The sequence below is a fragment of the Zeus faber genome (assembly GCF_960531495.2).
Source record: "Zeus faber genome assembly, chromosome: 8".
NCBI lineage: Eukaryota > Metazoa > Chordata > Actinopteri > Zeiformes > Zeidae > Zeus > Zeus faber.
The window spans coordinates 33,791,897-33,863,985 of record NC_137195.1 but is presented as its reverse complement, the minus strand read 5'-3'; positions in this window follow the sequence as shown (position 1 = coordinate 33,863,985).

The following is a 72,089-nucleotide window of genomic DNA, read 5'->3' as shown; positions in this document are numbered from 1 at the left end:
GATTGAAAGAAAGATTGAAAGAAAGATTGAAAGATTGAAATAAAGATTGAAAGTTTGAAAGAAAGATTGAAAGAAAGATTTAAAGAAAGAAAGAAAAATTGAAAGAAAGATTGAAAGAAAGATTGAAAGAAAGATTGAAAGAAAGAATGAAACAAAGATTGAAATAAAGAATGAAAGAAAGATTGAAAGAAAGATTGAAAGAAAGAAAGATTGAAAGATTGAATGATTGAAAGAAAGACTGAAAGAAAGAATGACGGACAGAAAGATTGAAAGAAAGAACGAAAGAAAGATTGAAAAAAAGATTGAAAGACTGAAAGAAAGAATGAAAGAAACATTGAAAGATTAAACAATTGAAAGAAAGATTGCAAGAAAGATGGAAAGAATGAAAGATTGAAATAATGATTGAAAGTTTGAAAGAATGATTGAAAGAAAGATTTAAACAAAGAAAGATTACATTTACATTTACATTTAGTCATTTAGCTGACGCTTTTATCCAAAGCGACTTACAAGGGAGAATAACATTCAGCTACATTGCGACAGAGATTAGTGTAACAACAACATTGGTGTAACAATAAATACTGCAAGGTGGTGCTCAGTAATTGTAGATTAGGACAGGAGGTACTCACTGAAGAGCTGGGTCTTCAGGTGCTTCTTAAAGACAGAGAGGGAGGTCCCCGCTCTGGTCATTTTTGGCAGCTCGTTCCACCAACGTGGAACTACAAATGAGAATAGCCTGGATTGCCGTGGCTGTATGGCCGGCAGAGCCAGGCGACACTCATTAGACGAGGGCAGCATCCGGGGGGCAACATGTGCTCTTACAAGAGCATTTAAGTAGGCGGGAGCATTCCCAACAATCACTCTGTAGGCCAGCATAAGAGACTTGAACTTGATGCGGGCGGCTACAGGTAACCAGTGGAGCTCGATGAGCAGCGGAGTGACATGTGCCCTCTTTGGCTGGTGCGAAGCGGCAGGACCGGGAGACGGCGGCAACATGGTCCGAGAATGTCAGTTGGTCATCAATAATGACACCAAGATTCCTTGCAGCCTTGGTAGGAACAAGAGATAGAGAGTCGATTTTAATATCAATGTTGTGATAAATACCTTGTTTGGCCGGGAAGACCAGCAGTTCCGTTTTCGCCAGATTTAGTTGAAGATGATAATCCTTCATCCATGTGGATATGTCAGCGAGACAATCCGAGATCCGCGTCGAGACAGTAGGGTCGTCGGGCGGGAAGGACAGATAGAGTTGAGTATCATCCGCATAGCAGTGATATGAAAAGCCTTGTGAGCGGATGATCGGGCCCAGTGAGGTGGTGTTTATGGCAAAGAGGAGGGGTCCTAGCACCGAGCCTTGGGGCACCCCTGTGGTGAGGTTGTGAGGCACAGACAGCTGGCCTCGCCATGTCACACTGAACGAGCGCCCAGTAAGGTAAGATTCGAACCAGGAAAGTGCACTGCCCGTTATGCCCATGCTTGAGAGTTTGGACAGGAGTATGCAATGATTGACAGTGTCAAAAGCAGCTGATAAGTCTAGCAGAATGAGGACCGAGGATTTGGCAGCAGCTCTAGCAGTTTTTAAGGCCTCTGTCACAGACAACAGGGCTGTTTAAGTGGAGTGACCACTTTTGAAGCCAGATTGAAGTGTATCAAGAAGGTTGTTCCTTGACAGGTACTCTGTGACCTGTCTAGAGACCGCCCTCTCTAAGGTTTTGGAAAGGAATGGGAGGAGAGAGACCGGCCGATAGTTTCCTACTTGATTGGGATCGAGTGAGGGTTTTTTGAGCAGTGGTGCGACCCGAGCCGCTTTGAAAGCGGAAGGGAAAGTGCCGGAAGTTAGGGAAGAATTTATCACATGTGTGATTGCCGGGGTGATAGTCGGTGATATGGCTTGAAGGAGGTTGGATGGGATCGGATCTAGCGGACAGGTAGTAGGACGGCTACATGTTAGTAGTTTAGATACCTCACTTTCAGCGAGGGGGGCGAAACCAGGGAACGATGAGCCTAGGGCTGGAGAAGACAGGTTGTGAGTAAGTTGTTTAGTGAATTGGCTGCTGATGGCTGCCACTTTGTTAGTAAAAAAGGAGGCAAGGCAGTCAGCAGTGAGGTTAGTAGCTGGGGGAGGTGGTGGAGGGTAAAGCAGAGACTTGAAGGTGGTGAATAACGTACGTGTGTCTGTGGCACCGTTGATCCTATCGTTGAAGAAGGCCTTCTTGGCAGCAGTGATGCCGGAAGAGAAGGAGGACAGCAGTGTCTGGTAGCTAGCAAGATCCTCAGTTGTTTTGTATTTGTGCCATTTCTTCTCGGCTGCTCTGAGGTCAGTGCGCGTTGTCCGGAGGGTGTCAGTCAGCCAAGGGTGCGACTGGGTTGAACGAGCAGGTCTGGTGGATAGTGGACACAGGATATCCAGACATGAGCTCAAGGTGGAGCAGAGGGAGTCAGTGGCATCATTAACCTGCAGAGAGGAGAAAGTGCCATGGGGTGGAAGAGAAGAGGAGAGCACAGAGGAGAAGTGGGTGGGAGACAAGTTGCGGAGATTGCTGTGGATAGTAACCATGGGTGGGGAGGTGGGGGATTGTTTTGGTAGCTGGACATTGAAGTGGATGAAGAAGTGGTCAGAGAGATGAAGAGGAGTGACCCATAGGTTGTCGGTGGTACAGCTCCGAGCAAGAATGAGATCAAGCTCTTTGCCAGCCTTGTGAGTCGGTGAAAGAATGAAAGAAAGATTGAAAGAAAGATTGAAAGAAAGAAAGATTGAAAGTCATATAAATTGAAAGAAAGAATGAAAGAAAGATTGAAAGAAAGAATGAAAGAAAGATTGAAAGAAAGAATGAAAGAATGAAAAAAAGATTTAAAGAATGAAAGAAAGATTGAAAGAAAGATTGAAAGAAAGAAAGATTGAAAGTCATTTAAATAGAAAGAAAGAATGAAAGAAAGATTGAACGATTGAGAGAAAGATTGAAATAAAGAAAGATTGAAAGAAAGGATGAAAGACAGATTGAAAGAAAGAATGAAAGAAAGATTGAAAGAAAGAATGAAAGAATGAAAAAAAGATTTAAAGATTGAAAGAAATATTGAAAGAAAGAAAGATTGAAAGTAATAAAAATTGAAAGAAAGACTGAAAGAAAGATTGAAAGTAAGAAAGATTGAAAGAAAGATTGAAAGAAAGATTGATAGAAAGATTGAAAGATTGAAAGAAAGATTGAAATAAATAATGAAAGAAAGATTAAAGGAAGGAATGAAAAAATGAAAGAAAGATTGAAAGATTGAAAGAAATATTGAAAGAAAGAAAGATTGAAAGTAAGAAAGATTGAAAGATTAAAAAAAAGAATAAAAGAAAGATTGAAAGATTGAAAAAAAGATTGAACGAAATAATGAAAGAAAGATTGAAAGAAATAATGAAAGAAGGAATGAAAGAATGAAAGAAAGATTGAAAGAAATATTGAAAGTAAGAAAGATTGAAAAAAAGAATGAAAGAAAGATTGAAAGAAAGATTGAAAAAAAGAAAGATTTAAAGAAATATTGAAAGAAAAATTTAAACAAAGATTGAAAGACTGAAAGAAAGATTGAAAGAAAGAATGAAAGAAAGATTGAAAGAAAGATTGAAAGAAAGAAAGATTGAAAGTCATATAAATTGAAAGAAAGAATGAAAGAAAGATTGAACGATTGAAAGAAAGATTGAAAGAAAGAAAGATTGAAAGAAAGAATGAAAGACAGATTGAAAGAAAGAATAGAAGAAAGATTGAAAGAAAGAATGAAAGAATGAAAAAAAGATTTAAAGATTGAAAGAAATATTGAAAGAAAGAAAGATTGAAAGTAATAAAAATTTAAAGAAAGAATGAAAGAAAGATAGAAAGTAAGACAGATTGAAAGAAAGATTGAAAGAAAGATTGATAGAAAGATTGAATGATTGAAAGATTGAAAGAAAGATTGAAAAAAAGAATAAAAGAAAGATTGAAAGATTGAAAAAAAGATTTAAAGAAATAATGAAAGAAAGATTGAAAGAAATAATGAAAGAAGGAATGAAAGAATGAAAGAAAGATTGAAAGAAATATTGAACTAAGAAAGATTGAAAGATTGAAAGAAAGAATGAAAGAAAGATTGAAAGATTGAAAGAAAGATTGAAAGATTGAAAGATTGAAATAAAGATTGAAAGTTTGAAAGAAAGATTGAAAGAAAGATTTAAAGAAAGATTGAAAGACTGAAAGAAAGAATGAAAGGCAGATTGAAAGAAAGATTGAAAGTAAGAAGGTTTGAAAGAAAGAATGAAAGAAAGATTGAAAGATTGCAAGAAAGAATGAAAGAAAGATTGAAAGATTGAAATATTGAAAGATTGAAATAAAGATTGAAAGTTTGAAAGAAAGATTGAAAGAAAGACTGAAAGAAAGATTGAAAGATTGAAAGAAAGATTGAAAGAAAGATTGAAAGATTGAAATATTGAAAGAAAGAATGAAAGAAAGATTGAAAGATTGAAAGAAAGATTGAAAGAAAGATTGAAAGAATGAAAGATTGAAATAATGATTGAAAGTTTGAAAGAAAGATTGAAAGAAAGATTTAAACAAAGAAAGATTGAAAGTAAGAAAGATTGAAAGAAATATTGAACGAAAGATTGAAAGAAAGGATGAAAGAAAGATTGAAAGAAAGATTGAAAAAATAAAGATTGAAAGAAAGATTGAACGACTGAAGGATAGAATGAAAGAAAGATTGAAAGAAAGATTGAAAGAATGAAATATTGAAGGAAAGATTGAAAGATTGAATGATTGAAAGAAAGACTGAAAGAAAGATTGACAGACAGAAAGATTGAAAGAAAGAATGAAAGAAAGATTGAAAGAAAGAATAAAAGAAATATTGAAAGATTAAACAATTGAAAGAAAGATTGCAAGAAAGATTGAAAAAAGAATGATTGAAAGAAAGAATAAAAGAAATATTGAAAGAAAGATGGAAAGAAAGAAAGATTGAAAGAAATAACAAAAGAAAGATTGAAAGAAAGAATGAAAGAAAGATTGAACGATTGGAAGAAATATTGAAAGAAAGAAAGATTGAAAGTAAGATAGATTGAAAGTAAGAATGAAAGAAAGATTGAAAGATTTAAAGAAAGAATGAAAGAAAGATTGAAAGATTGAAATATTGAAAGAAAGAATGAAAGAAAGATTGAAAGATTGAAAGAAAGATTGAAAGATTGAAAGATTGAAATAAAGATTGAAAGTTTGAAAGAATGATTGAAAGAGAGATTTAAAGAAAGATTTAAAGAAAGATTGAAAGACTGAAAGAAAGAATGAAAGGCAGATTGAAAGAAAGATTGAAAGTAAGAAAGATTGAAAGAAAGAATGAAAGAAAGATTGAAAGATTGCAAGAAAGAATGAAAGAAATATTGAAAGATTGAAATATTGAAAGAAAGAATGAAAGAAAGATTGAAAGTAAGAAAGAAAGATTGAAAGAAAGATTGAAAGAAAGATTGAAAGATTGAAATAAAGATTGAAAGTTTGAAAGAAAGATTGAAAGAAAGATTTAAAGAAAGAAAGAAAAATTGAAAGAAAGATTGAAAGAAAGATTGAAAGAAAGATTGAAAGAAAGAATGAAACAAAGATTGAAATAAAGAATGAAAGAAAGATTGAAAGAAAGATTGAAAGAAAGAAAGATTGAAAGATTGAATGATTGAAAGAAAGACTGAAAGAAAGAATGACGGACAGAAAGATTGAAAGAAAGAATGAAAGAAAGATTGAAAAAAAGATTGAAAGACTGAAAGAAAGAATGAAAGAAACATTGAAAGATTAAACAATTGAAAGAAAGATTGCAAGAAAGATGGAAAGAATGAAAGATTGAAATAATGATTGAAAGTTTGAAAGAATGATTGAAAGAAAGATTTAAACAAAGAAAGATTACATTTACATTTACATTTAGTCATTTAGCTGACGCTTTTATCCAAAGCGACTTACAAGGGAGAATAACATTCAGCTACATTGCGACAGAGATTAGTGTAACAACAACATTGGTGTAACAATAAATACTGCAAGGTGGTGCTCAGTAATTGTAGATTAGGACAGGAGGTACTCACTGAAGAGCTGGGTCTTCAGGTGCTTCTTAAAGACAGAGAGGGAGGTCCCCGCTCTGGTCATTTTTGGCAGCTCGTTCCACCAACGTGGAACTACAAATGAGAATAGCCTGGATTGCCGTGGCTGTATGGCCGGCAGAGCCAGGCGACACTCATTAGACGAGGGCAGCATCCGGGGGGCAACATGTGCTCTTACAAGAGCATTTAAGTAGGCGGGAGCATTCCCAACAATCACTCTGTAGGCCAGCATAAGAGACTTGAACTTGATGCGGGCGGCTACAGGTAACCAGTGGAGCTCGATGAGCAGCGGAGTGACATGTGCCCTCTTTGGCTGGTGCGAAGCGGCAGGACCGGGAGACGGCGGCAACATGGTCCGAGAATGTCAGTTGGTCATCAATAATGACACCAAGATTCCTTGCAGCCTTGGTAGGAACAAGAGATAGAGAGTCGATTTTAATATCAATGTTGTGATAAATACCTTGTTTGGCCGGGAAGACCAGCAGTTCCGTTTTCGCCAGATTTAGTTGAAGATGATAATCCTTCATCCATGTGGATATGTCAGCGAGACAATCCGAGATCCGCGTCGAGACAGTAGGGTCGTCGGGCGGGAAGGACAGATAGAGTTGAGTATCATCCGCATAGCAGTGATATGAAAAGCCTTGTGAGCGGATGATCGGGCCCAGTGAGGTGGTGTTTATGGCAAAGAGGAGGGGTCCTAGCACCGAGCCTTGGGGCACCCCTGTGGTGAGGTTGTGAGGCACAGACAGCTGGCCTCGCCATGTCACACTGAACGAGCGCCCAGTAAGGTAAGATTCGAACCAGGAAAGTGCACTGCCCGTTATGCCCATGCTTGAGAGTTTGGACAGGAGTATGCAATGATTGACAGTGTCAAAAGCAGCTGATAAGTCTAGCAGAATGAGGACCGAGGATTTGGCAGCAGCTCTAGCAGTTTTTAAGGCCTCTGTCACAGACAACAGGGCTGTTTAAGTGGAGTGACCACTTTTGAAGCCAGATTGAAGTGTATCAAGAAGGTTGTTCCTTGACAGGTACTCTGTGACCTGTCTAGAGACCGCCCTCTCTAAGGTTTTGGAAAGGAATGGGAGGAGAGAGACCGGCCGATAGTTTCCTACTTGATTGGGATCGAGTGAGGGTTTTTTGAGCAGTGGTGCGACCCGAGCCGCTTTGAAAGCGGAAGGGAAAGTGCCGGAAGTTAGGGAAGAATTTATCACATGTGTGATTGCCGGGGTGATAGTCGGGGATATGGCTTGAAGGAGGTTGGATGGGATCGGATCTAGCGGACAGGTAGTAGGACGGCTACATGTTAGTAGTTTAGATACCTCACTTTCAGCGAGGGGGGCGAAACCAGGGAACGATGAGCCTAGGGCTGGAGAAGACAGGTTGTGAGTAAGTTGTTTAGTGAATTGGCTGCTGATGGCTGCCACTTTGTTAGTAAAAAAGGAGGCAAGGCAGTCAGCAGTGAGGTTAGTAGCTGGGGGAGGTGGTGGAGGGTAAAGCAGAGACTTGAAGGTGGTGAATAACGTACGTGTGTCTGTGGCACCGTTGATCCTATCGTTGAAGAAGGCCTTCTTGGCAGCAGTGATGCCGGAAGAGAAGGAGGACAGCAGTGTCTGGTAGCTAGCAAGATCCTCAGTTGTTTTGTATTTGTGCCATTTCCTCTCGGCTGCTCTGAGGTCAGTGCGCGTTGTCCGGAGGGTGTCAGTCAGCCAAGGGTGCGACTGGGTTGAACGAGCAGGTCTGGTGGATAGTGGACACAGGATATCCAGACATGAGCTCAAGGTGGAGCAGAGGGAGTCAGTGGCATCATTAACCTGCAGAGAGGAGAAAGTGCCATGGGGTGGAAGAGAAGAGGAGAGCACAGAGGAGAAGTGGGTGGGAGACAAGTTGCGGAGATTGCTGTGGATAGTAACCATGGGTGGGGAGGTGGGGGATTGTTTTGGTAGCTGGACATTGAAGTGGATGAAGAAGTGGTCAGAGAGATGAAGAGGAGTGACCCATAGGTTGTCGGTGGTACAGCTCCGAGCAAGAATGAGATCAAGCTCTTTGCCAGCCTTGTGAGTCGGTGAAAGAATGAAAGAAAGATTGAAAGAAAGATTGAAAGAAAGAAAGATTGAAAGTCATATAAATTGAAAGAAAGAATGAAAGAAAGATTGAAAGAAAGAATGAAAGAAAGATTGAAAGAAAGAATGAAAGAATGAAAAAAAGATTTAAAGAATGAAAGAAAGATTGAAAGAAAGATTGAAAGAAAGAAAGATTGAAAGTCATTTAAATAGAAAGAAAGAATGAAAGAAAGATTGAACGATTGAGAGAAAGATTGAAATAAAGAAAGATTGAAAGAAAGGATGAAAGACAGATTGAAAGAAAGAATGAAAGAAAGATTGAAAGAAAGAATGAAAGAATGAAAAAAAGATTTAAAGATTGAAAGAAATATTGAAAGAAAGAAAGATTGAAAGTAATAAAAATTGAAAGAAAGACTGAAAGAAAGATTGAAAGTAAGAAAGATTGAAAGAAAGATTGAAAGAAAGATTGATAGAAAGATTGAAAGATTGAAAGATTGAAAGAAAGATTGAAAAAAAGAATAAAAGAAAGATTGAAAGATTGAAAGAAAGATTGAAATAAATAATGAAAGAAAGATTAAAGGAAGGAATGAAAAAATGAAAGAAAGATTGAAAGATTGAAAGAAATATTGAAAGAAAGAAAGATTGAAAGTAAGAAAGATTGAAAGATTAAAAAAAAGAATAAAAGAAAGATTGAAAGATTGAAAAAAAGATTGAACGAAATAATGAAAGAAAGATTGAAAGAAATAATGAAAGAAGGAATGAAAGAATGAAAGAAAGATTGAAAGAAATATTGAAAGTAAGAAAGATTGAAAAAAAGAATGAAAGAAAGATTGAAAGAAAGATTGAAAAAAAGAAAGATTTAAAGAAATATTGAAAGAAAAATTTAAACAAAGATTGAAAGACTGAAAGAAAGATTGAAAGAAAGAATGAAAGAATGAAAGAATGAAAGAAAGAATAGAAGAAAGATTGAAAGAAAGAATGAAAGAATGAAAAAAAGATTTAAAGATTGAAAGAAATATTGAAAGAAAGAAAGATTGAAAGTAATAAAAATTTAAAGAAAGAATGAAAGAAAGATAGAAAGTAAGACAGATTGAAAGAAAGATTGAAAGAAAGATTGATAGAAAGATTGAATGATTGAAAGATTGAAAGAAAGATTGAAAAAAAGAATAAAAGAAAGATTGAAAGATTGAAAAAAAGATTGAAAGAAATAATGAAAGAAAGATTGAAAGAAATAATGAAAGAAGGAATGAAAGAATGAAAGAAAGATTGAAAGAAATATTGAACTAAGAAAGATTGAAAAAAAGAATGACAGAAAGATTGAAAGAAATATTAAAAGATTGAAAGAAAGAATGAAAGAAAGATTGAAAAAAGATTGAAAAAAAGAAAAATTGAAAGAAAGATTGAAAGAAATATTGAAAGACTGAAGGAAAGAATGAAAGAAAGATGGAAAGAAAGATTGAATGAAAGATTGAAAGATTGAAAGAAAGAATGAAAGAAAGATTGAAAGATTGAAAGATTGAAAGATTGAAAGAAAGAATGAAAGAAAGAGTGAAAGATTGAAAGAAAATCTGAAAGAAAGATTGAAAGATTGAAAGATTGAAAGAAAGATTGAAAGTTTGAAAGAAATATTGAAAGACTGAAAGAAAGATTGCAAGAAACATTGAAAAAAGAAAGAAAGATTGAAAGATTCAATGAAAGAAAGATTGAAAGATTAAAAGAAAGAATGGAAGAAAGATTGAAAAATTGAAAGATTGAAAGAAAGACTAAAAGAAAGAAAGAACGATTGAAAGAAAGATTGAAAGAAAGATTTAAACAAAGATTGAAAGACTGAAAGAAAGATTGAAAGAAAGAATGAAAGAATGAAAGAAAGATTGAAAGAAAGATTGAAAGAAAGAAAGATTGAAAGTCATATAAATTGAAAGAAAGAATGAAAGAAAGATTGAAAGAAAGAATGAAAGAAAGATTGAAAGAAAGAATGAAAGAATGAAAAAAAGATTTAAAGAATGAAAGAAAGATTGAAAGAAAGATTGAAAGAAAGAACGATTGAAAGTCATTTAAATAGAAAGAAAGAATGAAAGAAAGATTGAACGATTGAAAGAAAGATTGAAATAAAGAAAGATTGAAAGAAAGGATGAAAGACAGATTGAAAGAAAGAATGAAAGAAAGATTGAAAGAAAGAATGAAAGAATGAAAAAAAGATTTAAAGATTGAAAGAAATATTGAAAGAAAGAAAGATTGAAAGTAATAAAAATTTAAAGAAAGAATGAAAGAAAGATTGAAAGTAAGAAAGATTGAAAGAAAGATTGAAAGAAAGATTGATAGAACGATTGAAAGATTGAAAGATTGAAAGAAAGATTGAAAAAAAGAATAAAAGAAAGATTGAAAGAATGAAAGAAAGATTGAAATAAATAATGAAAGAAAGATTGAAAGAAGGAATGAAAGAAAGATTGAAAGATTGAAAGAAATATTGAAAGAAAGAACGATTGAAAGATTGAAAGAAAGAATGAAAGATTGAAAGAAAGATTGAAAGATTGAAAGAAAGATTGAAAAAATGAAAGATTGAAAGAAAGAATAAAAGAAAGATTGAAAGAACGATTGAAAGATTGAAAGAAAGAATGAAAGAAAGATTAAAGGAAGGATTGAAAGAATGAAAGAAAGATTGAAAGATTGAAAGAAATATTGAAAGGAAGAAAGATTGAAAGTAAGAAAGATTGAAAGATTAAAAAAAAAGAATAAAAGAAAGATTGAAAGATTGAAAAAAAGATTGAACGAAATAATGAAAGAAAGATTGAAAGAAATAATGAAAGAAGGAATGAAAGAATGAAAGAAAGATTGAAAGAAATATTGAAAGTAAGAAAGATTGAAAAAAAGAATGAATAAAAGATTGAAAGAAAGATTGAAAAAAAAAAAGATTTAATGAAATATTGAAAGAAAAATTTAAACAAAGATTGAAAGACTGAAAGAAAGATTGAAAGAAAGAATGAAAGAATGAAAGAATGAAAGAATGAAAGAAAGATTGAAAGAAAGATTGAAAGAAAGAAAGATTGAAAGTCATATAAATTGAAAGAAAGAATGAAAGAAAGATTGAAAGATTAAATGATTGAAAGAAAGATTGAAAGAAATAATGAAAGAAAGATTGAAAGAAATAATGGAAGAAGGAATGAAAGAATGAAAGAAAGATTGAAAGAAATACTGAAAGTAAGAAAGATTGAAAAAAAGAATGAAAGAAAGATTGAAAGAAAGATGGAAAAAAAGAAAGATTGAAAGAAATATTGAAAGAAAAATTTAAAGAAAGATTGAAAGATTGAAAGATTGAAAGAAAGATTGAAAAAAAGAATGAAAGAAAGATTGAAAGATTGAAAGAAAGATTGAAATAAATAATGAAAGAAAGATTAAAGGAAGGAATGAAAGAATGAAAGAAAGATTGAAAGATTGAAAGAAATATTGAAAAAAAGAAAGATTGAAAGTAAGAAAGATTGAAAGATTGAAAAAAAGATTGAAAGAAATAATGAAAGAAATATTGAAAGAAATAATGAAAGAAGGAATGAAATAATGAAAGAAAGATTGAAAGAAATATTGAAAGTAAGAAAGATTGAAAAAAATAATGAAAGAAAGATTGAAAGAAAGATTGAAAGAAGGAATGAAAGAATGAAAGAAAGATTGAAAGATTGAAAGAAATATTGAAAGAAAGAATGATTGAAAGATTGAAAGAAAGAATGAAAGATTGAAAGAAAGATTGAAAGATTGAAAGAAAGATTGAAAAAATGAAAGATTGAAAGAAAGAATAAAAGAAAGATTGAAAGAACGATTGAAAGATTGAAAGAAAGAATGAAAGAAAGATTAAAGGAAGGAATGAAAGAATGAAAGAAAGATTGAAAGATTGAAAGAAATATTGAAAGGAAGAAAGATTGAAAGTAAGAAAGATTGAAAGATTAAAAAAAAGAATAAAAGAAAGATTGAAAGATTGAAAAAAGATTGAACGAAATAATGAAAGAAAGATTGAAAGAAATAATGAAAGAAGGAATGAAAGAATGAAAGAAAGATTGAAAGAAATATTGAAAGTAAGAAAGATTGAAAAAAAGAATGAATAAAAGATTGAAAGAAAGATTGAAAAAAAGAAAGATTTAAAGAAATATTGAAAGAAAAATTTAAACAAAGATTGAAAGACTGAAAGAAAGATTGAAAGAAAGAATGAAAGAATGAAAGAATGAAAGAAAGATTGAAAGAAAGATTGAAAGAAAGAAAGATTGAAAGTCATATAAATTGAAAGAAAGAATGAAAGAAAGATTGAAAGATTAAATGATTGAAAGAAAGATTGAAAGAAATAATGAAAGAAAGATTGAAAGAAATAATGGAAGAAGGAATGAAAGAATGAAAGAAAGATTGAAAGAAATACTGAAAGTAAGAAAGATTGAAAAAAAGAATGAAAGAAAGATTGAAAGAAAGATGGAAAAAAAGAAAGATTGAAAGAAATATTGAAAGAAAAATTTAAAGAAAGATTGAAAGATTGAAAGATTGAAAGAAAGATTGAAAAAAAGAATAAAAGAAAGATTGAAAGATTGAAAGAAAGATTGAAATAAATAATGAAAGAAAGATTAAAGGAAGGAATGAAAGAATGAAAGAAAGATTGAAAGATTGAAAGAAATATTGAAAGAAAGAAAGATTGAAAGATTGAAAAAACGATTGAAAGAAATAATGAAAGAAAGATTGAAAGAAATAATGAAAGAAGGAATGAAAGAATGAAAGAAAGATTGAAAGAAATATTGAAAGTAAGAAAGATTGAAAAAAAGAATGAAAGAAAGATTGAAAGAAAGATGGAAAAAAAGAAAGATTGAAAGAAATATTGAAAGAAAAATTTAAAGAAAGATTGAAAGATTGAAAGATTGAAAGAAAGATTGAAAAAAAGAATGAAAGAAAGATTGAAAGATTGAAAGAAAGATTGAAATAAATAATGAAAGAAAGATTAAAGGAAGGAATGAAAGAATGAAAGAAAGATTGAAAGATTGAAAGAAATATTGAAAAAAAGAAAGATTGAAAGTAAGAAAGATTGAAAGATTGAAAAAAAGATTGAAAGAAATAATGAAAGAAATATTGAAAGAAATAATGAAAGAAGGAATGAAATAATGAAAGAAAGATTGAAAGAAATATTGAAAGTAAGAAAGATTGAAAAAAATAATGAAAGAAAGATTGAAAGAAAGATTGAAAGAAGGAATGAAAGAATGAAAGAAAGATTGAAAGATTGAAAGAAATATTGAAAGAAAGAATGATTGAAAGATTGAAAGAAAGAATGAAAGATTGAAAGAAAGATTGAAAGATTGAAAGAAAGATTGAAAAAATGAAAGATTGAAGGAAAGAATAAAAGAAAGATTGAAAGAACGATTGAAAGATTGAAAGAAAGAATGAAAGAAAGATTAAAGGAAGGAATGAAAGAATGAAAGAAAGATTGAAAGATTGAAAGAAATATTGAAAGGAAGAAAGATTGAAAGTAAGAAAGATTGAAAGATTAAAAAAAAGAATAAAAGAAAGATTGAAAGATTGAAAAAAGATTGAACGAAATAATGAAAGAAAGATTGAAAGAAATAATGAAAGAAGGAATGAAAGAATGAAAGAAAGATTGAAAGAAATATTGAAAGTAAGAAAGATTGAAAAAAAGAATGAATAAAAGATTGAAAGAAAGATTGAAAAAAAGAAAGATTTAAAGAAATATTGAAAGAAAAATTTAAACAAAGATTGAAAGACTGAAAGAAAGATTGAAAGAAAGAATGAAAGAATGAAAGAATGAAAGAAAGATTGAAAGAAAGATTGAAAGAAAGAAAGATTGAAAGTCATATAAATTGAAAGAAAGAATGAAAGAAAGATTGAAAGATTAAATGATTGAAAGAAAGATTGAAAGAAATAATGAAAGAAAGATTGAAAGAAATAATGGAAGAAGGAATGAAAGAATGAAAGAAAGATTGAAAGAAATACTGAAAGTAAGAAAGATTGAAAAAAAGAATGAAAGAAAGATTGAAAGAAAGATGGAAAAAAAGAAAGATTGAAAGAAATATTGAAAGAAAAATTTAAAGAAAGATTGAAAGATTGAAAGATTGAAAGAAAGATTGAAAAAAAGAATAAAAGAAAGATTGAAAGATTGAAAGAAAGATTGAAATAAATAATGAAAGAAAGATTAAAGGAAGGAATGAAAGAATGAAAGAAAGATTGAAAGATTGAAAGAAATATTGAAAGAAAGAAAGATTGAAAGATTGAAAAAACGATTGAAAGAAATAATGAAAGAAAGATTGAAAGAAATAATGAAAGAAGGAATGAAAGAATGAAAGAAAGATTGAAAGAAATATTGAAAGTAAGAAAGATTGAAAAAAAGAATGAAAGAAAGATTGAAAGAAAGATTGAAAAAAAGAAAGATTTGAAGAAATATTGAAAGAAAAATTTAAACAAAGATTGAAAGACTGAAAGAAAGATTGAAAGAAAAAATGAAAGAATGAAAGAAAGATTGAAAGAAAGATTGAAAGAAAGAAAGATTGAAAGTCATATAAATTGAAAGAAAGAATGAAAGAAAGATTGAAAGATTAAATGATTGAAAGAAAGATTGAAAGAAATAATGAAAGAAAGATTGAAAGAAATAATGGAAGAAGGAATGAAAGAATGAAAGAAAGATTGAAAGAAATACTGAAAGTAAGAAAGATTGAAAAAAAGAATGAAAGAAAGATTGAAAGAAAGATGGAAAAAAAGAAAGATTGAAAGAAATATTGAAAGAAAAATTTAAAGAAAGATTGAAAGATTGAAAGATTGAAAGAAAGATTGAAAAAAAGAATGAAAGAAAGATTGAAAGATTGAAAGAAAGATTGAAATAAATAATGAAAGAAAGATTAAAGGAAGGAATGAAAGAATGAAAGAAAGATTGAAAGATTGAAAGAAATATTGAAAAAAAGAAAGATTGAAAGTAAGAAAGATTGAAAGATTGAAAAAAAGATTGAAAGAAATAATGAAAGAAATATTGAAAGAAATAATGAAAGAAGGAATGAAATAATGAAAGAAAGATTGAAAGAAATATTGAAAGTAAGAAAGATTGAAAAAAATAATGAAAGAAAGATTGAAAGAAAGATTGAAAGAAGGAATGAAAGAATGAAAGAAAGATTGAAAGATTGAAAGAAATATTGAAAGAAAGAATGATTGAAAGATTGAAAGAAAGAATGAAAGATTGAAAGAAAGATTGAAAGATTGAAAGAAAGATTGAAAAAATGAAAGATTGAAAGAAAGAATAAAAGAAAGATTGAAAGAACGATTGAAAGATTGAAAGAAAGAATGAAAGAAAGATTAAAGGAAGGAATGAAAGAATGAAAGAAAGATTGAAAGATTGAAAGAAATATTGAAAGGAAGAAAGATTGAAAGTAAGAAAGATTGAAAGATTAAAAAAAAGAATAAAAGAAAGATTGAAAGATTGAAAAAAGATTGAACGAAATAATGAAAGAAAGATTGAAAGAAATAATGAAAGAAGGAATGAAAGAATGAAAGAAAGATTGAAAGAAATATTGAAAGTAAGAAAGATTGAAAAAAAGAATGAATAAAAGATTGAAAGAAAGATTGAAAAAAAGAAAGATTTAAAGAAATATTGAAAGAAAAATTTAAACAAAGATTGAAAGACTGAAAGAAAGATTGAAAGAAAGAATTAAAGAATGAAAGAATGAAAGAAAGATTGAAAGAAAGATTGAAAGAAAGAAAGATTGAAAGTCATATAAATTGAAAGAAAGAATGAAAGAAAGATTGAAAGATTAAATGATTGAAAGAAAGATTGAAAGAAATAATGAAAGAAAGATTGAAAGAAATAATGGAAGAAGGAATGAAAGAATGAAAGAAAGATTGAAAGAAATACTGAAAGTAAGAAAGATTGAAAAAAAGAATGAAAGAAAGATTGAAAGAAAGATGGAAAAAAAGAAAGATTGAAAGAAATATTGAAAGAAAAATTTAAAGAAAGATTGAAAGATTGAAAGATTGAAAGAAAGATTGAAAAAAAGAATAAAAGAAAGATTGAAAGATTGAAAGAAAGATTGAAATAAATAATGAAAGAAAGATTAAAGGAAGGAATGAAAGAATGAAAGAAAGATTGAAAGATTGAAAGAAATATTGAAAGAAAGAAAGATTGAAAGTAAGAAAGATTGAAAGATTGAAAAAACGATTGAAAGAAATAATGAAAGAAAGATTGAAAGAAATAATGAAAGAAGGAATGAAAGAATGAAAGAAAGATTGAAAGAAATATTGAAAGTAAGAAAGATTGAAAAAAAGAATGAAAGAAAGATTGAAAGAAAGATTGAAAAAAAGAAAGATTTGAAGAAATATTGAAAGAAAAATTTAAACAAAGATTGAAAGACTGAAAGAAAGATTGAAAGAAAGAATGAAAGAATGAAAGAAAGATTGAAAAAAAGATTGAAAGAAAGAAAGATTGAAAGTCATAAATTGAAAGAAAGAATGAAAGAAAGATTGAAAGAAAGAATGAAAGAATGATTGAAAGAAAGAATGAAAGAATGAAAAAAAGATTTAAAGATTCAAAGAAATATTGAAAGAAAGAAAGATTGAAAGTAATAAAAATTGAAAGAAAGACTGAAAGAAAGATTGAAAGTAAGAAAGATTGAAAGAAAGATTGAAAGAAAGATTGATAGAAAGATTGAAAGATTGAAAGATTGAAAGAAAGATTGAAAGACTGAAAGAAAGATTGCAAGAAACATTGAAAAAAGAAAGAAAGATTGAAAGATTCAATGAAAGAAAGATTGAAAGATTAAAAGAAAGAATGGAAGAAAGAGTGAAAAATTGAAAGATTGAAAGAAAGACTAAAAGAAAGAAAGAACGATTGAAAGAAAGATTGAAAGAAAGATTTAAACAAAGATTGAAAGACTGAAAGAAAGATTGAAAGAAAGAATGAAAGAATGAAAGAATGAAAGAAAGATTGAAAGAAAGATTGAAAGAAAGAAAGATTGAAAGTCATATAAATTGAAAGAAAGAATGAAAGAAAGATTGAAAGAAAGAATGAAAGAAAGATTGAAAGAAAGAATGAAAGAATGAAAAAAAGATTTAAAGAATGAAAGAAAGATTGAAAGAAAGATTGAAAGAAAGAAAGATTGAAAGTCATTTAAATAGAAAGAAAGAATGAAAGAAAGATTGAACGATTGAAAGAAAGATTGAAATAAAGAAAGATTGAAAGAAAGGATGAAAGACAGATTAAAAGAAAGAATGAAAGAAAGATTGAAAGAAAGAATTAAAGAATGAAAAAAAGATTTAAAGATTGAAAGAAATATTGAAAGAAAGAAAGATTGAAAGTAATAAAAATTGAAAGAAAGACTGAAAGAAAGATTGAAAGTAAGAAAGATTGAAAGAAAGATTGAAAGAAAGATTGATAGAAAGATTGAAAGATTGAAAGATTGAAAGAAAGATTGAAAAAAAGAATAAAAGAAAGATTGAAAGATTGAAAGAAAGATTGAAATAAATAATGAAAGAAAAATTAAAGGAAGGAATGAAAAAATGAAAGAAAGATTGAAAGATTGAAAGAAATATTGAAAGAAAGAAAGATTGAAAGTAAGAAAGATTGAAAGATTGAAAAAAAGATTGAACGAAATAATGAAAGAAAGATTGAAAGAAATAATGAAAGAAGGAATGAAAGAATGAAAGAAAGATTGAAAGAAATATTGAAAGTAAGAAAGATTGAAAAAAAGAATGAAAGAAAGATTGAAAGAAAGATTGAAAAAAAGAAAGATTTAAAGAAATATTGAAAGAAAAATTTAAACAAAGATTGAAAGACTGAAAGAAAGATTGAAAGAAAGAATGAAAGAATGAAAGAATGAAAGAAAGATTGAAAGAAAGATTGAAAGAAAGAAAGATTGAAAGTCATATAAATTGAAAGAAAGAATGAAAGAAAGATTGAACGATTGAAAGAAAGATTGAAAGAAAGAAAATTGAAAGAAAGAATAAGAGACAGATTGAAAGAAAGAATGAAAGAAAGATTGAAAGAAAGAATGAAAGAATGAAAAAAAGAGTTAAAGATTGAAAGAAATATTGAAAGAAAGAAAGATTGAAAGTAATAAAAATTTAAAGAAAGAATGAAAGAAAGATTGAAAGTAAGAAAGATTGAAAGAAAGATTGAAAGAAAGATTGATAGAAAGATTGAATGATTGAAAGATTGAAAGAAAGATTGAAAAAAAGAATAAAAGAAAGATTGAAAGATTGAAAAAAAGATTGAAAGAAATAATGAAAGAAAGATTGAAAGAAATAATGAAAGAAGGAATGAAAGAATGAAAGAAAGATTGAAAGAAATATTGAAAGTAAGAAAGATTGAAAAAAAGAATGAAAGAAAGATTGAAAGAAAGATTGAAAAAAAGAAAGATTTAAAGAAATATTGAAAGAAAAATTTAAACAAAGATTGAAAGACTGAAAGAAAGATTGAAAGAAAGAATGAAAGAATGAAAGAATGAAAGAAAGATTGAAAGAAAGATTGAAAGAAAGAAAGATTGAAAGTCATATAAATTGAAAGAAAGAATGAAAGAAAGATTGAACGATTGAAAGAAAGATTGAAAGAAAGAAAGATTGAAAGAAAGAATGAAAGACAGATTGAAGGAAAGAATGAAAGAAAGATTGAAAGAAAGAATGAAAGAATGAAAAAAAGATTTAAAGATTGAAAGAAATATTGAAAGAAAGAAAGATTGAAAGTAATAAAAATTTAAAGAAAGAATGAAAGAAAGATTGAAAGTAAGAAAGATTGAAAGAAAGATTGAAAGAAAGATTGATAGAAAGATTGAAAGATTGAAAGATTGAAAGAAAGATTGAAAAAAAGAATAAAAGAAAGATTGAAAGAATGAAAGAAAGATTGAAATAAATAATGAAAGAAAGATTGAAAGAAGGAATGAAAGAATGAAAGAAAGATTGAAAGATTGAAAGAAATATTGAAAGAAAGAACGATTGAAAGATTGAAAGAAAGAATGAAAGATTGAAAGAAAGATTGAAAGATTGAAAGAAAGATTGAAAAAATGAAAGATTGAAAGAAAGAATAAAAGAAAGATTGAAAGAACGATTGAAAGATTGAAAGAAAGAATGAAAGAAAGATTAAAGGAAGGATTGAAAGAATGAAAGAAAGATTGAAAGATTGAAAGAAATATTGAAAGGAAGAAAGATTGAAAGTAAGAAAGATTGAAAGATTAAAAAAAAAGAATAAAAGAAAGATTGAAAGATTGAAAAAAAGATTGAACGAAATAATGAAAGAAAGATTGAAAGAAATAATGAAAGAAGGAATGAAAGAATGAAAGAAAGATTGAAAGAAATATTGAAAGTAAGAAAGATTGAAAAAAAGAATGAATAAAAGATTGAAAGAAAGATTGAAAAAAAAAAAGATTTAATGAAATATTGAAAGAAAAATTTAAACAAAGATTGAAAGACTGAAAGAAAGATTGAAAGAAAGAATGAAAGAATGAAAGAATGAAAGAATGAAAGAAAGATTGAAAGAAAGATTGAAAGAAAGAAAGACTGAAAGTCATATAAATTGAAAGAAAGAATGAAAGAAAGATTGAAAGATTAAATGATTGAAAGAAAGATTGAAAGAAATAATGAAAGAAAGATTGAAAGAAATAATGGAAGAAGGAATGAAAGAATGAAAGAAAGATTGAAAGAAATACTGAAAGTAAGAAAGATTGAAAAAAAGAATGAAAGAAAGATTGAAAGAAAGATGGAAAAAAAGAAAGATTGAAAGAAATATTGAAAGAAAAATTTAAAGAAAGATTGAAAGATTGAAAGATTGAAAGAAAGATTGAAAAAAGAATGGAAGAAAGATTGAAAGATTGAAAGAAAGATTGAAATAAATAATGAAAGAAAGATTAAAGGAAGGAATGAAAGAATGAATGAAATAATGAAAGAAAGATTGCAAGAAATATTGAAAGTAAGAAAGATTGAAAAAAAGAATGAAAGAAAGATTGAAAGAAAGATTGAAAGAAGGAATGAAAGAATGAAAGAAAGATTGAAAGATTGAAAGAAATATTGAAAGAAAGAATGATTGAAAGATTGAAAGAAAGAATGAAAGATTGAAAGAAAGATTGAAAGATTGAAAGAAAGATTGAAAAAATGAAAGATTGAAAGAAAGAATAAAAGAAAGATTGAAAGAACGATTGAAAGATTGAAAGAAAGAATGAAAGAAAGAATAAAGGAAGGAATGAAAGAATTAAAGAAAGATTGAAAGATTGAAAGAAATATTGAAAGGAAGAAAGATTGAAAGTAAGAAAGATTGAAAGATTAAAAAAAAGAATAAAAGAAAGATTGAAAGATTGAAAGAAATATTGAAAGAAAGAAAGATTGAAAGTAAGAAAGATTGAAAGATTGAAAAAAAGAATAAAAGAAAGATTGAAAGATTGAAAAAAAGATTGAAAGAAATAATGAAAGAAAGATTGAAAGAAATAATGAAAGAAAGATTGAAAGAAATAATGAAAGAAAGATTGAAAGAAATAATGAAAGAAGGAATGAAAGAATGAAAGAAAGATTGAAAGAAATATTGAAAGTAAGAAAGATTGAAAAAAAGAATGAATAAAAGATTGAAAGAAAGATTGAAAAAAAGAAAGATTGAAAGAAATATTGAAAGAAAAATTTAAACAAAGATTGAAAGACTGAAAGAAAGATTGAAAGAAAGAATGAAAGAATGAAAGAATGAAAGAAAGATTGAAAGAAAGATTGAAAGAAAGAAAGATTGAAAGTCATATAAATTGAAAGAAAGAATGAAAGAAAGATTGAAAGATTAAATGATTGAAAGAAAGATTGAAAGAAATAATGAAAGAAAGATTGAAAGAAATAATGGAAGAAGGAATGAAAGAATGAAAGAAAGATTGAAAGAAATACTGAAAGTAAGAAAGATTGAAAAAAAGAATGAAAGAAAGATTGAAAGAAAGATTGAAAGAAGGAATGAAAGAATGAAAGAAAGATTGAAAGATTGAAAGAAATATTGAAAGAAAGAATGATTGAAAGATTGAAAGATTGAAAGAAAGATTGAAAAAAAGAATAAAAGAAAGATTGAAAGATTGAAAGAAAGATTGAAATAAATAATGAAAGAAAGATTAAAGGAAGGAATGAAAGAAAGATTGAAAGAAAGATTGAAAAAAAGAAAGATTTGAAGAAATATTGAAAGAAAAATTTAAACAAAGATTGAAAGACTGAAAGAAAGATTGAAAGAAAGAATGAAAGAATGAAAGAAAGATTGAAAAAAAGATTGAAAGAAAGAAAGATTGAAAGTCATATAAATTGAAAGAAAGAATGAAAGAAAGATTGAAAGAAAGAATGAAAGAAAGATTGAAAGAAAGAATGAAAGAATGAAAAAAAGATTTAAAGATTCAAAGAAATATTGAAAGAAAGAAAGATTGAAAGTAATAAAAATTGAAAGAAAGACTGAAAGAAAGATTGAAAGTAAGAAAGATTGAAAGAAAGATTGAAAGAAAGATTGATAGAAAGATTGAAAGATTGAAAGATTGAAAGAAAGATTGAAAGACTGAAAGAAAGATTGCAAGAAACATTGAAAAAAGAAAGAAAGATTGAAAGATTCAATGAAAGAAAGATTGAAAGATTAAAAGAAAGAATGGAAGAAAGAGTGAAAAATTGAAAGATTGAAAGAAAGACTAAAAGAAAGAAAGAACGATTGAAAGAAAGATTGAAAGAAAGATTTAAACAAAGATTGAAAGACTGAAAGAAAGATTGAAAGAAAGAATGAAAGAATGAAAGAATGAAAGAAAGATTGAAAGAAAGATTGAAAGAAAGAAAGATTGAAAGTCATATAAATTGAAAGAAAGAATGAAAGAAAGATTGAAAGAAAGAATGAAAGAATGAAAAAAAGATTTAAAGAATGAAAGAAAGATTGAAAGAAAGATTGAAAGAAAGAAAGATTGAAAGTCATTTAAATAGAAAGAAAGAATGAAAGAAAGATTGAACGATTGAAGGAAAGATTGAAATAAAGAAAGATTGAAAGAAAGGATGAAAGACAGATTAAAAGAAAGAATGAAAGAAAGATTGAAAGAAAGAATTAAAGAATGAAAAAAAGATTTAAAGATTGAAAGAAATATTGAAAGAAAGAAAGATTGAAAGTGATAAAAATTGAAAGAAAGACTGAAAGAAAGATTGAAAGTAAGAAAGATAGAAAGAAAGATTGAAAGAAAGATTGATAGAAAGATTGAAAAATTGAAAGATTGAAAGAAAGATTGAAAAAAAGAATAAAAGAAAGATTGAAAGATTGAAAGAAAGATTGAAATAAATAATGAAAGAAAAATTAAAGGAAGGAATGAAAAAATGAAAGAAAGATTGAAAGATTGAAAGAAATATTGAAAGAAAGAAAGATTGAAAGTAAGAAAGATTGAAAGATTGAAAAAAAGATTGAACGAAATAATGAAAGAAAGATTGAAAGAAATAATGAAAGAAGGAATGAAAGAATGAAAGAAAGATTGAAAGAAATATTGAAAGTAAGAAAGATTGAAAAAAAGAATGAAAGAAAGATTGAAAGAAAGATTGAAAAAAAGAAAGATTTAAAGAAATATTGAAAGAAAAATTTAAACAAAGATTGAAAGACTGAAAGAAAGATTGAAAGAAAGAATGAAAGAATGAAAGAATGAAAGAAAGATTGAAAGAAAGATTGAAAGAAAGAAAGATTGAAAGTCATATAAATTGAAAGAAAGAATGAAAGAAAGATTGAACGATTGAAAGAAAGATTGAAAGAAAGAAAATTGAAAGAAAGAATAAGAGACAGATTGAAAGAAAGAATGAAAGAAAGATTGAAAGAAAGAATGAAAGAATGAAAAAAAGAGTTAAAGATTGAAAGAAATATTGAAAGAAAGAAAGATTGAAAGTAATAAAAATTTAAAGAAAGAATGAAAGAAAGATTGAAAGTAAGAAAGATTGAAAGAAAGATTGAAAGAAAGATTGATAGAAAGATTGAATGATTGAAAGATTGAAAGAAAGATTGAAAAAAAGAATAAAAGAAAGATTGAAAGATTGAAAAAAAGATTGAAAGAAATAATGAAAGAAAGATTGAAAGAAATATTGAAAGTAAGAAAGATTGAAAAAAAGAATGAAAGAAAGATTGAAAGAAAGATTGAAAAAAAGAAAGATTTAAAGAAATATTGAAAGAAAAATTTAAACAAAGATTGAAAGACTGAAAGAAAGATTGAAAGAAAGAATGAAAGAATGAAAGAATGAAAGAAAGATTGAAAGAAAGATTGAAAGAAAGAAAGATTGAAAGTCATATAAATTGAAAGAAAGAATGAAAGAAAGATTGAACGATTGAAAGAAAGATTGAAAGAAAGAAAGATTGAAAGAAAGAATGAAAGACAGATTGAAGGAAAGAATGAAAGAAAGATTGAAAGAAAGAATGAAAGAATGAAAAAAAGATTTAAAGATTGAAAGAAATATTGAAAGAAAGAAAGATTGAAAGTAATAAAAATTTAAAGAAAGAATGAAAGAAAGATTGAAAGTAAGAAAGATTGAAAGAAAGATTGAAAGAAAGATTGATAGAAAGATTGAAAGATTGAAAGATTGAAAGAAAGATTGAAAAAAAGAATAAAAGAAAGATTGAAAGAATGAAAGAAAGATTGAAATAAATAATGAAAGAAAGATTGAAAGAAGGAATGAAAGAATGAAAGAAAGATTGAAAGATTGAAAGAAATATTGAAAGAAAGAACGATTGAAAGATTGAAAGAAAGAATGAAAGATTGAAAGAAAGATTGAAAGATTGAAAGAAAGATTGAAAAAATGAAAGATTGAAAGAAAGAATAAAAGAAAGATTGAAAGAACGATTGAAAGATTGAAAGAAAGAATGAAAGAAAGATTAAAGGAAGGATTGAAAGAATGAAAGAAAGATTGAAAGATTGAAAGAAATATTGAAAGGAAGAAAGATTGAAAGTAAGAAAGATTGAAAGATTAAAAAAAAAGAATAAAAGAAAGATTGAAAGATTGAAAAAAAGATTGAACGAAATAATGAAAGAAAGATTGAAAGAAATAATGAAAGAAGGAATGAAAGAATGAAAGAAAGATTGAAAGAAATATTGAAAGTAAGAAAGATTGAAAAAAAGAATGAATAAAAGATTGAAAGAAAGATTGAAAAAAAAAAAGATTTAATGAAATATTGAAAGAAAAATTTAAACAAAGATTCAAAGACTGAAAGAAAGATTGAAAGAAAGAATGAAAGAATGAAAGAATGAAAGAATGAAAGAAAGATTGAAAGAAAGATTGAAAGAAAGAAAGATTGAAAGTCATATAAATTGAAAGAAAGAATGAAAGAAAGATTGAAAGATTAAATGATTGAAAGAAAGATTGAAAGAAATAATGAAAGAAAGATTGAAAGAAATAATGGAAGAAGGAATGAAAGAATGAAAGAAAGATTGAAAGAAATACTGAAAGTAAGAAAGATTGAAAAAAAGAATGAAAGAAAGATTGAAAGAAAGATGGAAAAAAAGAAAGATTGAAAGAAATATTGAAAGAAAAATTTAAAGAAAGATTGAAAGATTGAAAGATTGAAAGAAAGATTGAAAAAAAGAATGGAAGAAAGATTGAAAGATTGAAAGAAAGATTGAAATAAATAATGAAAGAAAGATTAAAGGAAGGAATGAAAGAATGAAAGAAAGATTGAAAGATTGAAAGAAATATTGAAAGAAAGAAAGATTGAAAGTAAGAGAGATTGAAAGATTGAAAAAAAGATTGAAAGAAATAATGAAAGAAATATTGAAAGAAATAATGAAAGAAGGAATGAAATAATGAAAGAAAGATTGCAAGAAATATTGAAAGTAAGAAAGATTGAAAAAAGAATGAAAGAAAGATTGAAAGAAAGATTGAAAGAAGGAATGAAAGAATGAAAGAAAGATTGAAAGATTGAAAGAAATATTGAAAGAAAGAATGATTGAAAGATTGAAAGAAAGAATGAAAGATTGAAAGAAAGATTGAAAGATTGAAAGAAAGATTGAAAAAATGAAAGATTGAAAGAAAGAATAAAAGAAAGATTGAAAGAACGATTGAAAGATTGAAAGAAAGAATGAAAGAAAGATTAAAGGAAGGAATGAAAGAATTAAAGAAAGATTGAAAGATTGAAAGAAATATTGAAAGGAAGAAAGATTGAAAGTAAGAAAGATTGAAAGATTAAAAAAAGAATAAAAGAAAGATTGAAAGATTGAAAACAAGATTGAACGAAATAATGAAAGAAAGATTGAAAGAAATAATGAAAGAAGGAATGAAAGAATGAAAGAAAGATTGAAAGAAATATTGAAAGTAAGAAAGATTGAAAAAAAGAATGAATAAAAGATTGAAAGAAAGATTGAAAAAAAGAAAGATTGAAAGAAATATTGAAAGAAAAATTTAAACAAAGATTGAAAGACTGAAAGAAAGATTGAAAGAAAGAATGAAAGAATGAAAGAATGAAAGAAAGATTGAAAGAAAGATTGAAAGAAAGAAAGATTGAAAGTCATATAAATTGAAAGAAAGAATGAAAGAAAGATTGAAAGATTAAATGATTGAAAGAAAGATTGAAAGAAATAATGAAAGAAAGATTGAAAGAAATAATGGAAGAAGGAATGAAAGAATGAAAGAAAGATTGAAAGAAATACTGAAAGTAAGAAAGATTGAAAAAAAGAATGAAAGAAAGATTGAAAGAAAGATGGAAAAAAAGAAAGATTGAAAGAAATATTGAAAGAAAAATTTAAAGAAAGATTGAAAGATTGAAAGATTGAAAGAAAGATTGAAAAAAAGAATAAAAGAAAGATTGAAAGATTGAAAGAAAGATTGAAATAAATAATGAAAGAAAGATTAAAGGAAGGAATGAAAGAAAGATTGAAAGATTGAAAGATTGAAAGAAATATTGAAAGAAAGAAAGATTGAAAGTAAGAAAGATTGAAAGATTGAAAAAACGATTGAAAGAAATAATGAAAGAAAGATTGAAAGAAATAATGAAAGAAGGAATGAAAGAATGAAAGAAAGATTGAAAGAAATATTGAAAGTAAGAAAGATTGAAAAAAAGATTGAAAGAAAGATTAAAAAAAGAAAGATTTGAAGAAATATTGAAAGAAAAATTTAAACAAAGATTGAAAGACTGAAAGAAAGATTGAAAGAAAGAATGAAAGAATGAAAGAATGAAGAAAGATTGAAAGAAAGATTGAAAGAACGAAAGATTGAAAGTCGTATAAATTGAAAGAAAGAATGAAAGAAAGATTGAAAGAAAGAATGAAAGAAAGATTGAAAGAAAGAATGAAAGAATGAAAAAAAGATTTAAAGATTGAAAGAAATATTGAAAGAAAGAAAGATTGAAAGTAATAAAAATTGAAAGAAAGACTGAAAGAAAGATTGAAAGTAAGAAAGATTGAAAGAAAGATTGAAAGAAAGATTGATAGAAAGATTGAAAGATTTAAAGATTGAAAGAAAGATTGAAAAAAAGAATAAAAGAAAGATTGAAAGATTGAAAGAAAGATTGAAATAAATAATGAAAGAAAGATTAATGGAAGGAATGAAAGAATGAAAAGAAAGATTGAAAGATTGAAAGAAATATTGAAAGAAAGAAAGATTGAAAGTAAGAAAGATTGAAAGATTGAAAAAAAGAATAAAAGAAAGATTGAAAGATTGAAAAAAAGATTGAAAGAAATAATGAAAGAAAGATTGAAAGAAATAATGAAAGAAAGATTGAAAGAAATAATGAAAGAAAGATTGAAAGAAATAATGAAAGAAGGAATGAAAGAATGAAAGAAAGATTGACAGAAATATTGAAAGAAAAAAAGATTGAAAGTCATATAAATTGAAAGAAAGAATGAAAGAAAGATTGAACGATTGAAAGAAAGATTGAAAGAAAGAAAGATTGAAAGAATGAAAGATTGAAAGAAAGATTGAAAAAAAGAATAAAAGAAAGATTGAAAGATTGAAAGAAAGATTGAAATAAATAATGAAAGAAAAATTAAAGGAAGGAATGAAAAAATGAAAGAAAGATTGAAAGATTGAAAGAAATATTGAAAGAAAGAAAGATTGAAAGTAAGAAAGATTGGAAGATTGAAAAAAAGATTGAACGAAATAATGAAAGAAAGATTGAAAGAAATAATGAAAGAAGGAATGAAAGAATGAAAGAAAGATTGAAAGAAATATTGAAAGTAAGAAAGATTGAAAAAAAGAATGAAAGAAAGATTGAAAGAAAGATTGAAAAAAAGAAAGATTTAAAGAAATATTGAAAGAAAAATTTAAACAAAGATTGAAAGACTGAAAGAAAGATTGAAAGAAAGAATGAAAGAATGAAAGAATGAAAGAAAGATTGAAAGAAAGATTGAAAGAAAGAAAGATTGAAAGTCATATAAATTGAAAGAAAGAATGAAAGAAAGATTGAACGATTGAAAGAAAGATTGAAAGAAAGAAAATTGAAAGAAAGAATAAGAGACAGATTGAAAGAAAGAATGAAAGAAAGATTGAAAGAAAGAATGAAAGAATGAAAAAAAGAGTTAAAGATTGAAAGAAATATTGAAAGAAAGAAAGATTGAAAGTAATAAAAATTTAAAGAAAGAATGAAAGAAAGATTGAAAGTAAGAAAGATTGAAAGAAAGATTGAAAGAAAGATTGATAGAAAGATTGAATGATTGAAAGATTGAAAGAAAGATTGAAAAAAAGAATAAAAGAAAGATTGAAAGATTGAAAAAAAGATTGAAAGAAATAATGAAAGAAAGATTGAAAGAAATAATGAAAGAAAGATTGAAAGAAATAATGAAAGAAGGAATGAAAGAATGAAAGAAAGATTGACAGAAATATTGAAAGAAAAAAAGATTGAAAGTCATATAAATTGAAAGAAAGAATGAAAGAAAGATTGAACGATTGAAAGAAAGATTGAAAGAAAGAAAGATTGAAAGAATGAAAGATTGAAAGAAAGATTGAAAAAAAGAATAAAAGAAAGATTGAAAGATTGAAAGAAAGATTGAAATAAATAATGAAAGAAAAATTAAAGGAAGGAATGAAAAAATGAAAGAAAGATTGAAAGATTGAAAGAAATATTGAAAGAAAGAAAGATTGAAAGTAAGAAAGATTGAAAGATTGAAAAAAAGATTGAACGAAATAATGAAAGAAAGATTGAAAGAAATAATGAAAGAAGGAATGAAAGAATGAAAGAAAGATTGAAAGAAATATTGAAAGTAAGAAAGATTGAAAAAAAGAATGAAAGAAAGATTGAAAGAAAGATTGAAAAAAAGAAAGATTTAAAGAAATATTGAAAGAAAAATTTAAACAAAGATTGAAAGACTGAAAGAAAGATTGAAAGAAAGAATGAAAGAATGAAAGAATGAAAGAAAGATTGAAAGAAAGATTGAAAGAAAGAAAGATTGAAAGTCATATAAATTGAAAGAAAGAATGAAAGAAAGATTGAACGATTGAAAGAAAGATTGAAAGAAAGAAAGATTGAAAGAAAGAATGAAAGACAGATTGAAGGAAAGAATGAAAGAAAGATTGAAAGAAAGAATGAAAGAATGAAAAAAAGATTTAAAGATTGAAAGAAATATTGAAAGAAAGAAAGATTGAAAGTAATAAAAATTTAAAGAAAGAATGAAAGAAAGATTGAAAGTAAGAAAGATTGAAAGAAAGATTGAAAGAAAGATTGATAGAAAGATTGAAAGATTGAAAGATTGAAAGAAAGATTGAAAAAAAGAATAAAAGAAAGATTGAAAGAATGAAAGAAAGATTGAAATAAATAATGAAAGAAAGATTGAAAGAAGGAATGAAAGAATGAAAGAAAGATTGAAAGATTGAAAGAAATATTGAAAGAAAGAACGATTGAAAGATTGAAAGAAAGAATGAAAGATTGAAAGAAAGATTGAAAGATTGAAAGAAAGATTGAAAAAATGAAAGATTGAAAGAAAGATTGAAAGAACGATTGAAAGATTGAAAGAAAGAATGAAAGAAAGATTAAAGGAAGGATTGAAAGAATGAAAGAAAGATTGAAAGATTGAAAGAAATATTGAAAGGAAGAAAGATTGAAAGTAAGAAAGATTGAAAGATTAAAAAAAAAGAATAAAAGAAAGATTGAAAGATTGAAAAAAAGATTGAACGAAATAATGAAAGAAAGATTGAAAGAAATAATGAAAGAAGGAATGAAAGAATGAAAGAAAGATTGAAAGAAATATTGAAAGTAAGAAAGATTGAAAAAAAGAATGAATAAAAGATTGAAAGAAAGATTGAAAAAAAAAAAGATTTAATGAAATATTGAAAGAAAAATTTAAACAAAGATTGAAAGACTGAAAGAAAGATTGAAAGAAAGAATGAAAGAATGAAAGAATGAAAGAATGAAAGAAAGATTGAAAGAAAGATTGAAAGAAAGAAAGATTGAAAGTCATATAAATTGAAAGAAAGAATGAAAGAAAGATTGAAAGATTAAATGATTGAAAGAAAGATTGAAAGAAATAATGAAAGAAAGATTGAAAGAAATAATGGAAGAAGGAATGAAAGAATGAAAGAAAGATTGAAAGAAATACTGAAAGTAAGAAAGATTGAAAAAAAGAATGAAAGAAAGATTGAAAGAAAGATGGAAAAAAAGAAAGATTGAAAGAAATATTGAAAGAAAAATTTAAAGAAAGATTGAAAGATTGAAAGATTGAAAGAAAGATTGAAAAAAAGAATGGAAGAAAGATTGAAAGATTGAAAGAAAGATTGAAATAAATAATGAAAGAAAGATTAAAGGAAGGAATGAAAGAATGAAAGAAAGATTGAAAGATTGAAAGAAATATTGAAAGAAAGAAAGATTGAAAGTAAGAAAGATTGAAAGATTGAAAAAAAGATTGAAAGAAATAATGAAAGAAATATTGAAAGAAATAATGAAAGAAGGAATGAAATAATGAAAGAAAGATTGCAAGAAATATTGAAAGTAAGAAAGATTGAAAAAAGAATGAAAGAAAGATTGAAAGAAAGATTGAAAGAAGGAATGAAAGAATGAAAGAAAGATTGAAAGATTGAAAGTAATATTGAAAGAAAGAATGATTGAAAGATTGAAAGAAAGAATGAAAGATTGAAAGAAAGATTGAAAGATTGAAAGAAAGATTGAAAAAATGAAAGATTGAAAGAAAGAATAAAAGAAAGATTGAAAGAACGATTGAAAGATTGAAAGAAAGAATGAAAGAAAGATTAAAGGAAGGAATGAAAGAATTAAAGAAAGATTGAAAGATTGAAAGAAATATTGAAAGGAAGAAAGATTGAAAGTAAGAAAGATTGAAAGATTAAAAAAAAGAATAAAAGAAAGATTGAAAGATTGAAAACAAGATTGAACGAAATAATGAAAGAAAGATTGAAAGAAATAATGAAAGAAGGAATGAAAGAATGAAAGAAAGATTGAAAGAAATATTGAAAGTAAGAAAGATTGAAAAAAAGAATGAATAAAAGATTGAAAGAAAGATTGAAAAAAAGAAAGATTGAAAGAAATATTGAAAGAAAAATTTAAACAAAGATTGAAAGACTGAAAGAAAGATTGAAAGAAAGAATGAAAGAATGAAAGAATGAAAGAAAGATTGAAAGAAAGATTGAAAGTCATATAAATTGAAAGAAAGAATGAAAGAAAGATTGAAAGATTAAATGATTGAAAGAAAGATTGAAAGAAATAATGAAAGAAAGATTGAAAGAAATAATGGAAGAAGGAATGAAAGAATGAAAGAAAGATTGAAAGAAATACTGAAAGTAAGAAAGATTGAAAAAAAGAATGAAAGAAAGATTGAAAGAAAGATGGAAAAAAAGAAAGATTGAAAGAAATATTGAAAGAAAAATTTAAAGAAAGATTGAAAGATTGAAAGATTGAAAGAAAGATTGAAAAAAAGAATAAAAGAAAGATTGAAAGATTGAAAGAAAGATTGAAATAAATAATGAAAGAAAGATTAAAGGAAGGAATGAAAGAAAGATTGAAAGATTGAAAGATTGAAAGAAATATTGAAAGAAAGAAAGATTGAAAGTAAGAAAGATTGAAAGATTGAAAAAACGATTGAAAGAAATAATGAAAGAAAGATTGAAAGAAATAATGAAAGAAGGAATGAAAGAATGAAAGAAAGATTGAAAGAAATATTGAAAGTAAGAAAGATTGAAAAAAAGATTGAAAGAAAGATTAAAAAAAAGAAAGATTTGAAGAAATATTGAAAGAAAAATTTAAACAAAGATTGAAAGACTGAAAGAAAGATTGAAAGAAAGAATGAAAGAATGAAAGAATGAAGAAAGATTGAAAGAAAGATTGAAAGAACGAAAGATTGAAAGTCATATAAATTGAAAGAAAGAATGAAAGAAAGATTGAAAGAAAGAATGAAAGAAAGATTGAAAGAAAGAATGAAAGAATGAAAAAAAGATTTAAAGATTGAAAGAAATATTGAAAGAAAGAAAGATTGAAAGTAAGAAAGATTGAAAGATTGAAAAAACGATTGAAAGAAATAATGAAAGAAAGATTGAAAGAAATAATGAAAGAAGGAATGAAAGAATGAAAGAAAGATTGAAAGAAATATTGAAAGTAAGAAAGATTGAAAAAAAGATTGAAAGAAAGATTAAAAAAAAGAAAGATTTGAAGAAATATTGAAAGAAAAATTTAAACAAAGATTGAAAGACTGAAAGAAAGATTGAAAGAAAGAATGAAAGAATGAAAGAATGAAGAAAGATTGAAAGAAAGATTGAAAGAACGAAAGATTGAAAGTCATATAAATTGAAAGAAAGAATGAAAGAAAGATTGAAAGAAAGAATGAAAGAAAGATTGAAAGAAAGAATGAAAGAATGAAAAAAAGATTTAAAGATTGAAAGAAATATTGAAAGAAAGAAAGATTGAAAGTAATAAAAATTGAAAGAAAGACTGAAAGAAAGATTGAAAGTAAGAAAGATTGAAAGAAAGATTGAAAGAAAGATTGATAGAAAGATTGAAAGATTTAAAGATTGAAAGAAAGATTGAAAAAAAGAATAAAAGAAAGATTGAAAGATTGAAAGAAAGATTGAAATAAATAATGAAAGAAAGATTAAAGGAAGGAATGAAAGAATGAAAAGAAAGATTGAAAGATTGAAAGAAATATTGAAAGAAAGAAAGATTGAAAGTAAGAAAGATTGAAAGATTGAAAAAAAGAATAAAAGAAAGATTGAAAGATTGAAAAAAAGATTGAAAGAAATAATGAAAGAAAGATTGAAAGAAATAATGAAAGAAAGATTGAAAGAAATAATGAAAGAAAGATTGAAAGAAATAATGAAAGAAGGAATGAAAGAATGAAAGAAAGATTGACAGAAATATTGAAAGAAAAAAAGATTGAAAAAAAGAATGAAAGAAAGATTGAAAGAAAGATGGAAAAAAAGAAAGATTGAAAGAAATATTGAAAGAAAAATTTAAAGAAAGATTGAAAGATTGAAAGATTGAAAGAAAGATTGAAAAAAAGAATAAAAGAAAGATTGAAAGATTGAAAGAAAGATTGAAATAAATAATGAAAGAAAGATTAAAGGAAGGAATGAAAGAATGAAAGAAAGATTGAAAGATTGAAAGAAATATTGAAAGAAAGAAAGATTGAAAGTAAGAAAGATTGAAAGATTGAAAAAAAGATTGAAAGAAAGATTTAAAGAAAGATTGAAAGACTGAAAGAAAGAATGAAAGGCAGATTGAAAGAAAGATTGAAAGTAAGAAAGATTGAAAGAAAGAATGAAAGAAAGATTGAAAGATTGCAAGAAAGAATGAAAGAAATATTGAAAGATTGAAATATTGAAAGAAAGAATGAAAGAAAGATTGAAAGATTGAAAGAAAGATTGAAAGAAAGATTGAAAGATTGAAATAAAGATTGAAAGTTTGAAAGAAAGATTGAAAGAAAGATTGAAAGAAAGAAAGAAAGATTGAAAGAAAGATTGACAGACAGAAATATTGAAAGAAAGAATGAAAGAAAGATTGAAAGAAAGAATGAAAGAAAGATTGAAAGTTTGAAAGAAAGATTGAAAGAAAGATTTAAAGAAAGATTGAAAGACTGAAAGAAAGAATGAAAGTAAGAAAGATTGAAAGAAAGAATGAAAGAAAGATTGAAAGATTGCAAGAAAGAATGAAAGAAATATTGAAAGATTGAAATATTGAAAGAAAGAATGAAAGAAAGATTGAAAGATTGAAAGAAAGATTGAAAGAAAGATTGAAAGATTGAAATAAAGATTGAAAGTTTGAAAGAAAGATTGAAAGAAAGATTTAAAGAAAGAAAGAAAGATTGAAAGAAAGATTGATAGAAAGATTGAAAGAAAGAATGAGACAAAGATTGAAATAAAGAATGAAAGAAAGATTGAAAGAAAGATTGAAAGAAAGAAAGATTGAAAGATTGAATGATTGAAAGAAAGACTGAAAGAAAGAATGACGGACAGAAAGATTGAAAGAAAGAATGAAAGAAAGATTGAAAAAAAGATTGAAAGACTGAAAGAAAGAATGAAAGAAAGAATGAAAGAAACATTGAAAGATTAAACAATTGAAAGAAAGATTGCAAGAAAGATGGAAAGTAAGATTGAAAGAAATAAACATTGAAAGAAAGAATGAAAGAAAGATTGAAAGAAAGATTGAAAGAAAGATTGAAAGAAAGAATGAAAGAATGAAAAAAAGATTTAAAGATTGAAAGAAATATTGAAAGAAAGAAAGATTGAAAGTAATAAAAATTTAAAGAAAGAATGAAAGAAAGATTGAAAGTAAGAAAGATTGAAAGAAAGATTGAAAGAAAGATTGATAGAAAGATTGAATGATTGAAAGATTGAAAGAAAGATTGAAAAAAAGAATAAAAGAAAGATTGAAAGATTGAAAAAAAGATTGAAAGAAATAATGAAAGAAAGATTGAAAGAAATAATGAAAGAAGGAATGAAAGAATGAAAGAAAGATTGAAAGAAATATTGAACTAAGAAAGATTGAAAAAAAGAATGACAGAAAGATTGAAAGAAATATTGAAAGATTGAAAGAAAGAATGAAAGAAAGATTGAAAAAAGATTGAAAAAAAGAAAAATTGAAAGAAAGATTGAAAGAAATATTGAAAGACTGAAGGAAAGAATGAAAGAAAGATGGAAAGAAAGATTGAATGAAAGATTGAAAGATTGAAAGAAAGAATGAAAGAAAGATTGAAAGATTGAAAGATTGAAAGAAAGAATGAAAGAAAGAGTGAAAGATTGAAAGAAAATCTGAAAGAAAGATTGAAAGATTGAAAGATTGAAAGAAAGATTGAAAGTTTGAAAGAAATATTGAAAGACTGAAAGAAAGATTGCAAGAAAGATTGAAAAAAGAAAGAAAGATTGAAAGATTCAATGAAAGAAAGATTGAAAGATTAAAAGAAAGAATGAAAGAAAGATTGAAAAATTGAAAGATTGAAAGAAAGACTAAAAGAAAGAAAGAACGATTGAAAGAAAGATTGAAAGAAAGATTTAAACAAAGATTGAAAGACTGAAAGAAAGATTGAAAGAAAGAATGAAAGAATGAAAGAATGAAAGAAAGATTGAAAGAAAGATTGAAAGAAAGAAAGATTGAAAGTCATATAAATTGAAAGAAAGAATGAAAGAAAGATTGAACGATTGAAAGAAAGATTGAAAGAAAGAAAGATTGAAAGAAAGAATGAAAGACAGATTGAAAGAAAGAATGAAAGAAAGATTGAAAGAAAGAATGAAAGAATGAAAAAAAGATTTAAAGATTGAAAGAAATATTGAAAGAAAGAAAGATTGAAAGTAATAAAAATTTAAAGAAAGAATGAAAGAAAGATTGAAAGATTAAATGATTGAAAGAAAGATTGAAAGAAATAATGAAAGAAAGATTGAAAGAAATAATGGAAGAAGGAATGAAAGAATGAAAGAAAGATTGAAAGAAATACTGAAAGTAAGACAGATTGAAAAAAAGAATGAAAGAAAGATTGAAAGAAAGATGGAAAAAAAGAAAGATTGAAAGAAATATTGAAAGAAAAATTTAAAGAAAGATTGAAAGATTGAAAGATTGAAAGAAAGATTGAAAAAAAGAATAAAAGAAAGATTGAAAGATTGAAAGAAAGATTGAAATAAATAATGAAAGAAAGATTAAAGGAAGGAATGAAAGAATGAAAGAAAGATTGAAAGATTGAAAGAAATATTGAAAGAAAGAAAGATTGAAAGTAAGAAAGATTGAAAGATTGAAAAAAAGATTGAAAAAAAGATTGAAAGAAAGATTTAAAGAAAGATTGAAAGACTGAAAGAAAGAATGAAAGGCAGATTGAAAGAAAGATTGAAAGTAAGAAAGATTGAAAGAAAGAATGAAAGAAAGATTGAAAGATTGCAAGAAAGAATGAAAGAAATATTGAAAGATTGAAATATTGAAAGAAAGAATGAAAGAAAGATTGAAAGATTGAAAGAAAGATTGAAAGAAAGATTGAAAGATTGAAATAAAGATTGAAAGTTTGAAAGAAAGATTGAAAGAAAGATTGAAAGAAAGAAAGAAAGATTGAAAGAAAGATTGACAGACAGAAATATTGAAAGAAAGAATGAAAGAAAGATTGAAAGAAAGAATGAAAGAAAGATTGAAAGTTTGAAAGAAAGATTGAAAGAAAGATTTAAAGAAAGATTGAAAGACTGAAAGAAAGAATGAAAGTAAGAAAGATTGAAAGAAAGAATGAAAGAAAGATTGAAAGATTGCAAGAAAGAATGAAAGAAATATTGAAAGATTGAAATATTGAAAGAAAGAATGAAAGAAAGATTGAAAGATTGAAAGAAAGATTGAAAGAAAGATTGAAAGATTGAAATAAAGATTGAAAGTTTGAAAGAAAGATTGAAAGAAAGATTTAAAGAAAGAAAGAAAGATTGAAAGAAAGATTGATAGAAAGATTGAAAGAAAGAATGAAACAAAGATTGAAATAAAGAATGAAAGAAAGATTGAAAGAAAGATTGAAAGAAAGAAAGATTGAAAGATTGAATGATTGAAAGAAAGACTGAAAGAAAGAATGACGGACAGAAAGATTGAAAGAAAGAATGAAAGAAAGATTGAAAAAAAGATTGAAAGACTGAAAGAAAGAATGAAAGAAAGAATGAAAGAAACATTGAAAGATTAAACAATTGAAAGAAAGATTGCAAGAAAGATGGAAAGTAAGATTGAAAGAAAGAATGAAAGAAAGATTGAAAGAAAGATTGAAAGAAAGATTGAAAGAAAGAATGAAAGAATGAAAAAAAGATTTAAAGATTGAAAGAAATATTGAAAGAAAGAAAGATTGAAAGTAATAAAAATTTAAAGAAAGAATGAAAGAAAGATTGAAAGTAAGAAAGATTGAAAGAAAGATTGAAAGAAAGATTGATAGAAAGATTGAATGATTGAAAGATTGAAAGAAAGATTGAAAAAAAGAATAAAAGAAAGATTGAAAGATTGAAAAAAAGATTGAAAGAAATAATGAAAGAAAGATTGAAAGAAATAATGAAAGAAGGAATGAAAGAATGAAAGAAAGATTGAAAGAAATATTGAACTAAGAAAGATTGAAAAAAAGAATGACAGAAAGATTGAAAGAAATCTTGAAAGATTGAAAGAAAGAATGAAAGAAAGATTGAAAAAAGATTGAAAAAAAGAAAAATTGAAAGAAAGATTGAAAGAAATATTGAAAGACTGAAGGAAAGAATGAAAGAAAGATGGAAAGAAAGATTGAATGAAAGATTGAAAGATTGAAAGAAAGAATGAAAGAAAGATTGAATGATTGAAAGATTGAAAGAAAGAATGAAAGAAAGAGTGAAAGATTGAAAGAAAATCTGAAAGAAAGATTGAAAGATTGAAAGATTGAAAGAAAGATTGAAAGTTTGAAAGAAATATTGAAAGACTGAAAGAAAGATTGCAAGAAAGATTGAAAAAAGAAAGAAAGATTGAAAGATTCAATGAAAGAAAGATTGAAAGATTAAAAGAAAGAATGAAAGAAAGATTGAAAAATTGAAAGATTGAAAGAAAGACTAAAAGAAAGAAAGAACGATTGAAAGAAAGATTGAAAGAAAGATTTAAACAAAGATTGAAAGACTGAAAGAAAGATTGAAAGAAAGAATGAAAGAATGAAAGAATGAAAGAAAGATTGAAAGAAAGATTGAAAGAAAGAAAGATTGAAAGTCATATAAATTGAAAGAAAGAATGAAAGAAAGATTGAAAGAAAGAATGAAAGATTAAATGATTGAAAGAAAGATTGAAAGAAATAATGAAAGAAAGATTGAAAGAAATAATGGAAGAAGGAATGAAAGAATGAAAGAAAGATTGAAAGAAATACTGAAAGTAAGACAGATTGAAAAAAAGAATGAAAGAAAGATTGAAAGAAAGATGGAAAAAAAGAAAGATTGAAAGAAATATTGAAAGAAAAATTTAAAGAAAGATTGAAAGATTGAAAGATTGAAAGAAAGATTGAAAAAAAGAATAAAAGAAAGATTGAAAGATTGAAAGAAAGATTGAAATAAATAATGAAAGAAAGATTAAAGGAAGGAATGAAAGAATGAAAGAAAGATTGAAAGATTGAAAGAAATATTGAAAGAAAGAAAGATTGAAAGTAAGAAAGATTGAAAGATTGAAAAAAAGATTGAAAGAAAGATTTAAAGAAAGATTGAAAGACTGAAAGAAAGAATGAAAGGCAGATTGAAAGAAAGATTGAAAGTAAGAAAGATTGAAAGAAAGAATGAAAGAAAGATTGAAAGATTGCAAGAAAGAATGAAAGAAATATTGAAAGATTGAAATATTGAAAGAAAGAATGAAAGAAAGATTGAAAGATTGAAAGAAAGATTGAAAGAAAGATTGAAAGAAAGATTGAAAGATTGAAATAAAGATTGAAAGTTTGAAAGAAAGATTGAAAGAAAGATTGAAAGAAAGAAAGAAAGATTGAAAGAAAGATTGACAGACAGAAATATTGAAAGAAAGAATGAAAGAAAGATTGAAAGAAAGAATGAAAGAAAGATTGAAAGTTTGAAAGAAAGATTGAAAGAAAGATTTAAAGAAAGATTGAAAGACTGAAAGAAAGAATGAAAGTAAGAAAGATTGAAAGAAAGAATGAAAGAAAGATTGAAAGATTGCAAGAAAGAATGAAAGAAATATTGAAAGATTGAAATATTGAAAGAAAGAATGAAAGAAAGATTGAAAGATTGAAAGAAAGATTGAAAGAAAGATTGAAAGATTGAAATAAAGATTGAAAGTTTGAAAGAAAGATTGAAAGAAAGATTTAAAGAAAGAAAGAAAGATTGAAAGAAAGATTGATAGAAAGATTGAAAGAAAGAATGAGACAAAGATTGAAATAAAGAATGAAAGAAAGATTGAAAGAAAGATTGAAAGAAAGAAAGATTGAAAGATTGAATGATTGAAAGAAAGACTGAAAGAAAGAATGACGGACAGAAAGATTGAAAGAAAGAATGAAAGAAAGATTGAAAAAAAGATTGAAAGACTGAAAGAAAGAATGAAAGAAAGAATGAAAGAAACATTGAAAGATTAAACAATTGAAAGAAAGATTGCAAGAAAGATGGAAAGTAAGATTGAAAGAAATAAAGATTGAAAGAAAGAATGAAAGAAAGATTGAAAGAAAGATTGAAAGAAAGATTGAAAGAAAGAATGAAAGAATGAAAAAAAGATTTAAAGATTGAAAGAAATATTGAAAGAAAGAAAGATTGAAAGTAATAAAAATTTAAAGAAAGAATGAAAGAAAGATTGAAAGTAAGAAAGATTGAAAGAAAGATTGAAAGAAAGATTGATAGAAAGATTGAATGATTGAAAGATTGAAAGAAAGATTGAAAAAAAGAATAAAAGAAAGATTGAAAGATTGAAAAAAAGATTGAAAGAAATAATGAAAGAAAGATTGAAAGAAATAATGAAAGAAGGAATGAAAGAATGAAAGAAAGATTGAAAGAAATATTGAACTAAGAAAGATTGAAAAAAAGAATGACAGAAAGATTGAAAGAAATATTGAAAGATTGAAAGAAAGAATGAAAGAAAGATTGAAAAAAGATTGAAAAAAAGAAAAATTGAAAGAAAGATTGAAAGAAATATTGAAAGACTGAAGGAAAGAATGAAAGAAAGATGGAAAGAAAGATTGAATGAAAGATTGAAAGATTGAAAGAAAGAATGAAAGAAAGATTGAAAGATTGAAAGATTGAAAGAAAGAATGAAAGAAAGAGTGAAAGATTGAAAGAAAATCTGAAAGAAAGATTGAAAGATTGAAAGATTGAAAGAAAGATTGAAAGTTTGAAAGAAATATTGAAAGACTGAAAGAAAGATTGCAAGAAAGATTGAAAAAAGAAAGAAAGATTGAAAGATTCAATGAAAGAAAGATTGAAAGATTAAAAGAAAGAATGAAAGAAAGATTGAAAAATTGAAAGATTGAAAGAAAGACTAAAAGAAAGAAAGAACGATTGAAAGAAAGATTGAAAGAAAGATTTAAACAAAGATTGAAAGACTGAAAGAAAGATTGAAAGAAAGAATGAAAGAATGAAAGAATGAAAGAAAGATTGAAAGAAAGATTGAAAGAAAGAAAGATTGAAAGTCATATAAATTGAAAGAAAGAATGAAAGAAAGATTGAAAGAAAGAATGAAAGAAAGATTGAAAGAAAGAATGAAAGAATGAAAAAAAGATTTAAAGAATGAAAGAAAGAATGAAAGAAAGATTGAAAGAAAGATGGAAAGAAAGATTGAAAGAAAGAAAGATTGAAAGAAATAACAAAAGAAAGATTGAAAGAAATAATGAAAGAAAGATTGAACGATTGGAAGAAATATTGAAAGATAGAAAAATTGAAAGATTGAAAGATTGAAAGAAAGAATGAAAGAAAGAAAGAATGATTAAAAGAAAGATTGAAAGAAAGAATGAAAGAAAGAATGAAAGAAAGATTGAAAGAAACAATGAAAGAAAGATTGAAAGATTAAAAGAAAGAATGAAAGAAAGATTGAAAAATTGAAAGATTGAAAGAAAGACTAAACGAAAGAAAGAACGATTGAAAGAAAGAATGAAAGAAAGATTGAAAAAAAGATTAAAAGACTGAAGGAAAGAATGAAAGAAAGATTCAAAGATTAAACAATTGAAAGAAAGATTGCAAGAAAGAATGAAAGAAAAATTGAAAGATTGAAAGAAAGAATGAAAGAAAGATTGAAAGATTGAAATATTGAAAGAAATAATGAAAAAAGATTGAAAGACTGAAAGAAAGAATGAAAGAAAGATTGAAAGATTAAACAATTGAAAGAAAGTTTGCAAGAAAGTTTGAAAAAAGAAAGATTGAAAGAAATAATGAAAGAAAGATTGAAAGATAGATGGATAGAAAGATTGAAAGAAAGAAAGATTGAAAGAATAACAAAAGAAAGATTAAAAGATTGGAAGAAATATTGAAAGATAGAAAAATTGAAAGTAAGAAAGATTGAAAGAAAGAATTAAAGAAAGATTGAAAGATTGAAAGAAAGAATGAAAGAAAGATTGAAAGAAAGATGGAAAGAAAGATTGAAAGAAAGAAAGATTGAAAGAAATAACAAAAGAAAGATTGAAAGAAATAATGATAGAAAGATTGAACGATTGGAAGAAATATTGAAAGATAGAAAAATTGAAAGATTGAAAGATTGAAAGAAAGATTGAAAGAAAGATTGAAAGAAAGATTGAAAGAAAGATTGAAAGACTGAAGGAAAGAATGAAAGAAAGATTGAAAGAAAGATTGAAAGAAAGAAAGATTGAAAGAAAGATTGAAAGATTGAATGATTGAAAGAAAGACTGAAAGATAGATTGAAAGATTGAAGATTGAAAGATTCAAAGAAAGATTGAAAGAAAGATTGAACGACTGAAAGATTGAAAGAAAGATTGAAAGTTTGAAACAAATTTTGAAAGACTGAAAGAAAGAATGAAAGAAAGATTGAAAGAAAGATTGAAAAAAGAAAGATTGAAAGAAAATTTGAAAGAAAGATTGAAAGAAGGAATAAAAGAAAGATTGAAAGAAAGATGGAAAGAAAGAAAGATTGAAAGAAATAACAAAAGAAAGATTGAAAGAAAGAATGAAAGAAAGATTGAACGATTGGAAACAATATTGAAAGAAAGAAAGATTGAAAGTAAGATAGATTGAAAGAAAGATTGAAAGAAAGATTGAAAGATTGAAAGAAAGAATGAAAGAAAGATTGAAAGATTGAAAGAAAGATTGAAAGATTGAAAGATTGAAATAAAGATTGAAAGTTTGAAAGAAAGATTGAAAGAAAGATTTAAAGAAAGATTGAAAGACTGAAAGAAAGAATGAAAGGCAGATTGAAAGAAAGATTGAAGGTAAGAAGGTTTGAAAGAAAGAATGAAAGAAAGATTGAAAGATTGCAAGAAAGAATGAATGAAAGATTGAAAGATTGAAATATTGAAAGAAAGAATGAAAGAAAGATTGAAAGATTGAAAGAAAGAATGAAAGAAAGATTGAAAGAAAGATTGAAAGATTGAAAGATTGAAATAAAGATTGAAAGTTTGAAAGAAAGATTGAAAGAAAGACTGAAAGAAAGATTGAAAGATTGAAAGAAAGATTGAAAGAAAGATTGAAAGATTGAAATATTGAAAGAAAGAATGAAAGAAAGATTGAAAGATTGAAAGAAAGATTGAAAGAAAGATTGAAAGAATGAAAGATTGAAATAATGATTGAAAGTTTGAAAGAAAGATTGAAAGAAAGATTTAAACAAAGAAAGATTGAAAGTAAGAAAGATTGAAAGAAATATTGAACGAAAGATTGAAAGAAAGGATGAAAGAAAGATTGAAAGAAAGATTGAAAAAAATAAAGATTGAAAGAAAGATTGAACGACTGAAGGATAGAATGAAAGAAAGATTGAAAGAAAGATTGAAAGAATGAAATATTGAAGGAAAGATTGAAAGATTGAATGATTGAAAGAAAGACTGAAAGAAAGATTGACAGACAGAAAGATTGAAAGAAAGAATGAAAGAAAGATTGAAAGAAAGAATAAAAGAAATATTGAAAGATTAAACAATTGAAAGAAAGATTGCAAGAAAGATTGAAAAAAGAATGATTGAAAGAAAGAATAAAAGAAATATTGAAAGAAAGATGGAAAGAAAGAAAGATTGAAAGAAATAACAAAAGAAAGATTGAAAGAAAGAATGAAAGAAAGATTGAACGATTGGAAGAAATATTGAAAGAAAGAAAGATTGAAAGTAAGATAGATTGAAAGTAAGAATGAAAGAAAGATTGAAAGATTTAAAGAAAGAATGAAAGAAAGATTGAAAGATTGAAATATTGAAAGAAAGAATGAAAGAAAGATTGAAAGATTGAAAGAAAGATTGAAAGATTGAAAGATTGAAATAAAGATTGAAAGTTTGAAAGAATGATTGAAAGAGAGATTTAAAGAAAGATTTAAAGAAAGATTGAAAGACTGAAAGAAAGAATGAAAGGCAGATTGAAAGAAAGATTGAAAGTAAGAAAGATTGAAAGAAAGAATGAAAGAAAGATTGAAAGATTGCAAGAAAGAATGAAAGAAATATTGAAAGATTGAAATATTGAAAGAAAGAATGAAAGAAAGATTGAAAGTAAGAAAGAAAGATTGAAAGAAAGATTGAAAGAAAGATTGAAAGATTGAAATAAAGATTGAAAGTTTGAAAGAAAGATTGAAAGAAAGATTTAAAGAAAGAAAGAAAAATTGAAAGAAAGATTGAAAGAAAGATTGAAAGAAAGATTGAAAGAAAGAATGAAACAAAGATTGAAATAAAGAATGAAAGAAAGATTGAAAGAAAGATTGAAAGAAAGAAAGATTGAAAGATTGAATGATTGAAAGAAAGACTGAAAGAAAGAATGACGGACAGAAAGATTGAAAGAAAGAATGAAAGAAAGATTGAAAAAAAGATTGAAAGACTGAAAGAAAGAATGAAAGAAACATTGAAAGATTAAACAATTGAAAGAAAGATTGCAAGAAAGATGGAAAGAATGAAAGATTGAAATAATGATTGAAAGTTTGAAAGAATGATTGAAAGAAAGATTTAAACAAAGAAAGATTACATTTACATTTACATTTAGTCATTTAGCTGACGCTTTTATCCAAAGCGACTTACAAGGGAGAATAACATTCAGCTACATTGCGACAGAGATTAGTGTAACAACAACATTGGTGTAACAATAAATACTGCAAGGTGGTGCTCAGTAATTGTAGATTAGGACAGGAGGTACTCACTGAAGAGCTGGGTCTTCAGGTGCTTCTTAAAGACAGAGAGGGAGGTCCCCGCTCTGGTCATTTTTGGCAGCTCGTTCCACCAACGTGGAACTACAAATGAGAATAGCCTGGATTGCCGTGGCTGTATGGCCGGCAGAGCCAGGCGACACTCATTAGACGAGGGCAGCATCCGGGGGGCAACATGTGCTCTTACAAGAGCATTTAAGTAGGCGGGAGCATTCCCAACAATCACTCTGTAGGCCAGCATAAGAGACTTGAACTTGATGCGGGCGGCTACAGGTAACCAGTGGAGCTCGATGAGCAGCGGAGTGACATGTGCCCTCTTTGGCTGCTGCGAAGCGGCAGGACCGGGAGACGGCGGCAACATGGTCCGAGAATGTCAGTTGGTCATCAATAATGACACCAAGATTCCTTGCAGCCTTGGTAGGAACAAGAGATAGAGAGTCGATTTTAATATCAATGTTGTGATAAATACCTTGTTTGGCCGGGAAGACCAGCAGTTCCGTTTTCGCCAGATTTAGTTGAAGATGATAATCCTTCATCCATGTGGATATGTCAGCGAGACAATCCGAGATCTGCGTCGAGACAGTAGGGTCGTCGGGCGGGAAGGACAGATAGAGTTGAGTATCATCCGCATAGCAGTGATATGAAAAGCCTTGTGAGCGGATGATCGGGCCCAGTGAGGTGGTGTTTATGGCAAAGAGGAGGGGTCCTAGCACCGAGCCTTGGGGCACCCCTGTGGTGAGGTTGTGAGGCACAGACAGCTGGCCTCGCCATGTCACACTGAACGAGCGCCCAGTAAGGTAAGATTCGAACCAGGAAAGTGCACTGCCCGTTATGCCCATGCTTGAGAGTTTGGACAGGAGTATGCAATGATTGACAGTGTCAAAAGCAGCTGATAAGTCTAGCAGAATGAGGACCGAGGATTTGGCAGCAGCTCTAGCAGTTTTTAAGGCCTCTGTCACAGACAACAGGGCTGTTTAAGTGGAGTGACCACTTTTGAAGCCAGATTGAAGTGTATCAAGAAGGTTGTTCCTTGACAGGTACTCTGTGACCTGTCTAGAGACCGCCCTCTCTAAGGTTTTGGAAAGGAATGGGAGGAGAGAGACCGGCCGATAGTTTCCTACTTGATTGGGATCGAGTGAGGGTTTTTTGAGCAGTGGTGCGACCCGAGCCGCTTTGAAAGCGGAAGGGAAAGTGCCGGAAGTTAGGGAAGAATTTATCACATGTGTGATTGCCGGGGTGATAGTCGGGGATATGGCTTGAAGGAGGTTGGATGGGATCGGATCTAGCGGACAGGTAGTAGGACGGCTACATGTTAGTAGTTTAGATACCTCACTTTCAGCGAGGGGGGCGAAACCAGGGAACGATGAGCCTAGGGCTGGAGAAGACAGGTTGTGAGTAAGTTGTTTAGTGAATTGGCTGCTGATGGCTGCCACTTTGTTAGTAAAAAAGGAGGCAAGGCAGTCAGCAGTGAGGTTAGTAGCTGGGGGAGGTGGTGGAGGGTAAAGCAGAGACTTGAAGGTGGTGAATAACGTACGTGTGTCTGTGGCACCGTTGATCCTATCGTTGAAGAAGGCCTTCTTGGCAGCAGTGATGCCGGAAGAGAAGGAGGACAGCAGTGTCTGGTAGCTAGCAAGATCCTCAGTTGTTTTGTATTTGTGCCATTTCCTCTCGGCTGCTCTGAGGTCAGTGCGCGTTGTCCGGAGGGTGTCAGTCAGCCAAGGGTGCGACTGGGTTGAACGAGCAGGTCTGGTGGATAGTGGACACAGGATATCCAGACATGAGCTCAAGGTGGAGCAGAGGGAGTCAGTGGCATCATTAACCTGCAGAGAGGAGAAAGTGCCATGGGGTGGAAGAGAAGAGGAGAGCACAGAGGAGAAGTGGGTGGGAGACAAGTTGCGGAGATTGCTGTGGATAGTAACCATGGGTGGGGAGGTGGGGGATTGTTTTGGTAGCTGGACATTGAAGTGGATGAAGAAGTGGTCAGAGAGATGAAGAGGAGTGACCCATAGGTTGTCGGTGGTACAGCTCCGAGCAAGAATGAGATCAAGCTCTTTGCCAGCCTTGTGAGTCGGTGAAAGAATGAAAGAAAGATTGAAAGAAAGATTGAAAGAAAGAAAGATTGAAAGTCATATAAATTGAAAGAAAGAATGAAAGAAAGATTGAAAGAAAGAATGAAAGAAAGATTGAAAGAAAGAATGAAAGAATGAAAAAAAGATTTAAAGAATGAAAGAAAGATTGAAAGAAAGATTGAAAGAAAGAAAGATTGAAAGTCATTTAAATAGAAAGAAAGAATGAAAGAAAGATTGAACGATTGAGAGAAAGATTGAAATAAAGAAAGATTGAAAGAAAGGATGAAAGACAGATTGAAAGAAAGAATGAAAGAAAGATTGAAAGAAAGAATGAAAGAATGAAAAAAAGATTTAAAGATTGAAAGAAATATTGAAAGAAAGAAAGATTGAAAGTAATAAAAATTGAAAGAAAGACTGAAAGAAAGATTGAAAGTAAGAAAGATTGAAAGAAAGATTGAAAGAAAGATTGATAGAAAGATTGAAAGATTGAAAGATTGAAAGAAAGATTGAAAAAAAGAATAAAAGAAAGATTGAAAGATTGAAAGAAAGATTGAAATAAATAATGAAAGAAAGATTAAAGGAAGGAATGAAAAAATGAAAGAAAGATTGAAAGATTGAAAGAAATATTGAAAGAAAGAAAGATTGAAAGTAAGAAAGATTGAAAGATTAAAAAAAAGAATAAAAGAAAGATTGAAAGATTGAAAAAAAGATTGAACGAAATAATGAAAGAAAGATTGAAAGAAATAATGAAAGAAGGAATGAAAGAATGAAAGAAAGATTGAAAGAAATATTGAAAGTAAGAAAGATTGAAAAAAAGAATGAAAGAAAGATTGAAAGAAAGATTGAAAAAAAGAAAGATTTAAAGAAATATTGAAAGAAAAATTTAAACAAAGATTGAAAGACTGAAAGAAAGATTGAAAGAAAGAATGAAAGAATGAAAGAATGAAAGAAAGAATAGAAGAAAGATTGAAAGAAAGAATGAAAGAATGAAAAAAAGATTTAAAGATTGAAAGAAATATTGAAAGAAAGAAAGATTGAAAGTAATAAAAATTTAAAGAAAGAATGAAAGAAAGATAGAAAGTAAGACAGATTGAAAGAAAGATTGAAAGAAAGATTGATAGAAAGATTGAATGATTGAAAGATTGAAAGAAAGATTGAAAAAAAGAATAAAAGAAAGATTGAAAGATTGAAAAAAAGATTGAAAGAAATAATGAAAGAAAGATTGAAAGAAATAATGAAAGAAGGAATGAAAGAATGAAAGAAAGATTGAAAGAAATATTGAACTAAGAAAGATTGAAAAAAAGAATGACAGAAAGATTGAAAGAAATATTAAAAGATTGAAAGAAAGAATGAAAGAAAGATTGAAAAAAGATTGAAAAAAAGAAAAATTGAAAGAAAGATTGAAAGAAATATTGAAAGACTGAAGGAAAGAATGAAAGAAAGATGGAAAGAAAGATTGAATGAAAGATTGAAAGATTGAAAGAAAGAATGAAAGAAAGATTGAAAGATTGAAAGATTGAAAGATTGAAAGAAAGAATGAAAGAAAGAGTGAAAGATTGAAAGAAAATCTGAAAGAAAGATTGAAAGATTGAAAGATTGAAAGAAAGATTGAAAGTTTGAAAGAAATATTGAAAGACTGAAAGAAAGATTGCAAGAAACATTGAAAAAAGAAAGAAAGATTGAAAGATTCAATGAAACAAAGATTGAAAGATTAAAAGAAAGAATGGAAGAAAGATTGAAAAATTGAAAGATTGAAAGAAAGACTAAAAGAAAGAAAGAACGATTGAAAGAAAGATTGAAAGAAAGATTTAAACAAAGATTGAAAGACTGAAAGAAAGATTGAAAGAAAGAATGAAAGAATGAAAGAATGAAAGAAAGATTGAAAGAAAGATTGAAAGAAAGAAAGATTGAAAGTCATATAAATTGAAAGAAAGAATGAAAGAAAGATTGAAAGAAAGAATGAAAGAAAGATTGAAAGAAAGAATGAAAGAATGAAAAAAAGATTTAAAGAATGAAAGAAAGATTGAAAGAAAGATTGAAAGAAAGAAAGATTGAAAGTCATTTAAATAGAAAGAAAGAATGAAAGAAAGATTGAACGATTGAAAGAAAGATTGAAATAAAGAAAGATTGAAAGAAAGGATGAAAGACAGATTGAAAGAAAGAATGAAAGAAAGATTGAAAGAAAGAATGAAAGAATGAAAAAAAGATTTAAAGATTGAAAGAAATATTGAAAGAAAGAAAGATTGAAAGTAATAAAAATTGAAAGAAAGACTGAAAGAAAGATTGAAAGTAAGAAAGATTGAAAGAAAGATTGAAAGAAAGATTGATAGAAAGATTGAAAGATTGAAAGATTGAAAGAAAGATTGAAAAAAAGAATAAAAGAAAGATTGAAAGATTGAAAGAAAGATTGAAATAAATAATGAAAGAAAGATTAAAGGAAGGAATGAAAAAATGAAAGAAAGATTGAAAGATTGAAAGAAATATTGAAAGAAAGAAAGATTGAAAGTAAGAAAGATTGAAAGATTAAAAAAAAGAATAAAAGAAAGATTGAAAGATTGAAAAAAAGATTGAACGAAATAATGAAAGAAAGATTGAAAGAAATAATGAAAGAAGGAATGAAAGAATGAAAGAAAGATTGAAAGAAATATTGAAAGTAAGAAAGATTGAAAAAAAGAATGAAAGAAAGATTGAAAGAAAGATTGAAAAAAAGAAAGATTTAAAGAAATATTGAAAGAAAAATTTAAACAAAGATTGAAAGACTGAAAGAAAGATTGAAAGAAAGAATGAAAGAATGAAAGAATGAAAGAAAGATTGAAAGAAAGATTGAAAGAAAGAAAGATTGAAAGTCATATAAATTGAAAGAAAGAATGAAAGAAAGATTGAACGATTGAAAGAAAGATTGAAAGAAAGAAAATTGAAAGAAAGAATAAGAGACAGATTGAAAGAAAGAATGAAAGAAAGATTGAAAGAAAGAATGAAAGAATGAAAAAAAGATTTAAAGATTGAAAGAAATATTGAAAGAAAGAAAGATTGAAAGTAATAAAAATTTAAAGAAAGAATGAAAGAAAGATTGAAAGTAAGAAAGATTGAAAGAAAGATTGAAAGAAAGATTGATAGAAAGATTGAATGATTGAAAGATTGAAAGAAAGATTGAAAAAAAGAATAAAAGAAAGATTGAAAGATTGAAAAAAAGATTGAAAGAAATAATGAAAGAAAGATTGAAAGAAATAATGAAAGAAGGAATGAAAGAATGAAAGAAAGATTGAAAGAAATATTGAAAGTAAGAAAGATTGAAAAAAAGAATGAAAGAAAGATTGAAAGAAAGATTGAAAAAAAGAAAGATTTAAAGAAATATTGAAAGAAAAATTTAAACAAAGATTGAAAGACTGAAAGAAAGATTGAAAGAAAGAATGAAAGAATGAAAGAATGAAAGAAAGATTGAAAGAAAGATTGAAAGAAAGAAAGATTGAAAGTCATATAAATTGAAAGAAAGAATGAAAGAAAGATTGAACGATTGAAAGAAGGATTGAAAGAAAGAAAGATTGAAAGAAAGAATGAAAGACAGATTGAAGGAAAGAATGAAAGAAAGATTGAAAGAAAGAATGAAAGAATGAAAAAAAGATTTAAAGATTGAAAGAAATATTGAAAGAAAGAAAGATTGAAAGTAATAAAAATTTAAAGAAAGAATGAAAGAAAGATTGAAAGTAAGAAAGATTGAAAGAAAGATTGAAAGAAAGATTGATAGAAAGATTGAAAGATTGAAAGATTGAAAGAAAGATTGAAAAAAAGAATAAAAGAAAGATTGAAAGAATGAAAGAAAGATTGAAATAAATAATGAAAGAAAGATTGAAAGAAGGAATGAAAGAATGAAAGAAAGATTGAAAGATTGAAAGAAATATTGAAAGAAAGAACGATTGAAAGATTGAAAGAAAGAATGAAAGATTGAAAGAAAGATTGAAAGATTGAAAGAAAGATTGAAAAAATGAAAGATTGAAAGAAAGAATAAAAGAAAGATTGAAAGAACGATTGAAAGATTGAAAGAAAGAATGAAAGAAAGATTAAAGGAAGGATTGAAAGAATGAAAGAAAGATTGAAAGATTGAAAGAAATATTGAAAGGAAGAAAGATTGAAAGTAAGAAAGATTGAAAGATTAAAAAAAAAGAATAAAAGAAAGATTGAAAGATTGAAAAAAAGATTGAACGAAATAATGAAAGAAAGATTGAAAGAAATAATGAAAGAAGGAATGAAAGAATGAAAGAAAGATTGAAAGAAATATTGAAAGTAAGAAAGATTGAAAAAAAGAATGAATAAAAGATTGAAAGAAAGATTGAAAAAAAAAAAGATTTAATGAAATATTGAAAGAAAAATTTAAACAAAGATTGAAAGACTGAAAGAAAGATTGAAAGAAGGAATGAAAGAATGAAAGAATGAAAGAATGAAAGAAAGATTGAAAGAAAGATTGAAAGAAAGAAAGATTGAAAGTCATATAAATTGAAAGAAAGAATGAAAGAAAGATTGAAAGATTAAATGATTGAAAGAAAGATTGAAAGAAATAATGAAAGAAAGATTGAAAGATATAATGGAAGAAGGAATGAAAGAATGAAAGAAAGATTGAAAGAAATACTGAAAGTAAGAAAGATTGAAAAAAAGAATGAAAGAAAGATTGAAAGAAAGATGGAAAAAAAGAAAGATTGAAAGAAATATTGAAAGAAAAATTTAAAGAAAGATTGAAAGATTGAAAGATTGAAAGAAAGATTGAAAAAAAGAATGAAAGAAAGATTGAAAGATTGAAAGAAAGATTGAAATAAATAATGAAAGAAAGATTAAAGGAAGGAATGAAAGAATGAAAGAAAGATTGAAAGATTGAAAGAAATATTGAAAGAAAGAAAGATTGAAAGTAAGAAAGATTGAAAGATTGAAAAAAAGATTGAAAGAAATAATGAAAGAAATATTGAAAGAAATAATGAAAGAAGGAATGAAATAATGAAAGAAAGATTGAAAGAAATATTGAAAGTAAGAAAGATTGAAAAAAAGAATGAAAGAAAGATTGAAAGAAAGATTGAAAGAAGGAATGAAAGAATGAAAGAAAGATTGAAAGATTGAAAGAAATATTGAAAGAAAGAATGATTGAAAGATTGAAAGAAAGAATGAAAGATTGAAAGAAAGATTGAAAGATTGAAAGAAAGATTGAAAAAATGAAAGATTGAAAGAAAGAATAAAAGAAAGATTGAAAGAACGATTGAAAGATTGAAAGAAAGAATGAAAGAAAGATTAAAGGAAGGAATGAAAGAATGAAAGAAAGATTGAAAGATTGAAAGAAATATTGAAAGGAAGAAAGATTGAAAGTAAGAAAGATTGAAAGATTAAAAAAAAGAATAAAAGAAAGATTGAAAGATTGAAAAAAAGATTGAACGAAATAATGAAAGAAAGATTGAAAGAAATAATGAAAGAAGGAATGAAAGAATGAAAGAAAGATTGAAAGAAATATTGAAAGTAAGAAAGATTGAAAAAAAGAATGAATAAAAGATTGAAAGAAAGATTGAAAAAAAGAAAGATTTAAAGAAATATTGAAAGAAAAATTTAAACAAAGATTGAAAGACTGAAAGAAAGATTGAAAGAAAGAATGAAAGAATGAAAGACTGAAAGAAAGATTGAAAGAAAGATTGAAAGAAAGAAAGATTGAAAGTCATATAAATTGAAAGAAAGAATGAAAGAAAGATTGAAAGATTAAATGATTGAAAGAAAGATTGAAAGAAATAATGAAAGAAAGATTGAAAGAAATAATGGAAGAAGGAATGAAAGAATGAAAGAAAGATTGAAAGAAATACTGAAAGTAAGAAAGATTGAAAAAAAGAATGAAAGAAAGATTGAAAGAAAGATGGAAAAAAAGAAAGATTGAAAGAAATATTGAAAGAAAAATTTAAAGAAAGATTGAAAGATTGAAAGATTGAAAGAAAGATTGAAAAAAAGAATAAAAGAAAGATTGAAAGATTGAAAGAAAGATTGAAATAAATAATGAAAGAAAGATTAAAGGAAGGAATGAAAGAATGAAAGAAAGATTGAAAGATTGAAAGAAATATTGAAAGAAAGAAAGATTGAAAGTAAGAAAGATTGAAAGATTGAAAAAACGATTGAAAGAAATAATAAAAGAAAGATTGAAAGAAATAATGAAAGAAGGAATGAAAGAATGGAAGAAAGATTGAAAGAAATATTGAAAGTAAGAAAGATTGAAAAAAAGAATGAAAGAAAGATTGAAAGAAAGATTGAAAAAAAGAAAGATTTGAAGAAATATTGAAAGAAAAATTTAAACAAAGATTGAAAGACTGAAAGAAAGATTGAAAGAAAGAATGAAAGAATGAAAGAAAGATTGAAAAAAAGATTGAAAGAAAGAAAGATTGAAAGTCATATAAATTGAAAGAAAGAATGAAAGAAAGATTGAAAGAAAGAATGAAAGAAAGATTGAAAGAAAGAATGAAAGAATGAAAAAAAGATTTAAAGATTCAAAGAAATATTGAAAGAAAGAAAGATTGAAAGTAATAAAAATTGAAAGAAAGACTGAAAGAAAGATTGAAAGTAAGAAAGATTGAAAGAAAGATTGAAAGAAAGATTGATAGAAAGATTGAAAGATTGAAAGATTGAAAGAAAGATTGAAAAAAAGAATAAAAGAAAGATTGAAAGATTGAAAGAAAGATTGAAATAAATAATGAAAGAAAGATTAAAGGAAGGAATGAAAGAATGAAAAGAAAGATTGAAAGATTGAAAGAAATATTGAAAGAAAGAAAGATTGAAAGTAAGAAAGATTGAAAGATTGAAAAAAAGAATAAAAGAAAGATTGAAAGATTGAAAAAAAGATTGAAAGAAATAATGAAAGAAAGATTGAAAGAAATAATGAAAGAAAGATTGAAAGAAATAGTGAAAGAAGGAATGAAAGAATGAAAGAAAGATTGAAAGAAATATTGAAAGTAAGAAAGATTGAAAGAAAGAATGAAAGAAAGATTAAAAGAAAGATTGAAAAAAAGAAAGATTTAAAGAAATATTGAAAGAAAAATTTAAACAAAGATTGAAAGACTGAAAGAAAGATTGAAAGAAAGAATGAAAGAATGAAAGAATGAAAGAAAGATTGTAAGAAAGATTGAAAGAAAGAAAGATTGAAAGTCATATAAATTGAAAGAAAGAATGAAAGAAAGATTGAACGATTGAAAGAAAGATTGAAAGAAAGAAAGATTGAAAGAAAGAATGAAAGACAGATTGGAAGAAAGAATGAAAGAAAGATTGAAAGAAAGAATGAAAGAATGAAAAAAAGATTTAAAGATTGAAAGAAATATTGAAAGAAAGAAAGATTGAAAGTAATAAAAATTTAAAGAAAGAATGAAAGAAAGATTGAAAGTAAGAAAGATTGAAAGAAAGATTGAAAGAAAGATTGATAGAAAGATTGAAAGATTTAAAGATTGAAAGAAAGATTAAAAAAAAGAATAAAAGAAAGATTGAAAGAATGAAAGAAAGATTGAAATAAATAATGAAAGAAAGATTGAAAGAAGGAATGAAAGAATGAAAGAAAGATTGAAAGATTGAAAGAAATATTGAAAGAAAGAACGATTGAAAGATTGAAAGAAAGAATGAAAGATTGAAAGAAAGATTGAAAGATTGAAAGAAAGATTGAAAAAATGAAAGATTGAAAGAAAGAATAAAAGAAAGATTGAAAGAACGATTGAAAGATTGAAAGAAAGAATGAAAGATTGAAAGAAACATTGAAAGAAAGATTGAAAGATTGAAAGAAAGAATGAAAGAGAGATTGAAAGATTGAATGAAAGATTGAAAGATCGATTGAAAGATTGAAAGATTGAAAGAAAGATTGAAAGAAAGATTGAAAGTTTGAAAGAAAGATTTAAAGAAAGATTGAAATATTGAAAGAAATATTGAAAGAGAGAAAGATTAAAAGTAAGAAAGATTGAAAGAAAGAATGAAAGAAAGATTGAATGATTGAAAGATTGAAAGAAAGATTGAAAGAAAGAAAGATTGAAAGAAAGAATGAAAGAATGAAAGAAAGAATGAAAGAAAGATTGAAAGAAAGATTGAAAGAAATATTGAAAGAAAGAAAGATTGACGGTAAGAAAGATTGAAAGAAAGAATGAAAGAAAGATTCAAAGATTGAAAGAAAGATTGAAAAAAGAAAGATTGAAAGAAAGATTGAAAGAAAGATTGAACGACTGAAAGAAAGAATGAAAGAAAGATTGAAAGATAGATTGAAAGAGAGATTGAAAGAAATATTGGAATACTGAAAGAAAGAATGAAAGAAAGATTGAAAGAAAGATTGAAAGAAAGAAAGAAAGAAAGATTGAAAGATAGATTGAAAGAGAGATTGAAAGAAATATTGGAAGACTGAAAGAAAGAATGAAAGAAAGATTGAAAGAAAGATTGAAAGAAAGAAAGAAAAATTGAAAGAAAGATTGAAAGATTGAAAGAAAGATTGAAAGAACGATTGAAATAAAGGAGAACGAAAGAAAGGTTGATCCATTAACATCAGCACAACCCCATTGTGTTTATTGTTCTATGATAAGATTGAAAGAAAGATTGAAAATAAGATTGAAAGAAACAAAGATTGAAAGAAAGATTAAAAAAAATGAGTACTAGTCACTTTTAAAAAATCATTTGTCCTATGGATTAAATGCCATACACACTTGCATCTCTCCCCTCCCACCCCACACACATTCACATGACCAATCCTCCCAACACCCACACACACATGCGTACATGCACACACACACACACACACACACACACACACACACACACACTAGCACAGGAATAAATGTACCCGTACATGTTAGGCCCACGGCCTCCCAGCGCCACTAGAGGCCGCCCTTGCCCCATCTGCAGCTCCCTACTCAGACCCAATTGCACACACCTGGGATCAATTACCCACACTGTATTTAGCCCCAGCTTCCTAGCCATTCCTTGCCAGACCGTCAACTAGCTTTCCCCGAGTTGCATCGCGATTGGCTCCCTTCCTAGTTCCTAGTTCCTAGTTCCTAGTTCCCAGTTCCCAGTTCCAAGTTCCTAGTTTATGTCTTGTTGTCTCGCCTTCCCTTCACCTGTCTGTCTCCGCTTGTCGACCAGGACTCTCCACCCAGCCTGGTTCCCCGTCTCTCCACCCGGATCCTGGACCCCATCTCCTGGTCATCATCGTCCCTGCCCTGCCCTGCTCCATCCCCTCCCGACCAGGTCCCCCCGGCCAGCTCCACCGTCCCGGTTAATAAACATCCCTTGCCTGCCTCCTGTGTCCCTGTGTCGTGTGTTTGGGTTCCTCCCTGTTCGGGTCGTGACAGTACGGTCTGGCCAGGAAAACATGGACCCAGCCGACACAGAAGGGCTCCGCCGCGCACTCCGGGACAGAGGAGTGTTGCTTGGGCAACATGACCGGGTCCTCCGGGACATCGCGGAACACCTCCGGACCATCTCTGCGGCCGTCAGCAGCCTGCAGGGCCCTCCGGCCCCCGTGGCCTCCCTTGCTCCTCCGACCTGCCCTCCTTCCCCCACCAGGGCTCCCAGCGCCTCTCTCGTTCCCCCTGAGCCCCACGTTCCGGCTCCAGCGCCTTACGACGGCGATTTCGGCACCTGCCGCGCCTTCCTTGTGCAGTGCGCGGTGGTTTTCCAACAGCGGCTGTCGTCGTACGCCTCCGATAGTGCCCACATCGCGTTCCTCATCTCCTGCCTGAGAGGGGCGGCTCTCGGCTGGGGTTCCGCGGTTTGGAGTCGGGGGGTCCCGTGAGTCTCTCCTACGATCTGTTTACCCGCGAAATGAGGAGAGTCTTCGACCACCCAGTTTGCGGCAAGGAGGCTGCCAGAAGACTCCTCTCCCTCCGCCAGGGTTCCCGTAGCGTCGCCTCCCTCGTCGTCGAGTTCCGGACTCTAGCCGCGGAAAGCGGCTGGAATGACGGAGCCCTGCAGGACGTGTTCCAGCGTGCCCTGAACGACGAGTTGCGGGACGAGCTGGCACGGCGGGACGAGCCCACGGACCTGGACCAACTAGTGGAGACCTCAATCCGCCTGGACAACCGGCTACGGGAGCGCCAGCGCGAGAGGGAGGGGGCGAGCCTCCAGTCCGTGCCTCCCGCCTGGGCGGCCACACCCCAGTCTCCAGCGCCCGCTACTCTTGGGCGCCGCACAAGTCCCCCGACTCTCTCCGATGCCGAGCCAATGCAGCTTGGTCGCTCCCGGATCTACCCAGAGGAGCGAGCACGCCGCCTACAGACCGGTGCCTCTCTGTATTGCGGTCGGCTGGGACACCTCTGAGCCACCTGCCCGGTCCGGCCACGAGAGGGCGACTCCTCGGTAGGGCTACGCTCCGGCCGCTCCAGCACCGACCCTCTCTCCCGTCCGCTGCTCCCAGCTACCCTCTCTTGGGGAAATATAACACTCTCTTCCTCTGCTCTCATAGATTCCGGGGCAGATGCGAGTTTCCTCGACTAGGGACTAGCACGCCAGCTAGGGCTGACACCCGTTCCTCTCCCCGCACCGCTCGAGGTCAAGGAGCTGAATGGGTCGCATCTGACCCGGATTACCCACCAGACAGCTCCCCTCAAGCTGCTACTCTCCGGCAACCACCATGAGTCTTTAAGGTTCTTCCTTATTGATTCCCCACTGAATCCCGTGGTGCTGGGGTACCCCTGGCTCCAGACCGATAACCCTCAGATGGACTGGCGCTCGGGCAGCGTGAGCTCCTGGAGCACACACTGTCATGCCCACTGCCTCGGCTCGGCCCCAACCCCGCTGCGGGGTGCGCCGCTGGGCGCGCCGCCGGGGGTCCCCAGGAGCCCTGACCTGCCCTCGGTCCCATCTCAATATCTGGACCTAGCCCCGGTCTTCAGCAAGCAGGAGGCGCTATCCTTACCACCTCATCGCCCCTATGACTGCGCAATCAACCTCCTGCCAGGCGCCCCCCTCCCCTGCAGTCGCCTGTATAACGTCTCCCGGCCTGAACAGGAGGCCATGGAGACTCACATCCGCGACTCTCTCGCTGCCAGGATTACTCGTCCCTCGTTTTCTCCGCTAGGCGCAGGGTTCTTCTTTGTTGCGGAGAAGGACAAGACCCTCCGTCCTTGCGTCGATTTCAGGGGACTGAACGATATCACGATCAAAGACAAGTACCCCTTGCCCCTGATGGATTCAGTCTTCGTCCCCATCCAGGGGGCCACCCACTTTTCCAAGCTGGACCTCCGCAACGCTTACCACCTGGTCCGCATCCGCAAAGGGGACGAGTGGAAGACTGCCTTTAACACCCCGCTCGGACACATTGAGTACCTTGTTATGCCCTTTGGGCTGTCAAATGCCCCAGCGGTCTTCCAGGCCCTAATTAACGGGAGGTTAGCAACTAGCTTTCCCCGAGTTGCATCGCCGCGTCAGCCGCGTCAGCCGCGTCAGCCGCGTCAGCCGCGTCAGCCGCGTCAGCCGCGTCAGCGATTGGCTCCCTTCCTAGTTCCTAGTTCCCAGTTCCAAGTTCCAAGTTCCTAGTTTATGTCTTGTTGTCTCGCCTTCCCTTCACCTGTCTGTCTCCGCTGGTCGACCAGGACTCTCCACCCAGCCTGGTTCCCCGTCTCTCCACCCGGATCCTGGACCCCATCTCCTGGTCATCATCGTCCCTGTCCTGCCCTGCTCCATCCCCCCCGACCAGGTCCCCCCGGCCAGCTCCACCGTCCCGGTTAATAAACATCCCTTGCCTGCCTCCCGTGTCCCTGTGTCGTGTGTTTGGGTTCCTCCCTGTTCGGGTCGTGACAGTACGGTCTGGCCAGGAAAACATGGACCCAGCCGACACAGAAGGGCTCCGCCGCGCACTCCGGGACAGAGGAGTGTTGCTTGGGCAACATGACCGGGTCCTCCGGGACATCGCGGAACACCTCCGAACCATCTCTGCGGCCGTCAGCAGCCTGCAGGGCCCTCCGGCCCCCGTGGCCTCCCTTGCTCCTCCGACCTGCCCTCCTTCCCCCACCAGGGCTCCCAGCGCCTCTCTCGTTCCCCCTGAGCCCCACGTTCCGGCTCCAGCGCCTTACGACGGCGATTTCGGCACCTGCCGCGCCTTCCTTGTGCAGTGCGCGGTGGTTTTCCAACAGCGGCTGTCGTCGTACGCCTCCGATAGTGCCCACATCGCGTTCCTCATCTCCTGCCTGAGAGGGGCGGCTCTCGGCTGGGGTTCCGCTGTTTGGAGTCGGGGGGTCCCGTGAGTCTCTCCTACGATCTGTTTACCCGCGAAATGAGGAGAGTCTTCGACCACCCAGTTTGCGGCAAGGAGGCTGCCAGAAGACTCCTCTCCCTCCGCCAGGGTTCCCGTAGCGTCGCCTCCCACGTCGTCGAGTTCCGGACTCTAGCCGCGGAAAGCGGCTGGAATGACGGAGCCCTGCAGGACGTGTTCCAGCGTGCCCTGAACGACGAGTTGCGGTTAATAAACATCACTTTATTATTTGCCTGCCTCCCGTGTCCCTGTGTCGTGCGTTTGGGTTCCTCCCTGTTCTGGTCGTGACAGTACATCCAGTATGTATACACACACAGTCATGTTAACCTATACACTGTGGTTTAAACAGGACTACGTACTAGCCATATGCACTCACAGCACTGTGTATATCCTCTCCCACCACACACATTCACATAACAAACCGTCCCGGCACACACACACACACACACACAATGATGCAAGTCATATCAACACAGCTGAAGCCGCCTTGTGTTATGAATTCCTCTCATGCCGCAGCCTTCAGCTCTCCAGTAGCTCTCCAGCAGCTCCTCGTGTCCCAGCAGAGCTGCCGTGCAGTTGTTCTGCTGCTAAAGGCTGTCAACGTTCAGCGGGCGGACGCTCGTTTGCCCCCACCCTCCGAGCTCCCCTGCCATCCAGGGTCCTTCTGACCCCCCCCCCCCCCCCCCCCCCCCCTTTAGCAGGGAGCTTGCCATCCTGCTTCTGTGTGTGGCCAGAGTCCACCGCTGCACACATCCCCTGGCCGACACGGCCCGTTGTGTTGTTTTTTTTTTATAATAGGGGGGATAAACAAAGTGTGTGTGTGGCGGAACAATCTCACGGGTTACAGGGGCCAAGTTGGGTTCACCTGTCGACGATGACGAAGCCCGGCATTGACGTGCAAGCTTGGCGGCGGTAGTGGAGTCGGGTGGTGGGGGTAGGCAGACTCAGAGCTTTACAAGGAGCGGGGCCGGGAAATGTGGCGCACGGCTGAAGGCGACGTAGCTAAATCACCTCCACGGGGTGTTTACGGGGAAGGATCATTAGCGAGCTCGGCTACCTGCGTTACCCCTCGCTCTCCCTCCGTCAGCGTTTCGGCAGGAGTCCAGGGAGTCTGATGCCCTCATTAATAACGATTACTATCTTATCCTACAATGAATAGTAGTAATTTTAATAATTATGCCGAACAGCGATAAACTTAATCTCATTAAATTAATGCCCAATCGTTCTTCTTTACAAAGAATAATCCACGTATTCATAATAATAAATAATAATTTGGTTATCAAAATGCGTCATTATAGACGTTTTTTTTAATATCTTAATGGTATATTTTGTACGATCACATTAGCATGATGTAATAATCATTTTGGGAATGCATTATTAAAATATATTAAAATAATTTATTTGGATGGAGTAATTTTTTGGAGAAGCTTCCGCATTGCGGGAGGAGAACGTCTGAGAGAAGCACACTATATTTACCCTATCTCCTCATGCCGTGACTGTGCCCAATATTGAAACAGCAGAAGAAGAACGGGGGCAATAAAATGGATATAGAGTAAGTGCACGAAAAAAAAATGTTTTAGAAAGTTAACTTTTCAATTGTTACACGTTTTTGCTGTTAAATGCTAGCAGGTTTTGTGTTATAACACGATATAACACGGAGAGATTATGCATGCAAAAGTTAATGACTTTGTTTTATTTTATAAAGCCGTTTTTAACATGCACAGTATCTAGCTTTAGTTAAATGTGTGTTGGAGTGGAGTGTTAACTAGCATTTAGATTTAGTTTACTGTGTGTTGGGGCAGGGAGACGGTACTGTGAGAGAGAGACGGTTTTCAAACAGACAGACGGACCCGCTAGCTAAGTTTCACTTGATCGGTTCTCCACCAAAGCGTGCTGAGAGAGTCCGGACTGTTTTTTGCCAGTTTAGACTTTATTTGAAGGTACAATGGTACCTCGATTTATGACTGCATCTACTTACTAATCCAAGATACGATAGTCGCGAAAATTAGCATCGTCTTACGACTGACTGCTCCAAGATACGACCGTGGAAATTTGTAGTTGGCGCGTCGGCGTCAGTCAGCGGGCGAACTACATCGTGTGTGCACGTTGTTCGTGGCTTATCGATTTTCTTTTCATATTTACTGTGTTTGTGCTGTGCATTTTGTTTTTTTGTTTTTTAACTTATGAAAGCAATATGTGCTCTCTGTCATTTGGGTGGGCCGGCTGTACAAGTGGTTGCCTGCTGAAATAGAATATTTTCTGCAATGATATCTGTTATCCTCGGGCAGTGCCTGACTTTAAGGATAAACAGTAAAAGATAACATTTATAAAGTCGCGATCATGTGGGACATCTGGAACGATCACAGCATCCCATTTTGCTGGTTCATACACATTGCTGTATGGAGGTGATTTAGCAGCATGAGAAATGTACCACTGAATTTTGGAGTCCTAAATAGTTGTAACTGGTTCTAATGTTGTGGCTGATCGGTGTGTATGTTGTTGTATGATGTTGTTGTGATTTTATTTTTTCCTATTGAAATAAAAAAAAATGAAAGTCAAACCTGATTTTAAATTTCACTCATCCTTTGGTCATGAAATGGAAAAATAATTTTTCAATTTTGATTTTTGTATCTCCAAAAAAGCAAAATTTGAAAACCACTCATACCCCATTTTTTCCATTTCTGATTCTGAATTGAGAATAGAGTAACCAAAAGATACAGCGATTGAAAGACCTGGTCTACACTCCTAATTGTATTTGTCCTTTTACATTTCTATTTCTATCTTAGAAATCTCTGAGAGAAGGAGGTGGTTACCTGAGGAGGTCCATGCGGTGGAAAAGAACCTGAAGGCTTTCATTGAAAGTGGTAAAGTGCCGGGAAGGACTGAGTGTGATGCATGTATTAGAGCTTCACCTGAAGCTCTAAACCAGCGAAGCTGGACTGCATTGAAGTACTATGTAAAAAATCGTATCACTGCCATCCAATGCGAAAGTGCGAGAAGAATTTATTAATAGAGTTGTTAAAGCATTTGCTCAAACATGTTGGTTCACGTTGCTCAAAAATGTTGGTTCATTTGATGCAACTTCATTTTTGATGATGTTTGTGTTGTTCGTTGGCATCCTGAGTACCCAGGTATACACTGGAGTTCAACTAGTTATTGATTTTATCAGGCGAAAACATTGATAATTAGTAGTTAGGTGCAGTCAAAGGCCGCAAGTCAATTCATCTGCTGATAACAACTGACTCTACGGTGGCCAACGGGAAAACTCTGCAACTAAAGAAAATACATGTAAATAGACAAAACGCAAGCAAATTTAGAAAATGTCATCATCAATTTGACAACACAGGCAACAACACAATGGAAAAGTTCACGAAGGAACAAACTTAAAATAAAAACATCAAGAAATGTTTGTGTATCATATCTGATATATTCCCCAAATGAAGTGTCCATGGTGAATTGCTTTTAAGTTTGTGTCTGTGCAAATGTTTCCATTGTTTTGCATCTCTTGCCTGTGTTGTCAAATTGATGATGATGTTTTCTGAATTTGCTTGTGTTTTGTCTATTTGCAGTGAGTTTTCCTGCCGACCCCCGTAGGGTAGGTTTTTATCAGCAGATTAATTGAAAATGGATAGTTCGGTGCAGGCAAAGGCCAAAGGTCAGGGTTTACCACCATACTACTCTTCCCCCGCGTGAATACATTGCACTTTTTCTTTGTTACAAAGCATATCAGGAGACTTACTGAGCCCTGTGTGAGCCCTTGTTTGTTTTCTTGTGCCATCTGCTCCTTTTTATTTTATAATAAATAATTGTAATTTTTTATCTACCTTTTGTACAGTGGGTGTAGGTTTATTCCCCGTTCGATTACGTTTGGAAGAAAATATTATACTGTCAAAACCATCAAATTCAATAACAATTGATTCTGTGCTCTCTTTTAAAGTATATGTGGTATTTGTCATACTTATCTGGAAATCAATTGATGAACCGGTATTTAAGTCGAAAATGATCTGCATAATATGCTCAAATTTACTACATTTACTTACAGCGTGCTTAGGTAGAAAAATAATCTTTACTTTCCAATTTTTGATATGTTTAAGTGGTGTTGGCCTGAGGCCTGATTTCTTAAATTGGTTGTATATCCTTTCAAATAAATAATTATACTTTTGGAAGGTTTATATTTTTCAATCACAATCTGACCTATTGATTAAAAAAAGTGTTCAGTGTCAAAGTTTGCATGTCAATAGACCATAACATGGTGGGTCCCCTGTGTAATCAAAAAGTCAGGTGGGGTTCCCATGAGGCTCAAAAATTCAGGTCTAAAATCTTTTTGAGGGTTATCATTTTTTAAAGTAGTTTTTGTATCATCAAAAAATGATCCGTGATTTATGTACTCAACACTAAACATTTTACGAGACACAAGGACGCGTTAGCATGGGGTATGCCACGTGAAAACCCCAGCATGCAATGGGGGGCGTACCTTCGTATTCCTGTCTATTATTTGTCCGCATTTTGTTAATTGTTTATATTCTTGTTATTTACATTTACATTTACATTTAGTCATTTAGCAGATGCTTTTATCCAAAGCGACTTACAAGGGAGAATAACATTCAAGCTACAGCTATTTCTCTACATTCTGCTGGTACTTGTAGAGTTAATTGACTAACCGATATGATGGTCTATAGACCAATCAATAGAAAAAATAGTTTCACCTTTACAGCCAGCAGTAAGGTTTTTGGATGCTTTAAACTGCAGTACACTTGTTCTAGAAAATGATCAGTTTCTAAGTTATGGAGCCATTTCAAAATGTTATTGTCGAATTAGTGTCTTGTGCTGTTCTTATTTATCTATTGTGCCTCAACACTTTTAGAAGCCTCGTGGAAAGTCAGTAGTATTTATTTTGGGTTTTTGTCTGTTAAGAAACAGGTGATCACCAGAAAGTGCGCCTGTAGCCAATTTCCACCGTGACTGGACGAAGCCACAAGCTGGTCATTACAGCAGAGTCTCCAGATAAGAAGGTATTTTTGTTTGATTATTTATGAACAATACTTGAAGACAAAAGTTGTGATTTTCATGAAAAAAAAAAGACTTTCTATGTTTCTAGTTTGTACTTCTTGTTGGTGACTCCCATCTACGGAGCATTGTGGATGGATTTGTGAAGATGCCAGGGGACCGAGGTACTGAATGCTTTTTTGTCTCGGAGACCTGACGCAGTTTGTGTTGTAGCCCCTAGCAGCGACTTGACGGCCAGCAGGACCATCGACGAGGCAGCAGTAGACTTTCGCAGCCTCCTGGTCAGTGTCTGCAGTCGCTGGCCAAAGTTACGCTTCATGTTTAGTACATTTTTGGTAGTATTGGTACTATTAATACTTTTGCTTTGTGAGCTCTGCAGAACATATTTTACATTTTGAAAACAAATGTACTGTAATAAACACCTTTTTTTTTTTGTGTGTTTGTATAGGTGTTTGTCCTGGACTTCCTTCCGCGTCTGACTATTTGCTCCGTGAGGAATACCATCCTGTGGCGGCATGCATGGGAAGCATATTTTAATTTTAGTACAGTTAAATGTATAACGGAGTATATATTTTTAGACAAACCAATTCAATAAATATTTCTAATGAACAAAGTTGACATCTATGTATGCATATTTCTATTCGTCCTAATCGTTGTTTTAAGGCATCAAGTACTTTTCTGCAGCCAACCACTTCCCATTGAACCACCCAGAGCTGTGAAGCAGAGATGGTGTAAGTACAATTGTACAATTTGTTGTCATGTCACGTGATGGCTATTTTATGAATAACTTTGCTATGTTGTGAAACCATGGCCCTGTGACATTGCTGTGAAATGCTGCTTATCGCCAACTGGAGACAACAGCGCCGCCAACAGCACGAAAGTCAAAGGTTTCTCCCGGCAGGTCACTTCCAACATTCTCTCCAAAAGTGGTTGTGAAGGGAGAGCTCATCGTGCCTCATCCTTCACCTAACCCTTTTGAGTGGAGACTGGTTGGAAGGGGCAGAAAGATAATAGGTTGCACACTGTTATTGTTGGGGTAAGACCCTCTGGAAACTGTGATAGTCTCTGATATTCACTCAAAGTGTACCGATTTTCATTAAACAATTTTAATATGTTTGTTATGAAACATATGGACATTAACACACACACACACACACACACACACACATGTCTAACACACTTTAATTAACTGAACAACTTACCAGTGAGCGCTCCGGGCTACAGTTGATTCTGCTGTCGGCTCCCCTCAACCGTCCTCTATTGTTTTGTATCCAGGAGATTTTCTGCAGTTTGTTGGTTTTTTTATTCTCTTTTTAGTTAGTAGTTTAGTTTAGTTTAGTTTAGTAGTTAGTGCTTTTAGTTGGCCTTTTGTCAATACATTGTCTTAAATCGACATTTTGCTCTATGATTTCACAGGTGGACACAACACCAGTAGCGTCGCCGGAATGATCCATCCCGTTATCAACTTGTTCCATCGCATCTTTCTAGCGCTGTCCAGTGTGGAGAATTTTATATTGTTTTTATATCAACAATTGTATATCAATTTTATATCAAGAAAATTTTGCTTTGCTTACATGGGAAAGCCACGGTGGGACATTGGCAGAAAGCTACTGCCTCCAAGAGGACACTGGGAACGGAGCAGGTTTGCTTTGTTCGTTGTTTTTCTTCTTTTTTCAATGACATTTTTGATAGTAGTACTTCATTTTAGTTTTATTTTGTCCATGCATTTCATTCTCTTGCTTTTTTTTAGGGGAAGGCAGCACCAACCGTTGTGGAGGTGTCTTCAAAGCCACACCTGCCAGTGATGTGCCAGTTCTTGTGAAGGAATAGCAGCGCTCTCAAACATTTGTCAGAGTCAGAGTGATGCTGCTCCTTATTATCCTGATATGGAGAGTGCTACAGTGTTTTCTGATGTTGCAGCAGAGCTTGACGCTAGCAGTTCTGTCATGGGAACAATTGATGTCACTTCTATCAGCGGAACAGGTGATAGCTGAGAACATTTTTTAACAAAGAAAAACGTAGAACACTTTCAGTGCCGGGAAAGCATACGTTGAGTGTTTACACAAATGGTCCTTTTACGATCTAGAAAAACTGAGATAACGACTAAAACTTTCGTGACAGTGATATACAGGAATGTAAGATCTCCTGTGAAAGAGTCGGGCGTCACCAAACAAACATATGCCTCAGCATTCAGACATCACTTGGTGGTAGAATTATATCATTCATTAACATTGATCATCATTTTTCTCTCACACTCCCTTCTGTTGTTCCCAGTGGAATGATACAAAAGGAAAATGCAATAATGCTTAAGTATAATATAATTGAGGCAAAGGGATCAGAAAATGATGTATAAATTGAGTACAATACATTTATACAGAGATATTGTTTTATCTGTGTCCTTTTGATGGAGGGGCCAAGGAAAATGATGACCATATAACAAGGTGGGAAGTGGCCAGGTGTAATCAAATGTGGAGCAGAAGTCCAGCGGTGGAGCCGTCTGTGGGGCGCCAATGTTGGTGTAGAAAGCCCCTTCGATAACTGCTTCCAAAACACACATTTCTTCGGCTGTGGTAAGGGGAATGGCAGTAACCCAAGTAGCCTATGTAGGTATGGTTGAAGTGGTTCCATCGCAGTTGCAGGGTGAGCAGCGTTCAGCGTACACTCACGTTGTCTCCTCAACGAGTACCTAGAGGGGAGTAGGAACTTTCTTGCGATGAGATACGTGTATCCATATTGGTCGTTCTACCACCTTAACTGCTGCTGCAGTGGTGCGGGTCCCTAACCCTGCTGGAAAGGTCCTAGGAATCTGGCAGAGTTCCAGCTTTTCCTCTGTAAGTCGCGATCACCACCCATTCACCTGGTCAGCGGCCGTGTAGAGGTCCTTCAAGTGGGACGGGTAGGGCTGCTTTGACCTGGGCACATAGACTTAAACACTTGGGTGAGAGACACACATTTTGACAACATTGTTTGGTATAGGTCCAAGATTGTTAAATGGGCGTTAAATAGTTGAATAGCAGACTACAGGCTCAGTACAAAAATGAATGTATGCACACTCGTGTAACAACAGAATAATATTATCACAATGTCTAATATGTAGGAGATAATAGGCGGCCATTTTGACACGCCCATGCATGGCACCACTAGAATATCAAATGACACACTGGGACTGACGAGTGTGCAAAGATTTGTGAATTTCCAAGTATCTTTTGGAACATGAAATTGTACGTGTTGCCACGCCCACACCGTGTGCCAAAATATATATGTATTTTAATAAGTTTTAGCTGTGAAGGTGTCTTGTAGACACTCGTCAAGTTTGAAGTCGATCCGATAAATCGCCAAGGAGGAGTTTCGCGAAAGTACAAAGCATAAATATGACTAAAAAGTCAGGAAAATTCAAAATGGCCGACTTCCTGTTGGGTTTCCGTCATGGCGGAAATATATATTTTTTCCAAGTCTAGAGAGGTTACAAATGTGTACCGAATTTTGGGAGTTTACGTGGAAAAAGGTGAATAGGTCAGAAAATTATTATTTTATTTTCTAGGGTGGCGTGGCAACACGTAAAATTTCATGTTCCAAAGATACTAATTCACGAAACTTTGCGCACTTGTTAGTCCCAGTGTGGCAATTGATATTGTATGAGTTGCCTGCATGGGCGTGGCAAAATGGCCCGACACACCCTGTTGAAAATTTCAAAACATCAAACCTATTCACTTTTTACCATGAAATTCACAAAATTCGGGACACTATTGTAACTTCTTGGATTAAATGTGTAATTTTAGTCACTTTCCGTTCATTTTCTCGCTTTGTACTTTCGTAAACTCCACCGAGGCCATTTATCTGGCTTCAAACTTGGCGAGTGTCTACAAGACACCTTCACGATTAAAAGATATAAAAAAAAAAAATAATTGTCACACGATGTGGCCGTGGCAAAGCGTTGGATTTCGTGTTCCAAAAAAAGCTGTGTTTTTGTAATATTTTATCCACTTTTTATGCTTTGTACTTTCGTGAACTTCTCCTGGGGGATTTTTTGGATTGAGACTCATTGGGGATTAAAAGTTATTAAAACTTTTTTTTTTCGTCACGATGCGGGTGTGGCAACGCGTTGAATTTTATGTTCAAAAAAACAGTTTACGTGACTTTTGGGGCCTTGAGAAACTACAAAATTATTGCAAAACTTTGCACACTCTTCAGTCCCAGTGTGGCATTTAATATTCTATGGGTCCTATACATGGGCGTGTCAAAATGATCAACTAGATGCAGTTATCGTGGATGAGGATGTCGGGGTCCTGGTGCTGGGGAAAGGAGGCCCATACCTTTAGCAATATAGGTGTCGCCACATTCCTTCTGTCTCAATGCCATGTACGCTTGTATTTCTGGTTTTCCCAACGCAGTCATGATGCATTTTTCACTAGAGTACAAATGCATGGTATACAACAACATCCACATACAATTAACAGAGCAGCAATGATAGCAACGTTGATTATGCATGATAAAATGAGGCCTTTTCATTTGGAAAACATAGAGTCCAACCAACCAGTGATGTGATCATCCATTCCTGCATTTTCTTTTAGTTCTACGCTCCGTGAGTGGAGTAGCAATTCCTCCTACTGGTTCCTGTGTTTATAAGCACATTACTCCATGCCCCACAATCAATATGGGTACCTTAAACCTCGTCCAGCCACCAGTCACTTGTTAGTCTAGGGTTGGTGGACCACGCATATTTCTCATTCCACTGGTACTGCTCCTACCCTGTGGAATCACACTTTATTATGGAACAGAAATCAACATTGAATGCCAGGATTTGTCCTTCATAGGCATAAATGACAAGAACTGTTTCTTTCATTCGGCCCCACTCTTTGACCTTTGTCATATACTGGTCATACGATAATTGGGGTCCCACTTGGTAAGAATATGTATACTGTGTAGGGTCCAGGACTTCTCCTAGGGTAAACAAAAAAAATTATATTTTTTTTTCACATGGTTAATTACAGAATGCTTACGTCTTTCAGCTGGATCCTTGTTTCTGTGAGAGTTCTTGCGGGTGGGGTGACAGGGGCGCAGTGGGAGAGGTGGTGACAGGGAGCACCAGTTTTATTTTTGAGCTTTACTGCATGTGAGGTGGCCAACACTACCTCCCAAGGTCCAGTCCACCTTGGCTCAGGCCACTTCTGTTTGTGGACCTTGATGTGGACCCAGTCTCCGGGGCTGACCACCAGGGTGTGGGGCAGTCTGGGGCAGTGTTCTTGACCTGTGAATACAAAACTCGAGATACTGCGGTTAGTGCTTTGACATATTCAGGTAAACCTTCCTGGAAATCATCAAAAGCGGGTGATTTAGCTGGTAGGTTGTGAGGACCTGGCATGGGGCGGCCTGTTAATATCTCGTGTGGGCTAAGATGTGTTTGACTATGGGGAGAGGTCTCGCATGGACATTAATGCTAGGGGTAGGGCATCTACCCACGTTAGTTTAGTCGTTTTTGTGATGTTCTGTAGAGACATACTGAGTTGCTGTTTTGTCTCTATCAGCACCTTGGCCATTTTTTCTTTCAACGTCTGGTTTGCACTTTCAACTAGGCCTTTTGACTGGGGGTGATAGACTGAACCAGATCTATGGGAGATACCTAATGCCTGTTCTACCTGGCTGAGTTTTTTATCGCTGGTAAAATGAGATCCATTGTCCGAGCAGATAACTGTGGGGTAACCCCACCGAGGAATGCGTTTTTTCCATAACCATTTAATCACAGATACTGCATCCTCTCTTTTGCAAGGGACTGCTTCTACCCATTTGGAGAATCGATCTACCATCACGAGTAGGTATCTGTACCCTTGTACTCTGTTGTCCCTGCCCATGCCGGTGTAATCTATGCATATTTCTCTGAAGGGGTAGGGGGGCACTGAGAATGTTCCCAAAGGTCTTTGGTAGACTGTCTTCTTATTTAGCTCGTGACAGACGACGCATTCTGCAATATGGTTGGCCACCATTTCCTGGTGGCCAAGGTAGGGAGGGATGCCACCAGTCCTGTTTGAGCCTGTTGGTGGTTCTTTTGGGTCCTTCATGAGTCTGTCCATGTGCATCCTTGATGAGGTAGACCAGGAGTGCGGCTGGTGCTACTGGGCGCCCATCGTGGCTTCTCCATAGGCCGCTGGTGCATGTGGCTCCTTTCTTCTGCCACTGCGAGTGTTCGTTCCATTTCGCTTCTTTCTGCACTTCTTTCAGATGTTCCTCTGACAAATTGAGGGCGTTGTCTTCAGTAAATACAATCATCATTGCTGCGCTTTCTTTTAGGTTCCCTCCTGCTTCTTTTGCTGCTGTGTCGGCTGCGTTTGAATTTCCTTTGGAGTGTCCTTTGCATTTGATGATCTGGATTTTTCGGGGGAGATGTATAGCTTCCAGGAGGGCGAGTATGAGGTCTTTGTGTTTTACCGGGGCTCCTGCTGACGTTTGGAGTCCTCTTTTCATCCATATGGCTACATCCACGTGAGCTGCAGCGTGTGCGTATGCTGAGTCGGTGAATATGTTTGCATTTTTGTTTTTTGAGATTTTTAATGCTTTCACCGAGGCGTCGAGTTCTGCTTTTTGTGCTGATGCTGGTTGTTCTATCATCCCACTTCTTAGGGTGACGTGGTGTCCATTAATTTGTTGAATGGCTGCGTATGATGCTCTATTTCCCTCTTCTTCTTTGAAACAACAACCATCTATAAACAGGACAATTTCTGCATCGGGGTCAGATGTTCCATCCAAGTCTGTGCGGCCCTTTGCTTCCAGTTTCATGAGCTGTACGCAGTCATGGGTGCCATCTGCATACTGTAGTCCGCCGGCCAAGTTGATTCCATCGGCTGTGTACAAGACATTGTCTCTTTCCAGGGTGACATGCAAGCGCATCTTGTGTTTTGGTGTGGTAAAGGTGAAATCCGTTTGATCGAGGTAGGATTTGACTCCATGAGTGGTATGCACGATGGTGGGGTGGTAGAAAGTAATGTGGTCGGTTCTCGTAGGGCGTGTGCGATGGCAGCCGTGTGTCGTCCACATCCGGAGAGTCCATGTTCCACTGTGTCGAGTTTGCAACTGTGGTGAGCCAGGATCGCGCGCTCACCGTGTCGAGGCTGCCAGAGCACAGCTTGACAATTCCGTGCTTTTCAGTAACGTCCAAATGGAACGAGGAAGAGATGTCTGGGGTGCATAGGTGTTCGGCCTTCCCCATGAGTTGTTTCAATCTTATGAACGCTTCCTCCGCACTTGTGGTCCAGTTGAGTGGTGCCTTGACGTTCCGATGGCCAGCTTCCGCAATGCGTTCGCGTGGGGGAACAGTGTGGTCCACATAATCAGCTATGTGGTGTCTGCTATAGCCAGTGAGTCCCAGGAATGCTAGCATTTGCTGCACGGTGGTGGGTTTAGGGTACTGGAGCATTGCCTGTTGTCTTTCCGGGTTGATGTATCTCTTATCTCCCGTGATCCTTTTTCCCAGGAATACCACTTCTGTGCGGCAGACCTGTGCTTTTTCCTTCCTGATTTTGTAGCCACATTTTGCGATGCGCCGTAGCAGGGATTTGGTGGCCGTGAGGCAATTTTCTACTGTGGTGATGTCCATGAGGATGTCGTCGACATACTGGATGAGTAGGAGTTCCTTGAGATCTGCCTTCAGGCAGGCGTTGAATATGGTTGGCGTGCATGTGAATCCTCGTAGCATTCTTGTGTAGGTCTAAGAGCATTTTTAAAATGTGAATGCAAACATATCTTGACTTTCTTTGGCCAAGGGGAGGCAAAAAAATGCGTTGGCCAGGTCGATGACGGTGAAAAATTGATGACTCGGGGAGCCTGCATGCAGGGCGACATGGGGGTTGGGCACTTTTTCAGTAATGGGTTGGACCACCTGGTTGATACGTCGCAGATCGTGGACCAGGCGCCATGAGTGTCCTCCAGCCTTGGGTACTGGTAGAATTTGTGTGTTCCACGGTGAATCCGCTGGTCGTAGAACTCCTGCTTGTAAGAGGCCTTCAATGGTGGAGGCTATTCGAGCAGCTGCCTCGGGCTTGACCTTGTACTGACCTTGCCAAATGGGCACAGCGTGGGCTTTCACTTTGATGTGTATATTGTGGTGTGGTGTGCAGCCAACATGATAGGGGCCGGTGGTCCAGAGGGTTGGCGGTAGTTGGGCGAACATTTCTGCTGCCAGGGGGTGTTCTTCGATGCTTCCTTGATAAGTTCTTTCCAGGACATTTCTTTCATATATGCCTTGTTCGTAGCTGTTGTGTCCTATTCTCCAAACCGATTTGTCTGGCGTGTGTTGCAACAGGGGGTTCGTTGTGGGGACCCAGGTGGGTTGGCGAGGGCTCTTTTGACCATGGGGCCCAATTGTTTGGCTGCATGGTTGGCTTCTACGGCTAGGGTCACATGTGGAACTGCGGTGTCGTGAAGTAGATACCAGGATTGTTGGTCTGGTGTCAGGCGGACCGCTGCTGCAACTCCTTCGTGGCCCAGATAGAAGTCTGTTGTCTGGAGTCGTTCTTGTCGTCCCTCCTTTTTCGCTTCCCAGCCTTCGTCATAGATGTCATCACGGTGGCGTGTGAAACAGAGAGTGCAGTGTACGGGTCCAGCATCGACTTTTTCCAGAGTTGGTAGGTTTACAAAATGCCACCAGCCGGTGAGTCTGGGGTCGGGGGTGGTATCAGGAGTTCCACCTAAGACGAGTATACGTTCGAGGGGTATTAGCTCTTCTTTTGGCTCAGAGAAACTAACTTCCAGACCGTGGAGGTTACATATCACAGATGCCCCTGTTCTTCGGAGAAGGTCCCTTCCCATTAGGTTGGTGGGGCAGCTTGGTGAGTAGAGGTATTGGTGTCTGACTTTGTGAGGACCTATCTTGGTAGGGAGGGGTGCGGTGAAGGGTTGGACTTGTGTCGTCCCAGAGAATCCAACAGTCCGTAATTTCCGAGTGGATAGTTGTATGTAGTACGTAGTATGTTGCCGGCCAGGTTCTTCAAGCAAGACACGTGACAGTGACAGTGACAGTAATTCCTTGGATTGACAGTGATTCCTTGGATTGTACATGGCACTACTGGTTCGGCATTTATTTTTGTCTGTACCACCACTTCCATGTCCCCTGGGCGCCTCTATGCTCCATGCCATGGCGGGGTGTCCATGCGGGGTCCTCCCTTTCCTCTCGAGGAAGCTCCTCTTCCTCTCTGAGGGGGGCGGTAGGATCCTCTATATAATTGCTGGGGTTGTTGGTTCTGGGGGCATTCCCTTGCCCAGTGGTCACTTTGGCCACAGATGAAACATCCTGTAGTTTTCTCGGGTCCTCCCCATCCTCTAGAGGATTGGAATTGTCCTCTCCCTCTCAGTTGCTGCCATTGGGGGGGGCCTTGGGGGTATGAGGGTGCGGGGGCCCCTGGATACTGCCGCTGGGGATATTCATAGGGAGTCCAGGCCTGCTGCCATTGGGGTAGGTGCTGGGCTGGTGGGTAGGCGGGGGTTACAGTTAGGGGCTGTGGTCCTGTCCATTGTAGTGGCGCGGTTTGGGGCGGGGCCTGTGCTTCAGGGGTGGTGACTACTGCTTGCACAGTTGCTTTCTTCTTTTTGTCCGTAT